This window comes from Procambarus clarkii, chromosome 12, assembly GCF_040958095.1.
Source record: "Procambarus clarkii isolate CNS0578487 chromosome 12, FALCON_Pclarkii_2.0, whole genome shotgun sequence".
In the NCBI taxonomy this organism is placed as follows: Eukaryota; Metazoa; Arthropoda; class Malacostraca; order Decapoda; family Cambaridae; genus Procambarus; species Procambarus clarkii.
Window position 1 is genome coordinate 21,378,004 of NC_091161.1, and position 72,089 is coordinate 21,450,092.

Here is a 72,089-nt window from a genome sequence, read left to right on the forward strand (position 1 = left end):
ATGTATCCCTGGTAATACACCTGACCTTTTCTGCCTTGTAGATAATCCCTTATCCAGTGTAGCAATCTCCCTGTTATTCCCAGATTGGCTAATTCGTATAAGATTACTTCCCCATTGGCTTTATCAAACGCTCCTTGTAGATCAACAAAAACTCTACAATTGTCATCCACATTAGACAAACACTTTAAGAGACAATCCGCAGTACTTTTGCCTTTGATAAAACCAAAGAGATTACTGGACATGTTATCACCTACAAGGTAGAGTAGCCTATTTAACAAAATCCTTTCCATCATTTTACAAAAGCAGGATATTAAGGAGACAGGTCTGTAGCCTCCGTTTGACTTAGGGATAGGAATGATGACAGCCTCTTTCCATTTCCTTGGTAACTTTCCCTCTCTATAACTCATATTAAACAAATCAAGTAAGGGATTAGGTTTCATACCGGCTAAATAATTAAGTATGTCATACGTTACTCCATCTTTTCCCGGAGCAGTGGAGCTGCCACTTTTTATAGCATCCAGTAGCTCATCGTGGGTTATCTCAGTGCATGTTATAGATCTTGTATTTAAGGCACATAAAGTTACTCCATTTCTAATATTTTCCCATGACTCAATGGTGACTCGTGTCTGCAGGTAAGGACTCCATACCAGCAGCACTTGCCCATTTATCTACTAACTCATTAGCAACTTTCCCTGGATCTGAGTGAGCAATGAATTTGGTCTTACAACCCCTGATTTTGTTTACTGCTCTCCATATGTCTTTAAGGTTCTTAGTATTACCAATGGACTGAGCAAATTCTTGCCAGTATCTGTCCCGCGCCTCCTTCCTCACCTGACTGCATTCCCTAGCCACTTCCAACATTGTATTTTTCTCTTCATCCCTCATTCCATTTTTTAACCATGCTTTATGCGCACTCCGTAGCATTCTCTCCCATCCCTTGACTTGCTGATCATTGGAATATTTAAATTTCTTAGGTCCGTGCGTCTTGCATCCCCTGCCCCCGTTATTTTCCCTCTGTACTAATTTCTCTATGTTCTCGACCATGTCCTCGTAAAAACTATCAACGCAGAGCGGCGTGTAATGTTGATACCAATCTCCCATATTTTGAATAAAATAATTTTTCATATCTTTATTAATATTTAGCCTTTTCCTTTGAAAGTGGACTTGTTTTTTCCCCAGTGGTAATTCAACGTTCAAGGCAAAGTGGTCACTAAGTAGTTCCCGAACAACCCGAGACTCCCCCATAATCCCCTGAGAGTTTAAAACGCAGGCATAGTCAAGCCGTCCTCCCCTGATGTGAGTTGGTTCATTGTTTCCCAAGAGACAGGTATCTGGATGATCTTGTAGAAACTGTAACCACTTGACCCCATTAGCATTAATACTACCCACTGTCCCAAGGCTTGTGTGCCGAGCATTAAGGTCCCCAATGACCAGTGAAGGATTAGTATAAATGCAGTCAGGTAAATAGTTAGCGTCGAAGCAGTTCCTGGATACATACAAATTAACTACAATAAATTCCCCTTCCCTTAATGATAATTTAACACAGACACTCTCTATACCTTGCGTTTTTGATGGCGGTTCTACTGACTCTGCTGGTATGGAGTTCTTAACATAAATCGACGTGCCTCTGATGTTATTTGCAGCGAAGAGGTGAAACCCTTTATAGCCATTTAATTTCAATAACCCTTCATTCCTATCCCCTGTCTCTTGGAGAGCTACAACATCAATATCATTTCCCATCACATAACAATGAACATCTGTAACCCTGTTTCTCAAACCATTAACATTCCATGACAACATTTTCAGTCTAGGGTGATCCATTATTAATCAATTCATTGCCTAAGTCATCCCCAATAAGTTCACTAAATGATAGCCATACCTTGTATAACATCTCCCACCTCCTCCCAAGTTCACCAGTAAAAGCGACATTGCGATTCTCAAGAGATTTTTTCAGTCCTGTGACGTCCATTATTGGCCCAACTGATTCTTTCATTTTATGTGTAATTATAGGGTTCTTCCTTTCCCTACGACTATCATCATTCACACACACTTCACTTTCCTTCATTTCATCACTCAATATTTCATTTTTGTCCTCAACCACTATATCCTGACTATCCTTCACCGTTTTGTGATTTTCCTTGACCTCCTGAACGTTTAATTTAGCCTCGATGGACTCGATTCTCTGCCCCAGATTTTGGAGGAACTCACCAACTTTTTTAAGTTCAGCCCACACTTCCTTGACCATATTATTATGACCCTCTTTCTGAGCCACAGTAGCCACTTCACTCACCGTTACACTGTCACTGCCGGAGTCCTGAGAGGTGGCGTGGCTGCTTGTTGCTGGAGCCTGCCTAAGTAAAGGTGACTCCTTTACCCACGCATTCGTCCGGTTCACTGGCACTGTTTGGGGCAGACTGTTTTGCTGTGCTCCCGGTGTCTGGGTAAGAGCTCTTGCTTGCTCTGTAACATTCACCGGCCGGAGAACAGCCATACTCGGCCTCTTGCTACACACAGCCGAGCTCGCATTGTGAACACCTCCACAGTTGCAGCATCTGGGAACTATTTTCTCACCCAGATTCAGTCTGTTTCTACACACAGTAGAGAGGTGAGACTTTCCGCAGAAACGACATCGTGGATCATTTTGACAGCTCCAGGATTTATGCCCCCATCTGCAGCATTTCAGGCATATTATGGGCTCTTCCACATACTTTGCTACATGCCTGTAGCCAGCCCCGGTGATGAACACTTTCTCGGGTACGTCACCTCTCACTAGAGCCACCACCTGACTCCTAGCTTCACCATTAATAAGGTGACGCTTGGCCCACACAAATCGTTGGTCGTCGAGTATAAACTCGGGGTCCAGAATCTGAGGGTATTTATAGATAATTACCTTCGTCAGCTTCTCGTTCCCCTCCGGTATTTCCATAAGAATTCCATCATATCCTTGCTGGCTAAGAAACGTCACTGCCTCCATAGAACCTACCGTTAAGTAAGGTCTGTTTACACCTTCCTTCAGCAGGGGCTCGAACTTGCGGTGTTCTCTTCCGAGTTTGACGGTCCACAGCAGCTTCTGATGATAGGCCAACGTGCATGAGGCAGGGAAGAGAAGCCTCCATCTCCGCTGACCCTCACCTTCCTGACATCGTTCCGTCCGTTTGTCTGCATCAGTCTCGGCGTCGTTCTTCATTCTCTTATCGTTTCCGTTAAGTGTATTACTGTCCACACTACGCCTTGCCTCCTGTCTTCTTCGTTTCTTCTTATTCCTTGTCAGAACTTCTAGATACTCGCCCTCCTCGTCTGACTGGCTGCTTTCAGAGTCCATGTTAATAACGCCGTGAGAAGTAGCCATGTCTTCTGGTGACTGAGTCTCCATCTCAGTACCCAGCATGGGGGGAGGGGGGGGGGGAAGGTGTTGAGAGTGAGTGATTTAAACATATACTTACCTGTTACCAAATTGATTAGTGTTCTCTTGGGTCACTACTATATTTTTACTATTTCCACTGAGATTTCCACTGGTGTTTACCGTGTTACTGGACACGGTAAACACCAGTTGGCGACCTATAGTGAGCGGTAGAGCCCTCTGTCGGGCCGGGCACATGATCAAGTGAGGTGATCGTGTTCTCACTCGTCTTTAGGCTACGAGGCCGGCCGGAGACAGACTGAGAGAGACTCTCCTGGTGAACAGTGGCACCGTGAGGATGGAGTGAAGACCCGTGGGGCTACAGTAAGTAACGAGTACCACTACTAATACTTGGTGGTGATTGGCTAGAGAGAAAGACAGACCACACACCCTGACATTGGCGACCTCGCCAGGATTACGATTAAGATTGTGGTGCTTAATAGTGGCCAAAGGTATTAGGTACAGGTAACAGGTATTCACTCATAGCACAAGTATGGAGGACGAGAAGGTAGCAAGGTTTATTGATACCAGGGACGAACTGGTGCTGGAGGATTGCACCAAGGCACAGCTGCAGTTAATAGCTGACCACCTTGGAATCCAGTTGAGATCCTCCAAAGTGGGAGAAAGGAGGCTTGAGATTGTGGCACAGCTCAAGGCCCGAGATGAGGCTTCGAGGGAGGAACGGCCGCAGACATCTGCCAGTGCAGGGGAGGATTTAAGCATTGGTGGAAGCAGTAGGGGATCCAGCGGCAGCCGGCGCAGCGTCAAGCTGGAGATGATGAAGCTGCAACTGGAGGCACAGCTGAAGCGTGAAGAACGAGAAGCACAGCTGAAGCGTGAAGAACGGGAAGCACAGCTGAAGCGTGAAGAACGGGAAGCACAGCTGAAGAGTGAAGAACGGGAAGCACAGCTAAAGCGTGAAGAACGAGAAGCACAGCTGAAGCGTGAAGAACGGGAAGCACAGCTGAAGCGTGAAGAACGGGAAGCACAGCTGAAGGGTGAAGAACGGGAAGCACAGCTGAAGGGTGAAGAACGGGAAGCACAGCTGAAGCGTGAAGAACGGGAAGCACAGCTGAAGCGTGAAGAACGGGAAGCACAGCTGAAGCGTGAAGAACGGGAAGCACAGCTGAAGAGTGAAGAACGGGAAGCACAGCTGAAGCGTGAAGAACGGGAAGCACAGCTAAAGCGTGAAGAACGAGAAGCACAGCTGAAGCGTGAAGAACGAGAAGCACAGCTGAAGCGTGAAAAACGGGAAGCACAGATGAAGCGTGAAGAACGAGAAGCACAGCTGAAGGGTAAAGAACGAGAAGCGTGAAGAACGGGAAGCACAGCTGAAGGGTGAAGAACGGGAAGCACAGCTGAAGCGTGAAGAACGAGAAGCACAGCTGAAGCGGCAAGAGATTGAAGCTAATAGAGAGGTTGAGCTGAAGCGGGCTGAACTAGGGCTAGCCCCACCTGCACCTCCACAGCAGGAAGACCGCCGGGTGCGAGAGCGTGATTTACCGGTCTTTGTGCTTAATGAAGCTGAGGGCTTCTTTGACCATTTCGAGAGGGTCGCTACCTTGAAGAAGTGGCCAAGAGCAGAGTGGGCGGAGCTGGTCCAGGGTAGGCTCAGAGGTGAAGCTCGCGAGGCTTGCAACATGATTGACCTCGAGGAATGCACCAATTATGATGCAGTGAAGAGTGCAGTGCTTCATTCGTTTAAGTTGACTCCAGAGTGTTACAGGAAATGGTTCCGAGAATGTACCCGATCGCCAGGTAAATCTTATGCAGAGATGGCGAAGGACATGGAAAGAAAATTTCTGAAGTGGTTGAAAGCTGAAGGAGCTAAGTCAGCTGAGGACATCAAACAGCTAATGGTCATGGAAAAAATTATGTCCGTGCTCTCTCCTGAGATCAGAACTAGAGTCAAGGAGGCAGACATAAAAAACCTGAAGGCTGCTGCTGACAGAGCCGACATGGAGAAAGCCTTGCGACCACGCAGAGAGGGACCGCACCGACCGCCAGTATACTCCGGCTATGGGAGTGGTTTTAGGAAGACGGACGGATGGAGGACAGCAACGAGTTCTCCCATGTCCCACCTCTCGAGTGGAGACAGTAGGGGACTGAAAAGTTCTGTGGATCCAGTCAAGAAGCCCCTAGCTGAGAGTGCCGGATCTGTTGTTGTGCCTAGGGACGTTACGAGGGAGACGATGGAAGGCGCGAGGAAGACCCACGGAGCGACGGCCTCTGGAGGCGTTGCCAGGGCGAGCGGTGGTGGAAGGTCACCGCTAGGAAGGGTCCGCTGCTACAACTGTGGAGGATACGGACATTTCGCGCGGGATTGCAAACGCCCTAAGCAGTGGGAAAACATTGCTTTCGTGAGGATGGAGGACCAAGTGGCCGAGAGCGTGCGGGGTGAGCCCCTACCAAAGGTGGAGAAGAGAATTCATGCGTTCGTGTGTGAGGGGACGGTAAGGATGAGGGAGGCAGACCCCATTCCTGTGAAGATATTGAGGGACACCGGGGCTGATTTTACCCTGGTGAGTAGAACCCTGTTCCCCGAGGGTTATGAGAATACCAGTGTGGGGGTGGCTGTTGTGACCACTGTGGGAGGCCCAGTGAGGATGCCCCTGCACAAGGTAACATTGGATTCTGATTATGGCTGCCAGACCCTAGTGGTAGGGGTCTGCGCCTCAATGCCCAAGATGGAGGCGCAAGTCATTCTTGGGAATGACGCCTGTGGAGGATGTGTCCTCCCTAACCTCGTGAAGGCCGAGGAATGCTTGGAGCACTACAGAGAGAGAGGCGGAGTATTAGACGCCTGTGGGAACCAGAAGGGAATCGCCGAGGTGGCGTTCCCTGTATGTGCTGTGATCCCAAGGCGGTGCAACGAGCACGGAGTGAGTGGATCTGATGAGGCTGAAGAAGAGACGTCTGACAGCCTGGGGGTCGATCACCTCTTCGTGGGACATGGAGAACAAGTGGAGGGCGAAGGCAACCCGGATGGGGGACTACAGGTGACACTTGCCAGTTCTCTTGGGGTGGACCGCGCTCGTCTGGGGGAGTTACAACAGGTGGAGTTCCCAGAGTTGATTCGGGAGGCCAAAGGAAGGCGTGCTGGTCCTGAGAGTGCCACACATTTTCATCTGCAAGATGGGATGCTGATGAGACAATGGAGTCCTGTGAAAATGGAGGCCAGAGAGGAATCACTAGGTATGAGGCACCAGGTAGTGTTGCCGGCCCAATGCAGAGCGGCAATGCTGGATCTGTCGCACTCTGTAGATTCTGCAGGTCACCTGGAAGTGACCAAGACTCTACGCAAGATCAGGAACCATTTCTACTGGCCGAGTATGGACGCCGATGTGAGGCGTCACTGTAAGACTTGCTTACCTTGCCAGAGAGCAGGAAAGAGTGTACCAGCGATACCAAAGGCCCCGTTAGTTTGGGCCAGCGTTTGAACGTCTGTTGGTCGACGGGCCGTCGACGGGCCTTTCTCGACCGTTGCCACGGACGAGAAAGGGAAACACCTAAGTGATGACCATCATGTGTGCGGCGACGAGTTTCCCGGAAGCAGTCCCGATGCGATGTTTCACGTCAAAAGGTGTAGCCGGGCAGTTGCAGCGTTTTTTCTCTTGGGTGGGGATGCCCAGGAAAATCCAGACGGACTGTGGAAGCGTATTCCAGTCTAAGTGGTTTAGACAGACCGTGTCGAATTGGGGAGTAACTCAGATTCGGTCGTCGCCCTACCGACCGCAGTCGCAAGGGACGATCGAAAGGTTTCACTCCACACTGAAAACAATTCTGAGTGTTCTGTGCGGAACAAGGAGCCGAGTGGGATGAGGCAGTGTACCCTGCATTGTTTGCTATAAGGAACGCTGTAGTGGAGTCACTGGGTTTCTCACCGTTCCAACTGGTATATGGACATGAGGTACGGAGTCCTCTATCCATGCTGAGAGAGCAATGGACGCCAGGAGTGACAGTGGGACAGGTCAGCGAATATGTGCAGAAATTTAAGTAGCGTCTCGCATTGGCGAAAGAGCTAGCAGGAAAGCATTTGAAGGAGGCGCAGCAAAAGATGTCAGAGTTGTACGATAAGAAGGCTACGCCAAGAGAGTTCCCAGGTTATGGTGTTACTACCAGGGTAGAGCCGTGTGACCGAGTCGCGATTTGAGGGACCGTATAAGGTGCTAAGACGATTGGGTCTAGTGAGCTATGAAGTCAGCAAGCCGGACAGACCCCGCAAGACACAGGTGTGTCATATTGACCGTCTGAAGCCTTTCTTCCCTGAAGAAGGAGGAGCCGCCGTGCAGGACGGAGCAATGCCACGAGAACTACAGCAGAAAGTGGTCTTATGCGTGCAGGTGAATCAAGAGATTCCAATAGAGGAAGGAAAGTGGTCCAGGGCGGACGGCACCCATCTCTCCAATGCGGAGAGTTTGGAGAATATCGGAGTCAAGCTTCGACACCTGGAAGGAAGACAGAGAGCGGATCTGACGGACCTGTTGAGAGAGAATGCATCTCTTTTTACCGACGTGCCCCGACGCCACAAGAGTGTGACGCACGAGGTAGAGGTGTGCAGAGTGCTAACCCTTCTTGAGCCCGGATGGACACATGTATAAGCAAGTAGATGGGGTCGCCATGGGTTCTCCCCTAGGTGTCCTGTTTGCAAACTTCTACATGGGTACCATCGAGCAAAAAGTCTTAGTCGACATGAACTTGAAACCGGCCATATACTGCAGGTATATTGACGACATTTTTACACAGGTACCTGATGTCAGACATCTGCAGGAGCTGAAGGAGGCATTTGAGCAGAATTCTGTGTTGCGTTTCACTTACGAGATGGAGAAGGATGGGAAGCTGCCCTTTCTAGATGTAACAGTCATGGAAAGGAGCGAAGTTTTCCACACTGCAGTCTACACTAAGGAAACAAACATAGGAATGTGCCTAAATGCCAACAGTGACTGCCCGGACAGGTACAAGAGGAGTGTTGTTAACGCTTATGTCGACCGTGCCCTCAGCCACAGCTCAGAATGGAAGCAAGTCGACGAAGAACTCTGTAGGGTAAGGCAGGTCCTAGTCAACAACGGCTTCTCCAATGGTTTCGTCGAAGACATCATAAGAAGGAAAGTGAAACGCCATGCAACCTCTGAAGAGACAACTAACACAACACCTATACCCCCTATTAGACTATTTTACAGGAACTTCTTTTCCACAGCCCATAAAACGAAGAAAAGGGTCCTGAAAGATATTGTCAGTAGAAACGTTATCCCTACAGACAAAAATCAGAAGATACAACTGACAATTTACTATAAAACCAACAAAACGGCCAGCCTACTCATGAGAAACTCTCCAGACACAAAGCAGAACGCTTTAAAAGAGACCAACGTCGTCTATGCCTTCAAATGCCCTCTTGGGGATTGTAAGCCTCAAAAAACTCAGTATATAGGCAAGACAACAACATCTCTTTCCAGGCGTTTAACGATGCTTAAGCAACAGGGCTCCATTAAGGAACATATAGCCTCTTCCCACAACCAAACCATCACCAGAGAAATCTTAGCAAACAACACAGAAATCATCGATAGATACAGCGATAGCAGGCGGCTCGACGTCTGCGAGGCACTACACATCAAGAAGTCAACACCAGCAATCAACAGCCAATTAATGCACAACTATATTCTACCCACTTCAAGACTCCGCTCCAATATAGAAGCATCAAGAAATATGGGCCAATAAAAATAGGCCTTCTGCAGTTACCTACTTTTAATACCTGTTTCATTGTTTCGTGTTCTGTCTTGTGTTAAAAGTTTATTTTCACCTCATCCAAAACTATTGTAACATGTCACTTCACCCAAATGTAAGTATAAAAACTCGAAAGATGTTCAAGCTCTATTCAGTTAAAAATGTGTGCTTGTGTAAACTAAAGTCTTTGAAAATGTAATAAGTTTTACGAAACGTGCTCAAGTGTCGCGTCAGACTAGAAATAAAAATGAATTTTGGAGAATTGATCTTTGAATTACCATCAACAGTGAAAAGAAACGTAAGAAAGATCGAGAAAATTCGTGTTAGAATTATTAATCTTACTTTTTCGGTCATATTTAATAATATATGTCTACAGGAAAGACTGCTACCAATATATATATATATATATATATATATATATATATATATATATATATATATATATATAAATATATATATATATATAAATATATATATATATATATATATATATAAATATATATATATATATATATATATATATATATATATATATATATATATATATATATATATATATATATATATATATATATATATATATAATGCTGCCCTCATGATCGAAACTAATTCTGATGATCCTACACTTGTATGCTAGATGTTACTTAATGAACAAAACCCCCTCCCACTCCCCGCTCATCCCGTTGATGCCGTGAGGGGGGCTTAGTGGGCGGCTGCTGGAGTGTGATGCTCCTTAGGGCAGTCCTCTGTCCTTTTGTAGCCTTGTGCTCCTGCTGCCGTCCTCTCCAATTGTGCTGAGCGACTTTTCCTTTCCCTTCTGTTTCGTTTTTCTCCCCCATCTTCTCCTATCTGCTTGTCGTTTCCTGCCTACCTTTTGCTTGTTTTGGTTATTCCTTTGGACTTCCTCTATTTTGACGCCCGGGTGCTTGAGGAGGCATATTCTTGCACCCGTAGAACTGTAGTACCCAACGTCGAGAGCGAGGGGGAACCTTTTATTGTCAATCCCCCTTTCGTCACTGATCCCGATCTCGATGGACTGTTGGTTCTTAAGGTGGCGTTTGTGGGGCGTATACTCACGACGCACCCCTAGGGGGCCCCAGGCATGATCGGCGATAGCTTCTTGTTGGATGTCCTGCCTCTAATTGTGGCTCCATGGTGGGTGTGGGGGCATATTCGTGAATGAATATTTCTTTTTCGTAGCAATGTTAACCGATGTTTCAGTTTCTCCTTTACCTTCTCAGGTTCGTGGGGTGGGCAACCAAGCCCCCGAGTCGGTCCGTGTTGGAAGACTGGGCTCTGTAGCCTCTGCTGCATTGGGCCCCGACCTTGCTCCTCCTTTGGCCTCTCTGACTCCTCCCCTCGGCTCCCCTCGCTCCTCTGTGGTTGGGTCGAGCCCCAGGCCTCCAGTGGTGACTACCTCGTCCCCTGGCGCGGCTCCTTCTCTAGTTGTAACTACTGCGCCTTTTAACCCCTCTCTCTCTCTGGGAGTTCTCAACGCCGTCCTCACCCGATTCCTTCCCGTTTTGATACCTATCAAGCCTTGTTTGGTCCCGCTTCGTGGGCCAAATATTTTGATCTCTCTCTTGATTCTGTGCCTCCTGATGATTTCTCCCTCCATCGACATCTCGTTGATTCCGTGGATGCTTCTGTTACCTTCAACCCCACTCATGTCAGTACACATGTCATTGCTGCTCCTTCTCAGGATGCAGCTTCCCGCTTGGCTGCCTTATCCTGCCTTGGCGAGACCCCTCTTCGGGTCTCAAAAAACGCTCGGTTGAATGCCAGTGTTGGCACTATTCTCCTCCCGCTCCATGTTGCGACCGGTGTTCGGAATCTGCGGGACTGCCACTACGATATTCGACATATCCTTGGTGCCCAGGGCCATTCTATTCTCCAGGTGGACACGTTTACTCGTCCCCCTCGTGGTAGTCGCCGTCAACCCCTCCGGGTTGTGAAGATTACCTTTGATGGTCGGACCCTTCCACCCTTTGTCATTCTTGCTGGTGCCAGGTGCTCTGTCCAGGAGTACATTCCTTCTCCTAGGCTCTGTAACAAGTGCTGGAGGTTTGGGCATGGTGCCCTCCGCTGCTCTGGGACTGTCTCTCTCTGTCCTTTGTGTGGTGGCGAAGGTCACTCTAAGTCGAAGTGCACTTCTCAGGCTCGTTGCCTCAACTGCAGTGAGGCCCATCCTACCTTCTCCCGTGTGTGTGTCCATTACAAGCTTGAGGCAGCCGTCCTCAACTTGAAGCACCGGGAGCGTTTATCATTTCCTGAGGCGAGGCGCCAGGTTCGTCGGCTCCCGCCTTATGCTAATATCTCTTATGCTCGCGTGTTGCACTCTTCCTCTCCTCGTCCTTCCCACCTTCCTCAGCCTCACAACCGTGCCTTCGACCCTGATACGTCCACTGCCCCCTCCTCTGTTCCTTTGAGTTCTGTCCTGAAGGGTCTACCTCCTGGTCCTCTGTCTGGGCTTCCCCTTCTTTCTACCCGGTCTGTCTTGTCTCCTGTGTCTTCTTCCTCGTCTCCCTCCGATCCTCCTTCCCATCCTTCCCCTCTATCTCTTGACTCTCCCCGCCGCCTGTTGGTGCGGGCTGATGTCCATCGCTCTCCAAACGGCCGTCGTGTGTGCTCTCGTTTAGCTTCTTCTGTTGAGACGCTAGAATCCGTTACCCAGTACGTTGTTGCTAGGACACCGGTCTCTTTAAGTCAGAAGCGTAAGCCTGGCTCCTCTCCTTCCTCCTCCCCGGCAGGTAAGAAGGTTTCGCTTTCTTCCTCGGCCCCTACTTCTGCCTCTATCGCTCCTTCCCCTCCCATTTCGGTGGTTGCGCCCCCTGTTCCTGCTATGGAGGTTTCTTTGGCCCCCGCTTCTCTCTCAGTGGCTGCCTTTGCTGAGGTACGCTCCCCTCTTTCTCCTCCCCCTCTTCCTGCTGCTGTCCTTGACTGCTCCTCTCGGTTGCCTCCTCCTCTTCCCCCTCCTCCTCCGGACCCCGCCCGTCCACATCTGGTCTGTTCTCCCGCTTCCTTCCCTCCGTCTTTGCTCAGTTTACCCATGCCCCCTAACCCTGACTTTGCTGACCCTGATCCCGACCCTGACATTCTTTAACGTGCTTTGTTGCTCTTTCGCCTTTGTTTCTACCTTGTTCTCTGTTGTTGTCCTTTCTCTACTCGGCGATGTCTATTCTTGAATGAAACGTTCGAGGTTATTACGCCAATTTCCTTGAACTCCAACTTCTGATTTAGCGGTTTTCGCCCCTTTGTGTCTGTCTCCAGGAGCCGATGCTTGGTGCTCGTCCTGGTCGCTTTCGTGGCTATTCCTTTCTCTCCCCCTCCCCCCAGCTGTTGCTGGGGCTCCTAACTCTTCTGCTCTCTTGATTCGCTCTGATGTTCCCTTTGTCCCCTTACTTTTTCCTTCGCCTCTCCATTTTTCTGCTGCTCGTATCTTTGTGGGGAAATGGTACACTGTTTGTTCCATTTATCTCCGCCCCGAGTGTCCCGCTTTCTCTTCCTGATCTGAAACACTTACTGGACTCCTTGCCGGAGCCTGAGCTCCTGCTTGGGTCATTTCAGTTGTCGTCATTCCCTTTGGGGTGATGTTCTGACGAACACCCGGGGTCGCCTTCTTGAGCCGTTTATCCTCTCTTCTTCCTTGTCTCTTCTGAATTCTGGTGAGCCCACGCATTTGGACTCTCGGACTCGCACCGTTTCCTGTCTTGATGTTTCTCTTTGCTCGTCTTCTCTTTACTTAGATTTCTCGTGGCAGGTTCTTGATGACCTCCATGGCAGTGACCATTTCCCCATCCTTGTTTCCTTTTTCTCTTTTCACCCTTCCCTCTCCTTCCCTAGGTGGCAGTTTGCGAAAGCGGACTGGAACCTCCTTACCCTCAGTGCTCTCTGACCTCTCCCTTCTGCCTCTCCCTCGCGCTCTCCTTCTTTTTCATGACACTGTCTTCGACGCTGCCCTCTGCTCTATTCCTCGTTCTTCCTCTCGGGGTCCACGGAAGTGCGTTCCCTGGTGGAATGCAGACTGTTCTCGGGCTTTCTGCTGTAAGCGTGCAGCCTGAAAGAGACACCGCCGTCGGCAGACGACCGATTCTTTTCTTTTCTTTCGGAAGGCGAGTGCGGTGGCCCGTAGGGCCATCCGTACGGCTAAACGTGAATGTTGGGCATCTTATGTCTCCTCCATTACGTCCGAAACTCTTCTGCCACAGATCTGGAAGCGTATCCGCAAGATAGCGGGTAAGTTCGTTCCCGATGTTTCACCGGTCCTTCACCTCCATGGTACTCTAGTGGCGGACCCGTTGCAGGTCGCTACCAAACTGGGTTCCCACTTTTCTTCTGTTAGCTCTGGTCTTCATCTTCCCCAATCTTTCCTTCTTCGTAAACCTGTCCTTGAGTCTCGTCCTTTGGATTTCTCCACTCATCTTCGACTTTCCTATAACGATCCCTTCTCTCGCTCTGAACTTAGTTCTGCCCTGGCCCTCTGCGGTTCTACGGCGGCGGGCTCCGATGGTATTCATTATGAGATGCTTCGCCATATCCCTCCGTGCACGTCTCGGTATTTACTGAGTCTGTATAATCGGATCTGGGAGTCGTCGTCAGTCCCTGAGGACTGGCTCGATGCCGTTGTCCCTCCCTGCTTGCAAACCAGGGTCTCTGGGAACATACCCTAATGACTTTCGCCCTATTGCCCTCACAAGTTGTGTCTGCAAACTCTTTGAACGTATGGTTAACGTTCGCCTGATGTGGTTCCTGAAACACCATCACCTCCTTTCCCCTTCTCAATTTGGTTACTGCAAGCGCTGCAGCACGACTGATGTCCTGGTGAACTTGGAGGTCTATATTTGTACTGCTTTTGCTGCGAAGACCTCCGTTGTTGCCGTCCTTTTTGACCTGGAAAAGGCTTACGACACCACTTGGCGTTATCATATTCTATCCCAGCTTCATTCTTTTGGCCTTCGTGGTCATCTCCCTCTCTTTCTCCGCAGCTTCCTCTCTCGTCGTTCCGTTCGGGTGAGGCTTGGTACTGCTCTCTCTGCCTCTTTTTAGCAATACGAAGGTGTGCCCCAGGGTAGTGTTCTGAGCACTACTCTTTTTCTGGTTGCCCTCAATGGTCTTTTTTCCTCTCTTCCTTCTGGTGTCTTCTCCGCTCTCTATGTCGATGATCTTACCCTTTGCTGTCAGGGTGATGACTCGCCTCTCCTTCAACGCCGGCTTTAACTTGTTGCCGTGTCGTCTTGTGCCACCGATCATGGCTTCAAGTTTTCTACTACTAAGACTTGTGCCCTGACCTTTACTCGGAAACGGGTCGTTCTTCGTCCCTCTTTGTCACTTTATGGTCATCCCCTTGAATACAAAGATTTCACGAAGCTTTTGGGGTTATTCCTTGACACTCGTTTGTCTTGGTCTCCCCATATCTCTTACCTCTGTGTTGAGTGCTCTACAGCCATTACCCTCCTTTGGGTATTGTCCCATACTTCTTGGGGAGCGGATAGGCGCGCACTTCTTGCTTTACATTCCTCTCTCGTCCTGTCTAAGCTCGATTATGGTTGCCCTGCTTACTGGTCTGCTTCTCCTTCTATTCTTCGCCGTCTTGATGCTTTGCACCATACTGGGCTGCGCTTCAGCTCTGGTGCCTTTCGTTCGACTCCCATCCTCAGCTTGTATGTTGACACTGGCTTTCTGTCTCTCCAGGAACGCCGTGATCGCTACTGTCTTCGCTATCTTGCACGGTCCTTGCAACATCCCTCCTCTCGCCTCTATCGTGCTTTAACTTTTACCCCTCCTGCGGTTCCTGTTCCTCATCACCACCTCTCTCTTTCTGTCCGGTTATCTCGCTTACAGGCTTCTCTTTCCTTTCATATTTCTAATATTTTTCCTCGTGTTGTTCTTTGCCCCCGTGGAGAGTCCCCCTTCCACAGTTTTGTACATCCTTGACCCGCATCACTAAAGCTTTTACCCCTCCTACGGTTCTAAAACGCCTTTTCCTTGGGCACTTTTCTTCTCACTCTCACTCCGTTTCTGTCTTCACCGATGGGTCTAAGTCTGCGGACGGTGTTGGCTGCTCTGTTGTTTTTCCTGATCGCACTTATATGTGTCGTTTACCTCCGGAGACTAGCATCTTCATAGCAGAGCTTTATGCTATTCTCTATGCTCTTCGTCTCCTGCTTTCTCGTTGTCAGTCTTCCTTTGTAATTGTTGTTGACTCTCGTAGTGCCCTCATGGCTCTCGGGTCCTTTAATCCGGTTCATGCAGTAGATGTCGAGATCGAGCATTGGTTGTTTCTTGTTCACAGTAAATTTCAGTTGGTTGAGTTTTATTGGGTTCCCAGCCATATTGGTGTCTCTTTCAATGAGCGTGCGGATGCTGCCGCCAAGGAAGCTGTCCGCTCTTGTCCCATCTCTCGTAAAGGTATTCCATATTCCGACTTTTACCTGGTTATCCATTCTTCCATTCTTACCTGTTGGCAGGCTTCTTGGTCGTCTGTTACTGGTAACAAACTACGTACTCTTAAATGTTGTGTTTCCTCGTGGCCGTCCTCCTACCACCGTAACCGGCGATGGGAAACGGCTCTGACGAGGTTGCATATTGGCCATACTCGCTTAACCCATGGTCACTTGATGGAGCACCGCCCTGCTCCTTATTGTCCTAATTGCATTGTCCCTCTTACGGTCGTGCATATCCTTCTTGAATGTCCTGACTTCCAGGACGAGTGTGTGTCATGCTCTCTGACCGCCCCTCGCGGTCACCTGTCCCTCAATAGAATTCTTGGTGACTCGGATACTTTTGATATCGTTCACCTTATGCGTTTTTGTTCTCGTATTGGCATCCTTGGTGATATTTAGCGCCCTCTGATTATTTTGCACATTTGATGGTGCTACATAGCCTTCCTGGTTTGGTGCCTTATTTTGATAATTATTTACTTAATGAACCAAAATTACCACTTACTCTAACAATATTGAGTTCAGCCATGCTAAAACACGTACCTGCTTATTCCCTTAAATGCTAAAGATTTCCGTTCATATATCCGAACTTGAAAACAAGGTTTACATTATTGATATTCTCTAACGAACAATGACACCTGGGATGCGTAGCCCAAATTAAATTTTTTCCAAAAAACTGAGATCGTGTACAATCGATTTAGTGATAATTTGTGAAATTTTTCTAATTTGGTGAATTGCTTGCAATCTAATTTTAATACATGAAGTTTAAAACATGACCTCTTCACTTGCAATCACCAGTCGTCGATTCGTATTGACACAGTTTAATGAATGATAATTACACCTGGGATGCTCACTTGATACACGAATTCGAATTACTCACAAATAACACGAATTATGTCCAAGTGGACTTAGAAATATTTTCACAACACAATTTTCTTTATTTTTCCACCAACTCTTTCCCACATTTCCACAATCACTGGTTTAAAATGTAACAAGCAAATCACTCACCATAGGAATACTTATCAGGACATCAAAAGAACTAATCCCCAGAGGAGTAACCCAACCATCAGGACAACTCACATCTGACTTAGTGTATTTCTGTGTTCATTTAAAAGATAGTCTGACAGACTATTATTCAGGGGAACACGTATAAGCACAGGGGTCACTAAGAATGGGGGAACCACTCCTAATATGGGAGAATCACTTAAAATTTGGGGAAATAATTAATACCAAGAAAATCACTTCATTTTAACTAATGAACTCACTCGATTATACCTATAATCATCCCTACCGGCTCTCAATTTCGCCCTAGCCTAGCCTAGGTGACCACGACCTCTTAGACTCAAACTGCACGAAATGCTGCTTTTGCGGCAACGATTAAGACTAGATGCGAATCGACCTCTTGACTGTGCAATCAACCAGTCGTCGATTCGTTGCTAAGTAGTGTACTACCTCATCCCTCAATGACCGCGACCACCTTCACGAGTTAACTTTTTTTTTCTTAGTGATTTGGGTCGTCTACTAAGCCCTCGGACAAATCCCGAGGCGTCCCACAGATAAATCCGCCAGACAGCCCATAATTGAAACTATTGTTGAGAATATGGAAGTCCCCAACATCTCTGAACCAACTGAAAGGGGTCGAGTAAAATACCCAGTTCAATCGGTTCAAAGCGGTCTCCTTACTCAATAAATCATAACCACCTAATCATAATTTTACTGTCCTAGTACCCTATTTTTAATGCTACCAGCCCCCCCCCCCTCACACTGTCTAGAGATTGCCTACTCCACTCAATCGCTACTGTTATGGTATTACCGTCGACTCTTCCTTGTGGGCTCTTGGCTGACTTCACTAACCTATACACTTGTTGACCGAATGGACAAGATGCGTGGGCCTTCAACAATTCTTAAAAGAATTGTTGAAAATTCAACAATTCTTAAAAGAATTGTTGAAAATTCAACAATTCTTAAAAGAATTGTTGAAAACACAGATGAGCACCATTGTAACGGGAACCATCCTCAACCTTTAATTTTGGTGAACGCTGGCGGTTATTTAACTGTTCTGTTGTTCATTGTTTTATTCTTACTGTAACCTCTAGCCCGGTGATACCTTATAACCTTGGTGGTTGATCACCAAGGCGCCACATAACGAGGACACTGCTTTCAGCTACAAGTAAACTCACTAGAGACTTTAATAGCTGTCATCACCTGGTTCAAAACCCACTGAATAACTACCCGAACTGACTGCAAAACAGGAAACAGCCAATTGGTATAGAGTTGTAGAAAGTACATCTGTATTTTGTTGAAGAGGGGATAGTTTGTGTTAAATGCAGTTCAATTTAAACAGAAAGGGAATATATATATTAAATAGAATAAGTGGTACTTACAGAGCCCACAGGAGTACTTACAACACAAAAGTACACAGGATTGCGAATTTCAATAATAAAGAAATATATATAATAGGGAATATTGACTAAACAATAGAAATCACTTTAATAATTATTTATTACACAAAATAGTACTTGAACACTCCCTAAACTGAAATATCCCTAGTTAGAGGCAATGGTTATTTACTGTGGTTTACTATAAACTGCACTTAATTCAACAGACATTACCTTAATCACAAGCCCAGGCCAGATGTTAAGCCTTTGCGTCTGGAGGTGGTGTTGACCACCAGGATCGTGCCAGCCACATTGATCTCAACCTCCTTGACCTCCAGCAAGCAAGCTGACCAATGGCTGGTTGTCAAACTAATTTTCCGCGATAATTATCTTAGCTAGACTCTCATGCCCTGGGTCACTAAAGGTAACTGAATCCCTATTCCCAATTGATAGTAATTTACATAGATAATGAAACTATGAAACACGTGGACATTTTCAAGAGGAAACTAGATTTATTCCTCCAAGGAGTGCCGGACCAACCGGGCTGTGGTGGGTATGTGGGCCTGCGGGCCGCTCCAAGCAACAGCCTGGTGGACCAAACTCTCACAAGTCAAGCCTGGCCTCGGGCCGGGCTTGGGGAGTAGAAGAACTCCCAGAACCCCACCAACCAACCAGGTATCAATTACCCTACTGAGTAATAACATGAATTAACCAAATTTAAATGAACTAACAAACAAGTTGGTCGGTAGCCATTTACCACCACTGAGGCTGCTACTGAGCCGCGAGTGTGTCATGCGTGTACCAGAAACTAGTTCCCTTATTCTAAATGAGTCATCTGCACTTGTCCCAGAATCCTCGTCACTTTAAAAAGAATTACTACATAGTTCCTTTCTCTGTGAATAGCTTGGATCAAGTCTTCAATATACAATACTCTCAAAATTAAGTAATACCCTTTCACATACCAAATTAACTAAGATGGAGTCTCGGAGTAGAAGGGGGTGAGGAGGGGGTGAGGCTGTGTCCCTGGTGACCTGGCTTAAGTCAGTGTTGCCGCCTCAAAAGTCGAGCTGCTCTGCTATCTACTAAATTCCCGGCTGGAAACCTACCTGACTATATACTTCCTCACTCAATCCTTCCTTAAACATACAATTAAGGAGTGCACAGAATCTATTCTTTAAAAGAGCAACCTCAAGATGAAACTTTACATAAAAATTACCGGTGACAACATTTTAAATCTCTACTCACTAGCACTGAGGTGTTATGTCTTGGCCCGGCTAGAAAATTTTCTCCTGCAGTAACTAATGTGCGGGTGCGTTTATACAATCAAATTTATGAAGAATACATGCTTATGAACAGTTTGGCTGTTACAGTGGCCTGTTAGGCTTCGGTTATGCTCTGTACTTCGGCTTTCCTTGAAGAACAGTCCGGTGAGACGGTGGTGTGGGCGTCTCCACATAGGAGACAATGTTGCAATTCAGCTTGGCAGTTCCTGTAGTGGGAAGCAGGCAGAGGAAGAGATTTCAGAGGAAGTCTCGACCACTGACGCCCCTCCCTGTCCAGCTCGTTACTGCCGTAGAGGGGCTTGGTGGGCGGCTGCCGGAGGGTGATGCTCCTTTGGGCGGTCCCCTGTCCTTTTGTAGCCTTGTGCTCCTGCTGCTGTCCTCACGAATTTTGCTGGACGCCTTTTCCTTTTCATTCTGTTTCGTTTTTCTCCCCCTTCTTCTCCTATCTGCTTGTCGTTTCCAGCCGACCTTTTGCTTGTTTTGATTATTCCTTTGGACTTCTTCTATTTTGACTCCCGGGTGTTTGAGGAGGCATACTCTTGCACCCGTAGAACTGTAGTACCCAACGTCGCGAGCGAGGGGAACCTTTTATTGTCAATCCTCCTTTCGTCACTGAACCCGCTCTCGACGGACTCACGGTTCTTAAGGTGGCGTTTGTGGGGCGTATACTCACGACGCACCCGTGGGGGCCCCCGGCAAGATCGGCGATAGCTTCTTGTTGGGTGTCCTGCCTCTAATTGTGGCTCCATGGTGGGTGTGGGGGCACATTCGTGAATGAAAGTTTTTTCCTCGTTTTCATGGCTGATAATGTTTCCCTTGTACCTTCTCAGGCTCGTGGGGTGGGCGACCAAGCCCCCGAGTCTGACTGTGTTGGAAGACCAGACCCTGTAGCCCCCGCTGCACTGGGTCCCAACGACCTGACTACTCCCCCCAGCTCCCCTCCCTCCTCTGCGGTAGGGTCGAGTCCCCAGCCCCCAGTGGTGACCACCTCGTCCCCTGGCTCAGCTTCGTCTCCCATTGTGACTACTGCACCTTTTACCCCTTCTTTCTCTGGGGGATTCTCAACGCCGTCCCCGCCACGGCCGCACTCGCACGATCCCTTCTCATAATAGTACTTACAACGCCTTGTTTGGTCCCGCTACGTGGGCTAAATACTTTGATCTCCACCATCTGGATTCTACTCCTCCTGACGATTTCTCCCTCCATAAACACCTTGTTGATTCAGTAGATGCCTCTGTTACTTTTAACTCCACCAGTTACAGTATGTGTGTCGTCGCTGCTCCTTCTCAGGATGCAGCTACTCACTTAGCCGCTTTGTCCTGCACTGGAGAGACCCCTGTTCGGGTCTCCAAAAACGCTTGGTTAAATGCCAGTGTTGGCAATGTTCTCCTCCCACACCATGTTGCAACTCGTGTTCGGGACCTCAAAGATTGCCATGAGGATATTAAACATATCCTCGAAGCCCAAGGGCATTCTATCCTCCAGGTGGACACGTTTACTCGACTTCCTCGTGGTCGTCGCCGTCAGCCCCTTCGAGTTGTTAAAATCACCTTTGATAGTAGGGCCCTTCCGCCCTTTATTATTCTTTCTGGTGCCAGATGCTCCGTTCAGGAGTAGATTCCCTCTCCTAGACTTTGCAATAAGTGTTGGAAGTTCGGGCACGGTGTCCTCAAATGCACCAGTACTGTGTATCTGTGCCCCTTGTGTGGGGACGATAGTCATTCAAAGCCCGAGTGCACTTCTCCCCAGGCTTGCTGCCTCAATTGCGGTGAAGCCCATCCTACCTTCTCACGCTCGTGTATGCACTACAAACTCGAGGAAGCCGTCCTCAACTTGAAGCACCGTGATCGTCTGTCTTTTCCTGAAGCGAGACGCCAAGTTCGTCGTCTCACCCCTTTCGCAGGCGTCTCCAACGCTCGTGTGTTGCGTTCTACCTCTCTTCGTCCTTCCCGTCTTCCTCAGTCTCACAACCGGTTCCAGGCCTTAAACCCGACCACACCCACCACCTCCTCCCCGATTCCTTTGCCTCCTGTCCCGGATAGTCTCCCTCCCGGTTCTCCATCTGAGGTTTCCGCCCTTCCTACCCAGTCCACCATATCTCCTTCGTCTTCTTCCCCATCTCCCCCCACTCTTTCTTCCCGACCCTCCCCCCAGTCTCTTGACCCTCCACGCCACCTGTCTGTCCAGGCTGATATCCATCGTCCTCCCAGCAATCTTCGTGTTGTTCGCTCTCGTTCCTCTTCTCCTGCTGATACCATTGAGTCTGTCGCCCGGTACGTTGTTACTGGAACGCCTGTCTCTTCGAGTCAGAAACGTAAGCTTGCTCCTCTCCTTCTTCCTCTCCAGCGGGTAAGAAGGTTTCGCTTTCTTCCTCACTCCTTCCCTCTGACTCTGTCACTACATCCCATCCCATTTCAGTGGTCGAACACCCTGTCTCTGATATGGAGGTTTCTTCCGCCCCCGATTCCCTCTTTGTTGCTGCCCTTCCTGAGGTGCACTCCCTGATTTCTGCCTCCCCTCCTCCAACTGTCCTTGCCTGTCCCCTCTCAGTTGTCTCCTTCTCCTCCGAACCCCGTCAGTCCGCCTCTGGTCTGTTCTCTCGCTCCCTTCCCTCTCTCCTTACTAAGTTTACCCATGCCCCCTAACCCTGATTTTGCCGACCCTGCTCCTGACCCTGATCCTAAGATTCTTTAATAAACTGTGTTCCTCTTTACATTTATTTCTTTCCTGTTCTCTGTTACTGTCCTTTCTCTTTGATAATGTCTATTCTTCAGTGGAATATTCGTGGATTTTATGCCAACTTCCATGAACTCCAACTTCTAATTACACAGTTTACACCACTTTGTGTTTGTCTCCAGGAACCAATGCTTGGTGCTCGTCCTGGTCACTTTCGTGGTTATATCTTTCTTTCTCCCCTCCCCCCCCAGCTCTTGCTGGGCCGATAACTCTACTGCTCTCTTAATTCGTTCTGATATTCCCTTCTTCCCACTACTTCTTCCATCACCTATCCATTGTTCTGCTGCCCGTGTTTTTGTGGGTAAATGGAATACAGTCTGTTTCATTTATCTCCCTCCAAATGTCCCTCTTTCCCTTCCTGATCTTAAGCACCTCCTGGACTCCTTGCCAGAGTCGGTGCTCCTTTTGGGTGATTTAAACTGTCGACATTCCCTCTGGGGTGACGTTCTGACAAACACCCGAGGCCGTCGTCTCGAACCGTTCGTCCTCGCTTCTCTCTCTCTTCTGAATTCTGGTAAGCCCACTCATGTGGACTCTCGAACTCGCACCCTTTCCTGTCTTGATCTTTCTCTCTGCTCGTCGTCCCTTTACTTAAATTTCACGTGGCAGGTTCTTGATGACCTCCATAACAGTGATCATTTCCCCATCCTCGTTTCCTTTTATTCTTTCCACCCTCCCCTCTCCTTCCCTAGGTGGCAGTTTGCCAAGGCTGACTGGTGCCTATTCACCCTCCGTGCTACTCTCTCTGACCTCTCCTCTCTGCCTCTTCCTCGCGCCCTCCTCCTTTTTTATGACACTGTCTTCAACGCTGTCCTCGCTCTTCCTCCCGGGGCAGACGGAAGTGTGTTCCTTGGTGGAATGTGGACTGTGCTCGGGCTGTCCGCTGTAAGCGTACAGCCTGGAAAAAACACCGCTGCCGGCAGATGGCTGATTCTTTTATTCTGTTTCGAAAGGCAAGTGCGGTGGCCCGTAGGACCATCCGTACAGCTAAACGTGAGAGTTGGAAATCTTATGTTTCCACCATTACGTCCGATACTTCTAAACCACAAGTCTGGAAGAAGATCCGCAAGATTGCGGGCAAGTTCGTTCCAGATGTCTCGCCGGTTCTCCACCTCTGTGGAACTCTTGTGGCGGATCCAGTGAAGATCGCGGCCGAACTGGGTTCCCACTTTTCTTCTGTTAGCTCTGGTTCTCCTCTTCCTCAATCCTTCCTTCTTCGTAAGCCTGTTCTGGAATCTTATCCTTTAGATTTCCACACTCATCTCCGCCTTTCCTATAACGATCCTTTCTCTCTTTCTGAACTTCAGTCTGCCCTGGCCCTCTGCGGGTCTACGACAGCGGGCTCAGATGACGCTCGTTATGAGATGCTTCGCCATCTCCCTCCGTGCACGTTTCAGTATTTACTGAATCTGTATAACTAGGTCTGGGAGTAGTCGTCCGTCCCTGAGGACTGGCTCGATGCCGTTGTATTCCCTATCCGGAAACCAGGGTCTCTCAGTACGTCCCCTAAGGACTTCCGCCCTATTGCTCTCACGAGTTGTGTTTGCAAGCTGTTTGAGCGTATGGTAAATGTCCGTCTGATGTGGTTTTTGGAACACCATCACCACCTCTCTCCTTCTCAATTTAGTTTTCGCAAGTGCCGCAGCACGACTGATGTCCTGGTGAACTTGGAGGTCTATATTTGTACTGCTTTTGCTGCGAAGACCTCCGTTGTTGCTGTCCTTTTTGACCTGGAAAAGGCTTATGACACGACTTGGAGATACCATATTCTGTCCCAACTTCGTTCTTTTGGCTTTCGTGGTAATCTCCCTCTCTTCCTTCAAAGCTTTCTCTCTCGTCGTACCTTTCGAGTCGGGCTTGGTGCCACTCTCTCTGCCTCTTTTCGGCAGTATGAAGGTGTGCTCCAGGGTAGTGTTCTGAGTACTACTCTCTTTCTGGTTGTCCTCAATGGTCTTCTTTCCTCCCTTCCTTCCGGCATCTTCTCCGCTCTTTATGTTGACGATCTTACTCTTTGCTGTCAGGGTGATGATTCGCCTCTCCTTCAACGGCGGCTTCAACTTGCGATTGATGCCGTGTCATCTTGTTCCACCGATCATGGCTTCAAGGTCTCTACTACTAAGACTTGTGCCATGACTTTTACTCGGAAGCGGGTCGTTCTTCGTCCCTCTTTGACACTTTATGGTCATCCCCTTGAGTACAAAGATTCCACGAAGCTTTTGGGGTTATTGTTTGACACTCGTTTGTCTTGGTCGCCCCATGTCTCTTACCTCCGTGTTGAATGCTCTAAGGCCATTAACCTACTTAAGGTTTTTTCCCATACTTCTTGAGGAGCGGATAGGCGCACGCTCCTCTATTTGCATTCCTCTCTCGTCCTGTCTAAGCTCGATTATGGTTGTCCTGCATACTCTTCTGCTTCTCCTACTCTTCGCCGTCTTGATCCTTTGCACTATACTGGGTTGCGCCTCAGCTCTGGTGCTTTTCGTTCAACTCCTACCCTCAGCTTGTACGCTGACACTGGCTTTCTATCTCTCCAGGATCGCCGTGATCGCCGTCTTCGCTATCTTGCGCGATCCTTACAGCATCCTCACTCTCGCCTCTATCGTGCTTTGACTTTTACCCCTCCTGTAGTTCCTGTTCCTCTTCACCACCTTCCTCTTTCTGTCCGTTTGTCTCGTTTAGAAGATTCTCTTTCGGTTCGTATTACTAATGTTTCTCCTCGTATTGTTCCATCCTTGCCCCCCCTGGAGGGTCCCTCTTCCCAAATTTTGTACTTCTCTGACCTGCATCACTAAAGCTTTTACCCCTCCTACAGTTCTGAAACGTTTCTTCCTTGAGCACTTTTCTTCTCACTCCCACTCCGTTCCCATCTTCACCGACGGAGCTGCCTCGTATGGGCCAATAGGCCTTCTGCAGTTACCTTTGTTCTTATGTTCTTATGACGGGTCAAAGTCTGCTGACGGTGTGGGCTACTCTGTTGTTTTTCCTGACTACACTTATGTGTCGCCTTCCTCCGGAGGCTAGCATCTTCACAGCAGAACTCTATGCTATTCTCTATGCTCTTTGTCTCCTGCTTTCCCGGTGTCAATCCTCCTTCAAGGTGGTAGTTGACTCTCGTAATACCCTCATGGCTTTAGGGTCCTTTAATCCGGTCCACCTGGTGGTCATCGAGATTCAACATTGGCTGTTTCTTATCTCCAGTAAATTTAAGTCGGTTGCGTTTTGCTGGGTTCCCAGCCATGTTGGTGTCTCTTTAAATGAGCGTGCGGATGCTGCCGCTAAGGACGCTATCCGCACTTCTCCCATAAAGGTATTCCTTATTCCGACTTTTACCCAGTTATTCATGCCTCCATCCTTACCCGATAGCAGAGTTGTTGGTTTTCTATTATTGGTGTCGGAAAATCCGACACCATTTAATATCATACAGACAGATAATAATTGCTGCTGTATTGTATAAACAAGTTACCCATAGAAAACGTAACTTGTAGTGGAATTACTGTCTATAGAAAACGGGATATCATCACCACATACTATTATAAATTCACCAGCTATTCTGCTGGGAATTATTCTTAAATACATTAGTCTTTGGACTTTACCATCATAAAAACATCTCATATAAATTAACTTAATTATCAATATTGAAGTAGAGTAAATGTGACCCTTCTATCACTTTCTGTCACCTGGACAATGTAAGCCAGGTGTCAGGAGTGAGGAAGGAGGGGCTGCCATTATTGTTTATACTTAGACCAGAGGCGCAGGGAGCAATTCGGCTCCTGTTAATTTTACTTGGACGAAGTGTTATGGAAACCAAAGGTGTACCATTATCAACACGCTGTCAACAAATCAAGTTAAGTGTTCTTCCGAAACCCATTTATCTTTCATTTATGGCCATTAATGTCAGTGTATATAGGGTGACCCAGTTAGAGCACGAGATAGCCTCATACTAAAGGTAATTAAGCCAGGTCTTCATTGTTCCATGTACAGTGTTTTCTCTGATATACCTGTCATATATAGGATTCTGGCTTTACAGCTAGCGCCCTTTTGACAGGTCAAGACGAGGAAGCATGCTTTGTGCATCAGTTACCAGAGTGATGGAAGCTACCTCAAAGAGGGAAAATGTGGTGTCTACATCCTGGTTATACCTGGTGGAATAAGGCCTGCTGTACAAATAAGATAAGGAACCTCTTCAATGTTTAATAATGTGTAGTTAATACTGTAGTTTGATTGGCTGCATATATATAAATTTAATTAATATAAACCCCCCCTAATGTGTAGAGGATCGATTTGTGAGATTATTGCAGAAATACAGTCCACTTAACATCATACAAATTGCTATCGAAGTATACAAATTAACGTAAATATAAATTCATATAAATTAAATAAATATAAATCTCACAGGTCGGTTCCCACATTATTTGGTCATCTTCGAACCGGATGACGGATTATTTGATCCTATGAACCCACATTTGGTCATCTTAGTACCGGATGAACCAGTTAACCAGTGGATTCATTAAATACTAGTGCAGTGTGATATAAACAAAGCCAGCAGTCAATGACGGTGGCGTTGACTCGTGCGAGTTCACGAGCCCCGCTCAGTTCAGATCAGCCTTAGTCAGCGGTTTCATGCACACCCACAGATATTTGGTGGCGTGTTATTCTGTGAAATGACAGCGCTAATATTGAAGCCAGCCAAAGTAGTGGCTGAGGTGTCGCGAGATTGTTCACGGATTTCGTGGTGTTAAATTTCGCGAGAGATTATCTACGAATTTTGTGGAGTTTATTTCGCGAGGTCACTAATAATATTTAATACTTCTTGATAATATTAGAAGTTTTATAGAGGCTATTATCAATAATTGTGTATATTATTTCTCCAAAATAGAGAATTATTTAATATATATTGCACTAGTGATCTCAATATAATATTTACTAATTGCCAACCCACAACAGGGTAGGATATTACCAATGACTAGTTGAACTATTATCGTTCATCCTAGTCCCATTATTACCATAGTCTAGTTGTACTATATTGATCAACCTAGCACCATTAATGAATGGTCCAGACCCTATTTTGGGTGTAATTTTTATCAACTCGAGTTGAGTTGTGTATATATAATAATTTACTTATGATCATTACACCTTCGAGTGATTAATTAGTGTCTATTCCATCCTAGGGTGATATAGAAGAGCTAACCTAAAGGTACTTCCAGTGACACTGGTTTATCATTCAAATCATTAGTGTGTATGATTATATATATATATATATATATATATATATATATATATATATATATATATATATATATATATATATATATATATATATATATTGTGTATTAATTTTAAGTGCTAACCTCTAGTAGAGGTAGGATTACAGCCTAGTGAGTGCAGAATTTTACCCTAGGCTACCATCAGTGCTTGTTCAGTATTATGAGCGACCCAAGTACAAGCCCCACAAGGCTTCACCAACTAGCCAATATGGATAATGCAGGGAGAATGAAAAGAACCCTTGCAGGTCTTAAAGGCCACTTAACAAGACAGATCAAGAAATGTGAAGATTTGTCACAACAATCTCAAGTTGATTATGCTGACCTGGAAAGCTATTATCAAGCAGCTGCAGGTAAATTTGAGCAAATCAAATGCCAAATAGCAACATATGTGGCTGAACTTGCCAACACTAATTTATCAGAAACAGAAATAGACGACATTATGGTTGATCTTGCGAATTATGAAGATCACACTCAGGCCACGTTACAGCTTTATGTCAAATTAATTGCCCAGAACAAGGCAACAGCAACAACAACAACAGTTGCATCTAATACGAGTCAAGCAGAAGCTCGACTCCCTCCAATTAATTTACCCACTTTCTCAGGAAAAGATGAGGAAGATTGGGACGAATTTTGGAACAAATTCGTTGACCTTGTAGACTCAAAACAATCTTTACAAAGAGTAGCAAATTCTCTTATTTGCAAGGCCAATTATCAGGTGAGGCTAAAACAGTAGTATCCCATCTGAGATTAACTAATGACGGCTATGATCTGGCAGTAAAACTCCTCAAGGATAATTATGCTGATCCAGAAGTAAGAACATCACATTTAGTTCATGAGCTGTTGCATTTACCCCCACCGGAGGCTTCAGCTGATTCACTCCAAGTCTTCAAGCTGGAGGTAGAATCATTGATCAATGCCCTCAGCCTGACAGCAGATACAAACGGGGCTGAGTGGGTCTTGAAAATAATTGTCCAGGAGAAAATACCTAGGGACATATTGAGACAAATGAGTGCTCATTACAATAAAAGCATCTTATCCATGAATGAAATATCTGAAGGGTTAAAGTCAGTAGTTCATCAATTACGAACACATGACAAATTAAAACCACCAAGTAAACCCTCAGAAACCAAGAATAGTAAACCACAGAGTACCAAAGGTACTCCAAATCAATCTAGACAATATAATTCAACACCAAAGTGGAACAGTAGCAGTGTGGGCGTATATGCAGTGGGACCCTCCAAGCCTATAGTTACTGTGTCACCCAAGAACGTGACACCAAAGGATACTGGAAGCTATGGAACATGTTTGTTCTGCAATGAGAAACATTCAATGTACCACTGCCCTAATTTTCCTGATAGTGACGCCCGTGTTGAGCGACTCAAAGATTTGCAACATTGCACGAGGTGCCTCAGGAAACATAACATCAAGGACTGTGAGACCCAATTACACACCTGTAATAGGTGTAACAAAGGTCAGCACCATGCAGCATTGTGCAGACACCAAAACAACGTCTCCAAACCCCAAGGTGGAAGATAGCATTCCCACCACAGAACAGTACTGCAAGGTGCAACAAACAAAGAGTGTCCAATCGGCAAAGTCTAAAGGTAATACGACTTTGCCTACTGCCCAAATTACCATCCTGAATAAGAGGGCCAAGGTCCATACCCGTGGGTTGTTTGACCAAGGATCCCAGAGAACATATGTCACTAAAAAGCTAGCAGATGAACTACAATTAAGGCCTGTAGCCCAGATGTCATTCAACATCTCAGGGTTTGTAACAGATGCAGGACCACAAGTCTACCAGGTGGTACAACCATCAGTACGCTTAGGCAGGTACGTCTGTCGAGTACAAGCCATTGTGGTGGACAAAATACCAGTAGACCTACAAGTTCAAGGTCTGAGAGCAACAGCCAAATTCCTGAGAAATAGAGGAATAAAATTGGCAGATAATATTAAGTCTGATCACCTCAACGACTTCGGTCTCCTTGTAGGGACAGACTATTGTCATCGATTCATCGGTAGCCCTACTAAATATCAGGGCATAACCATGTTAAACTCTGCAGGAGGTAAATTACTCTCAGGCCCAGTATCAAGCCTGAGGAGACCTATGCCTGCAGATAAACAATACTAGTAGAAATCTAAATTTGTCAGCTGATTATATTTCTCCAGTAGCATTATACTAAGGAGATTACAGCTGACTATACCAACAGAGTTGATGTTAGTATCATCATTTAAAGCTGAAGATGAGTTCATGGGGCTTCAGTGGCAAATCAGTGAACAGTAGCCTAAAACAGCTACAAGTCACTGCGACCAATGTCACTGAACCCATTGCAGTCTCAGAACCATACTTTACTTTAATGATGAGCTATTCAATCTTCTGAATCAATTAACTAAATTAAACCCCAATAAATCTGATGACTGATTTGATACATTTATTATTTAATCAAGATGTATTCCATGGGCCTCAGTGTTTATATATCAGTGACTAGTTACCTGAACAAACTTCAAGTTATATCTAATGTCACTGATCTCACTGCAGTCCCTGAATCATACTTGACTGTAGTACTTGATCACATCCAGTCTTCTGGGTTCAATAATATGTAATTAGGCTTGAATATTAGCCTTTCAAGAGTTGACAGGGAAATGAAATCGCATTAGACTTCTAACCCCTGCAACTCTAGTACGGGACATCCGTCCTGTACGAACAGACGCACAAATGTGTGATTACTAACTACTAACATCAAATTAATGTAATAATTCGAAGGAGGAGTATCGGTGTTCGTCTGTTCTAATTAGGACTTCGACCCGTGAGCAGCCCCTGGGGAAATATGTCGGAAAATCCGACACCATTTAACACTTTCGCGTTCCACAGACTTAATATCTCGTCACTCATTTTTCTACTGAATGTGTTCCAGTGACGCATCGGTGCATCACTTGATATAAAAATTTGTAAAAAAAAAAGTTTCTATGCGATCTTCAATTTTTTTTTTTAAATGAGCGCCATTGTTTTCCCACAATCCTCCGTAGGCCGCATGGGATTCTGGGTCACGCCATGCGGTCGGCCTAGTCCTTTGTTTACGTCTCTCGTGACCGGACTACCGCGCTCCCGCGTCCAGAACCTGTGCCACTCTCTACCCTGTGTAGCAGTGTTTATTCGTTCCTGTCTCTTTACAACGCATTATTACTTGCAAACATGGATCGTGGTAAAGGACAGAGCACCTCTACCCCCAAGAAGGATAGTGAAATGACCACGGAAGATAAGTTGAGTGAGCTGTACAAAAGGTTCAGCAATGTGAAGCTTACCCCTAGTAAAATTCCTGATTTGTTGGATCGTTTGTCAGATGTGGAGGCAGATGCTGAAGGGGAAGAGCGTCAGAGTGATTTCAGTAGTGATAATGAGGGGACAGCGTCGTCTGATGAGTTTGATTCATCATCGAGTGAGGAGAGTAGCGAGGGGATTGAGGATGAGGCAGCGGATGTGGGCCGCCCCAAGGCACCTGTAAGGAGGCGTGCAGGACGTCTTTAACAGCCTAATCCCGATGCTGCCTGGTCAACTGACAATACACCACCTATTGTAGGCAGTTTCAGTGCCACACCAGGCATAACTGTCCCAGTGCCAATTACCCCCCTGCAATTTGTTCAATTATTTCTGACCCGTGCCCTAATTGAGTTCATTACAGTGGAAACTAAGAGGTATGCCAGGCAGTTTATTCAGAATGCTTCCAGGCGCACTATGAGGTTGTGGAAGGAGGTATCTGCGAAGGAAATGGCAAGGTATTTGGCTTTATCAATCTTGATGGGTATTGCACGACTCCCAACAATGCGCATGTACTGGCAAACAAGCCGGTTGTGGCATATGAGGACCTTCAATGTGTTCATGACTGCAAAACGATTCCAACATATTGCCCAGTTTTTTCATACTTATAACCAGTTTGCAATTCCACCCAACAACAAGAACCGCATGATAACACTCAGCACCATCATTACCTATTTGACCAACAAATTTGGCTCTTACTACGTCCCCAATCAAGCACTCAGTTTGGATGAAGGTACAATGTCGTGGCGTGGTCGTCTATCCTTCAAGGTTTACAACCCCAATAAGCCTGATAAGTATGGGGTAAAGTTGTACATGCTTGCTGAGGCAGGGACTGGTTATATTATTGATTTCGAGGTTTATGCTGGAGTGGGCAAGACAACAGTTGAGACAGTGATGGGCCTTATGCGACCCTTGTTGAACAAAGGTTATCATCTTTATATGGACAATTATTATAACTCTGTCCATCTCACAGAATTGCTAAGGGAAAATGGTGTGTACACTTGTGGAACACTCAGATTGCAGCGTGGTGCCCCTAAAGAGCTGCAACAACTTGCCAAAGGTAAATTCGCTGTTGATCAGACTATTTTCAGGCGCAAGGATAACACTTTTGTTATCCTTTGGAAAGACAAGAGAGTGGTGTCAGTGATCACAAACTGCCATAATGCTGACACACAGGAAGTACAGAGAAGGAAGAGAGTGAAGAAACGTGACGGAACATCATCTGTTCAGATTGTAACTGTAAACAAACCAACAGCCATTTGCGACTACAACAACAACATGAAGGGAGTTGATCACTTCGACCAAATGGTCAAATATTACAGGTTCACCAGGAAGTCGCATAAGTGGACTAAGAAGATCACATTTTACTTCCTTCAGATGGCTATACACAATGCCTATGTGATGTACAAGATGTACACAACTGATGCCAAGAAACTGACCCTACTCCAGTTTCATGAAGTAGCAATATGGGCCCTGTTGAGGTGGGACATGGATGAGTGGCCTGCTACTGAAAGCCCTCTCCCACATGCTGATGATTACCAGGATCCTTCTCATGATTTGGCAACACCTGGCCCATCTGGAGCGAGGCGTCCTTTATTTCATCGTCTTCCACGCCAACCACATGCCTCATCCTCATCAGACACTGAACCTGAAACTGAAACGCCTGCACCTCAAGCTGAAGCTACTCCTCCACCTGTGAAAAACCCACGCGTTGTTGATTCAGAGGACAGGCTAAACAGGAAGTTGACTCATGCATTAGTGAAAATTGCTAAACGGAAACGGTGCCGAGTTTGTATGAAGTCGGGAATTAGAAAAGACTCTATGTATCAGTGCAGGACATGTGGAGTTGCTCTATGTGCCACACCATGCTACACAAAATATCACCGCAAGAGGATATTTTGGAAAGCAAAGAAATAACTCCTCTGCAAGCTTCCACTCCACCTAACGTAACATCTGTTGAGCAACTTCAGGGACATTTTCCTGAAGCCGGTGGAGTGGATAATCAAATGCTCAACTTGTTGACCTTCCTTCATCACATCGTGGGTAAGTACACATAATTTATATTATACATTTTGAGGTTATTACTTCTTCATACTTTGCTGTGGGTAGCTCTATATATATTCCGGTTCTTAGTGCTCAGATTGGTATGTCTACATAGTGCATCTTATTGCGAGTATTTTGACACCAAAATGAACAATGTAGCACAAAAACGTCCATTGGAACAATATTTTTGTTTGTCGGGTGTATTGGGTGTAGCGGGTGTGGAAACGGGTATTTGGGCAGGTATGTGGGAACCGACCTGTGAGATTTATATTTATTTAATTTATATGAATTTATATTTACGTTAATTTATATACTTCGATAGCAATTTGTATAATGATAAGTGGACTGTATTTCTGCAATAATCTCTTAATCTCACAAATCGATCCTCTACACATTAGGGGGGGGTTATTAAATTAATATATATGCAGCCAATCAAACTACAGTAATAGCTACATACATTGAAGAGGTTCCTTATCTTATAGTACAGCAGGTTAGTCCACCAGGTATAACTAGGGTGTAGACACCAAATTATCCTCTTTGAGGTAGCTTCCATATCACCCAGTAACTGGTGCACAAAATCTTGCATCCTCGTCTTGACCTGTCAAAAGGGCGCTAGCTGTGAAGCCAGAATCCTATATATGACAAGTTATATCAGAGAAAACACTATACAGTACATGGAACATTAAAGACCTGGCTTAATTACCTTTAGTTTGAGGCGATTTCGCGATCTAACCGGGTCACCCTATATCCTGACATTAATGGCCATAAATGAATGATAAACGGGTTTCGGATAGACACTTAACTTGAATTTGTAGACAGCGTGTTGACAATGGTACACTTCTGGTTTCCATAACACTACGTCCAAGTAAAATTAACAGGAGCCGAATTTGCTCCTGTGTGAGCCTCTGGTCTCAATATAAACAATGGCTGCATCTAACACTCCATTCTATTGACGTCTGGCCGACATTGTCCAGAATGATAGGAGCCAAATTTGCTCCACACGTCTCGGAGGTGACACAACAATGGCTGCCTCCTTCCTCACTCTGACGCCTGGCCTACTTTGTCCAGATTTCAGAAAGTGATAGAAGGGTCACATTTACTCTACTTTAATATTGATAATTAAGTTAATTTATATAAGATGTTTTTATGATGGTAAAGTCCAAAGACTAATGTATTTAAGAATAATTCCCAGCAGAATAGCTGGTGAATTATAATAGTATGTGGTGATAATATCCCGTTTTCTATAGACGGTAATTCCACTACAAGTTACGTTTTCTATGGGTAACTTGTTGGTAATACAGCTATTATCTGTATGATATATTAAATGGTGTCGGATTTTCCGACATAATTCCCCAGGGGGCTGCTCACGGGTCGAAGTCCTAATTAGAACAGACGAACACCGATACTCCTCCTTCGAATTATTAGATTAATTTGATGTTAGTAGTTAGTAATCACACATTTGTGTGTCTGTTCGTACAGGACGGATGTCCCGTACTAGAGTTGCAGGGGTTAGAAGTCTAATGCGATTTCATTTCCCTGTCAACTCTTGAAAGGCTAATATTCAAGCCTATTACATATTATTTAACCCAGAAGACTGAATGTGATCAAGTACTACAGTCAAGTATGATTCAGGGACTGCAGTGAGATCAGTGACATTAGATATAACTTGAAGTTTCTTCAGGTAACTGGTCACTGGTATATAAACACTGAGGCCCATGGAATACATCTTGATTAAATAATAAATGTATCAAATCAGTCATCAAATTTATTGGGGTTTAATTTAGTTAATTGATTCAGAAGATTGAATAGCTCATCATTAAAGTAAAGTATGGTTCTGAGACTGCAGTGGGTTCAGTGACATTGGTCGCAGTGACTTGTAGCTGTTTTAGGCTACTGTTCACTGATTTGCCACTGAGGCCTCATGAACTCATCTTCAGCTTCAAATGATGATACTAACATCAACCTCTGTTGGTATAGTCAACTGTAATCTCCTTAGTATAATGCTACTGGAGAAATATAATCAGCTGACAAATTTAGATTTCTACTGGTATTGTTTATCTGCAGGCATAGGTCTCCTCAGGCTTGATACTGGGCCTGAGAGTAATTTACCTCCTGCAGAGTTTAACATGGTTATACCCTGATATTTAGTAGGGCTACCGATGAATCGATGGCAATAGTCTGTCCCCACAAGGACAGCCATTTGGCATTTGATTTGCTCAAATTTACCTGCAGCTGCTTGATAATAGCTTTCCAGGTCAGCATAATCAACTGTTGATTGTTGTGACAAATCTTCACATTTCTTGATCTGTCTTGTTAAATGGCCTTTAAGACCTGCAAGGGTTCTTTTCATTCTCCCTGCATTATCCATACTGGCTAGTTGGTGAAGCCTTGTGGGGCTTGTACTTGGGCTGCTCATAATACTGAACAAGCACTGATGGTAGCCTAGGGTAAATTCTGAACTCACTAGGCTGTAATCCTACCTCTGCTAGAGGTTAGCACTTAAAATTAATACACATTATATATATACAATCATACACACTAATGATTTGAGTGATAAACCAGTGTCACTGGAAGTACCTTTAGGTTAGCTCTTCTATATCACCCTAGGATGGTAGAGACACTAATTAATCACTCAAAGGTGTAATGATCATAAGTAAATTATTATATATACAACTCAATTCGAGTTGATAAAAATTACACCCAAAATAGGGTCTGGACCATTCATTAATGGTGTTAGGTTGTTCAATATAGTACAACTGACTATAGTAATAATGGGACTAGGATGAACAATAATAGTTCAACTAGTCAATGGTAATATCCTACCCTGTTGTGGGTTGGCAATTAGTAAATATTATACTGTGATCACTAGTGCAATATATATTAAATAATTCTCTATTTTGGAGAAATAATATACACAATTATTGTTAATAGCCTCTTAATTAGCCTCTATGAAACTTCTAATATTATCTAGAAGTATTAAATGTTATTAGTGACCTCGCGAAATAAAGTCCACAAAATTCGTGGATAATCTCTCGCGAAATGTAACACCACGAAATCCGCGAACAATCTCGCGACACAGTCACTAATTAGGCTGGCTTCTATATTAGCGCTGTCATTTCACGAAATAACACGCCACCAAATATCTGTGGGTGTGCATGAAACCGCTGACGAAGCTGAACTCGGCTGAGGGAGGCTCCTGAGCTCCCTCGAGGCTAGGCTGCCGTCTTGACTGCTGGCTTTGTTTAAATAACACTGCACTAGTATATTTAATGAATCCACTGGTTAACTGGTTCATCCGGTACTAAGATGACCAAATGTGGGTTCAAAGGATCAAATAATCCGTCATCCGGTTCCGAAGGTCCAATTAATTCGGTTTCGAAGGACCAAATAATGTGGGAACCGACCTGTGAGATTTATATTTATTTAATTTATATGAATTTATATTTACGTTAATTTATATACTTCGATAGCAATTTGTATAATGATAAGTGGACTGTATTTCTGCAATAATCTCTTAATCTCACAAATCGATCCTCTACACATTAGGGGGGGGTTATTAAATTAATATATATGCAGCCAATCAAACTACAGTAATAGCTACATACATTGAAGAGGTTCCTTATCTTATAGTACAGCAGGTTAGTCCACCAGGTATAACTAGGGTGTAGACACCAAATTATCCTCTTTGAGGTAGCTTCCATATCACCCAGTAACTGGTGCACAAAATCTTGCATCCTCGTCTTGACCTGTCAAAAGGGCGCTAGCTGTGAAGCCAGAATCCTATATATGACAAGTTATATCAGAGAAAACACTATACAGTACATGGAACATTAAAGACCTGGCTTAATTACCTTTAGTTTGAGGCGATTTCGCGATCTAACCGGGTCACCCTATATCCTGACATTAATGGCCATAAATGAATGATAAACGGGTTTCGGATAGACACTTAACTTGAATTTGTAGACAGCGTGTTGACAATGGTACACTTCTGGTTTCCATAACACTACGTCCAAGTAAAATTAACAGGAGCCGAATTTGCTCCTGTGTGAGCCTCTGGTCTCAATATAAACAATGGCTGCATCTAACACTCCATTCTATTGACGTCTGGCCGACATTGTCCAGAATGATAGGAGCCAAATTTGCTCCACACGTCTCGGAGGTGACACAACAATGGCTGCCTCCTTCCTCACTCTGACGCCTGGCCTACTTTGTCCAGATTTCAGAAAGTGATAGAAGGGTCACATTTACTCTACTTTAATATTGATAATTAAGTTAATTTATATAAGATGTTTTTATGATGGTAAAGTCCAAAGACTAATGTATTTAAGAATAATTCCCAGCAGAATAGCTGGTGAATTATAATAGTATGTGGTGATAATATCCCGTTTTCTATAGACGGTAATTCCACTACAAGTTACGTTTTCTATGGGTAACTTGTTGGTAATACAGCTATTATCTGTATGATATATTAAATGGTGTCGGATTTTCCGACAAGGTAAGGCATCGACGTGTTTGGGGGTGTTTGGGGGTAAGGCGCGCACGTGTAACCCACTTTTATGCATATGTCTGTGTAGGCAATTTTATTGCGATCACTGTGATACCAAACAAAACCATATGCAACAAGTTTTGACTTGATAAACACAATCAGAGTAGCAACATATAGGGAGAGTTTTGCGGAGTTTAGCGTGAGCGCGAAACAAAGCACGCAGTTCTTTGGTTGCTGGTCGCGTAATGTTAGCTTTGGTGAAATGTTATACATATGTTCTTATAGAACATTTCATTAGCTACACAGTGATACCAAAAAAAAAACACGTACATCGAAAATGAGGGTCACAGACATGAGGAGAGTATAAACTTTTCAGTTGTGGTTGAGCGCATGTGCAGCTGGGCGCGCTGGAGCGGGTAACCCTAAGCCGACTTCCCACATTCCTGTGGGTGGGGCGACACCATTATTTATTGTGTATATTTATATGTCCGTGTAGGGAATTTTATTGCGGTCACAATGATACCAAAATAAACCACGAATAACAATTCTGGGGTTTGCAAACATAAAAACATCGTAAACATTGATGCCCGGTTTTACGCTCACCGCTAACGAACGCCACAGTTTGTTATTCGGTGTGGTTCTCATGTTGTCTTTGGTGACATATTATATATATATTCCTCTAGAGCATTCTCTCGCGAACACAATGATACCAAATTTAAATACATACCGCCAAAATTAAGCTCCCCACCCCGAAAAGATTATAAACATTTTAGTGCTGACGCGCAGTAGGCCGACACGAACGGCCCACTTAGGGCTTACGGTCAGCCTATTCCCAGGGAGCGCGAAAGTGTTTATTAATATCATACAGACAGATAATAATTGCTGCTGTATTGTATAAACAAGTTACCCATAGAAAACGTAACTTGTAGTGGAATTACCGTCTATAGAAAACGGGATATCATCACCACATACTATTATAAATTCACCAGCTATTCTGCTGGGAATTATTCTTAAATACATTAGTCTTTGGACTTTACCATCATAAAAACATCTCATATAAATTAACTTAATTATCAATATTGAAGTAGAGTAAATGTGACCCTTCTATCACTTTCTGTCATCTGGACAATGTAAGCCAGGCGTCAGGAGTGAGGAAGGAGGGGCAGCCATTGTTGTTTATACTTAGACCAGAGGCGCAGGGAGCAATTCGGCTCCTGTTAATTTTACTTGGACGAAGTGTTATGGAAACCAAAGGTGTACCATTATCAACACGCTGTCAACAAATCAAGTTAAGTGTTCTTCCGAAACCCATTTATCTTTCATTTATGGCCATTAATGTCAGTGTATATAGGGTGACCCAGTTAGAGCACGAGATAGCCTCATACTAAAGGTAATTAAGCCAGGTCTTCATTGTTCCATGTACAGTGTTTTCTCTGATATACCTGTCATATATAGGATTCTGGCTTTACAGCTAGCGCCCTTTTGACAGGTCAAGACGAGGAAGCATGCTTTGTACATCAGTTACCAGGGTGATGGAAGCTACCTCAAAGAGGGAAAATGTGGTGTCTACATCCTGGTTATACCTGGTGGACTAAGGCCTGCTGTACAAATAAGATAAGGAACCTCTTCAATGTTTAATAATGTGTAGTTAATACTGTAGTTTGATTGGCTGCATATATATAAATTTAATTAATATAAACCCCCCTAATGTGTAGAGGATCGATTTGTGAGATTATGAGATTATTGCAGAAATACAGTCCACTTATCATTATACAAATTGCTATCGAAGTATGTAAATTAACGTAAATATAAATTCATATAAATTAAATAAATATAAATCTCACAGGTCGGTTCCCACAATTGGTAACAAACTGCGTACTCTTAAGAGTCGTGTGTCCCAGTGGCCTTCCTCCAGCCACCGTAACCGGCGGTGGGAAACGGCTCTGGCTAGGTTAAGTATTGGCCATCCCCGTTTAACTCATGTTCACTTAATGGAGCGCCGCCCTGCTCCTTATTGCCCAAATTGCATTGTCCCTCCTACGGTCATACATATCCTTGTTGAATGTCCTGACTTCCAGTACGAGCGTGTGTCTTGTTTTCCGACCATCCCCCACGGTCGCTTGTCCCTCGATAGAATTCTTGACAACTCGGATACTTTTGATATCGTTCGCCTTATGCATTTTTGTTCTCGTATTGGCATCTTTGGTGATATTTAGCGCCCTCTGAATATCCGGCACATTTGATGGTGCTACATAGCCTTCACAGTTTGGTGCCTTCTATTGATAATTACTTACTCGACCACTGACGGACGCAACCGTTTCAGCGTTTATCTGCTCTCGGTGTAGTTGGGATGCCGTTCTTGGGTTGGACTTAACAGCCACAGCAGACATTGCCCCCAAGCAGACACCCAGGGCACATTTCAATAACCCCACGGGACTAACGGATATCTACTACTTGGTTTCGTGCAAAGATACTGCATCTCTGACCTGGCTGTTGCATTTCTGGACGTAGTGAGTGCATTGGTAACACCTAAAGTATTGACATAGGCGGCAGTATTGTTCCTTGGAGATATGATTGGGTGTGCAGGCCACGCTAAAACATTTGAGGCCGTTGCCAGCCGCGAAAGTGGCCTCTGCTGGAGACTTGAGGGTGGGTCTCAGGTTTCCATTCTTTTTGGATGAGGTTTGCTGAAACGGTAGTCAGTGAATGGTTCTGAAGGGTGTTGCTGTGGATGATATAGGCTATCGTTCTTTCCGCGATAAGAGCGCTCACTTGGTAGACGAATGTACTTCTTACCGCGTCATAGTGGTGGGGTGGTACGAGGATCAGGTTTTCTGGCTCTAATACTGCGATTGTTGTGGGATTGAACAGGCCTTGGAGTGTTACAGCACTGATGAACAGAATCTGGAGTCCATTTTCCTCCATGATGACGTCGATGGAAGCAGCATCAGAGTATGCCGTCAAGAGGGCCAGAATCTCGGCCTTGGTGTAGGTTCCTCAGAACCGAACCTTGATTCGGTGGAGCATGGTGATGTTTAACTGGCTCTAGGAGTGAAGAAAGAGCCCAATTCATTCAGCTGACACCCCTTTCATTAGGTTAGTGCCGATGGAAGAAAACTTTCTATCTGGATAGTGCTCTGATCGCCAATTCACATCACTAAAGAAGGCCTTCGTCTCTTCCTGGTATAAAACGCCAGGATGGGAGTGGAGCTGACATTCTAAGAGTGAAGCATGTTGTTGTTTCAGATTTAGCTACTCAGAACAAAGTGTCCATGTAGCACGGGGTATGGTGAGCCCGTAGGAGTGAAGCACTTAGAGAAAAATTATATATAACTGATCCCCCCCCCCCTGTCACCCTTTGTCGTTGCCACGCTTTACTGTGGTCAGGTGAAGATCGACGAATCACGAGCCTGCCTTCATCGCTAAGTAGGTAGTTACAATTTGTAACTACAATATATAAATATGGGTCTAGTTTGTACTGGTCAATGCTAACAAAAAATATTGGGACATTAGTTAATTTGGGAAGACTTGATCAAATTGCGTTCATCAAAACCCCTGCACTTAGCAATATGTTTTGACTCTCCATCCAATTAATATTATGATTAAAATAAACTGACATGTATCTTGAGGCTTATATGATTTAATCATATAAGCCTCAAGATACATGTCAGTTTATATAATCATAATATTAATTGGATGGAGAGTCAAAACATATTGCTAAGTGCAGGAGTTTTGATGAACGCAATTTGATCAAGTCAGCCCAAATTAACCAATGTCCCAATATTTTAATAACAGGAGAACTCGTTTAAAACTAGATAGCTGCTTCCGCAAGTCTGATCTTATCTCATCTGCAGTCGCTAGTAAATCCACTGTTTATGTGAATGAATGTCTGACCAGGTTCAGGCAAAATCTCTTTTTTAAACTGCGTGGCTTCTGCAAAAATTCCCCGACAATTAAACACTGTTTTGTGCGAGATGGTAAAATTATAGCTAGGAGGACTGATACTGGAAAAACCTATTCAATAACCACAGAAGCTCACCTTAATTCTTTCCTCAGTGACTGTGGGATGTCTGCTGTATAGCCTGAATTCAAATTATAATCTCATTTAACTACCTTTGTGTACTTTAGCTCTGCCTTTCCTTTCAAAAGGTTTTAACTTTATTTAAAAAAAAAATAATAAGATTGTCATCTTTATTATTGTCTTTTTTTCTTTTTACTCCCATGTTCCATAGTACACTGGCTTTGCCTGTGTCCTCTAGTATTAACTTCATTATCCAGTGTTCCTGAGTGTATCTCTATTTAAACTACCTCAGTTTGTTTTAGTGTAACTTTAGTATTCAACTATAGTGTACTTATAATAGTATCGTAAGCAAGCTTTTCATTTTATTGATTTCATAATTGCTTTTTTACTTTTTTGGTCATCTATTGTTATTAATTATTCTAGTTAATTTTTTACATTCCTAGTTCCCATTAAGTTTTTTTTTCTTTTTACTTAAAATTACCATTAAGTTTATATTACTTAAGAATTTTTATTCTACTTTTTTCTTTGTTTTCTATTTTGTAATTTGCCATTCTTGCCTTGTTTTCCTTCAATCAGCCTTTTTATGCAGACAAGTATAGACCCAGAACTAAACCTCTTATCCACTATCTATGACAATCATCACTTCAATGATCAAAATTGCAGATATTTTACAGCACATGATGTAAACAATGTATTAACAGATAATCACAATATCTCTGTAATCAACTTGAACGTTAGATCCCTAGGTAAACACTTCGATGATGTTAGTGCCTTGATTGAAACTATTGACAACAAATTCTCTTTTATTATACTTACTGAAACGTTGTTGAAAGAGGATACTACTCAACTCTTTAACATGCCTAACTACCCGGCAATTCAAAACTGTCGTCAAATGCAGAGAGGTGGTGGTACTGCTCTTTACTACCACCAAGAACTAACATGCTTAAAAATAATTAGAACTAGAGACTGCTGTGGGGAGTATATCTTTGCCAGTTTCAGAGTCAAGGGTGCCGAGTCTGTCCTGTCTGTGGGTGCAGTCTATAGAATTCCTAACACTGATGTGTCTGAATTCAATTCAAACCTTAGAAATCTAATACTAGATAACAGACTGAACAAAAACCATCTAATTATCGCAGGGGACTTTAATATTGACCTCTGCGAGCCTGAACACCCTACTGCTGTTAGCTTCCTCAGCTGTATGAATTCCTGCTTCCTCATACCCTTAATCACTAGACCAACTAGAATCACTGATAGTACTGCTACGACTCTAGATCACATCTGGACCAACATAACCTCTCCGCTTACTTCAGGTATAATCACCGATAGCACTACAGACCATTACCCCACATTTCTCTTAACAAACATTATCAAACCACCTCTTGAGTCAAGGGAGTTAAGCTTTAGGCTGCACAATGAAACTGCTTTAAACAATTTTATAACTGCTGCTGATAATGTCAACTGGGAGTCCGAGTTAGGTAACATAGGGGACATCAACCTAGCAGTGCAATCTTTTCTACAAACAACTCTTAGCCTTTATAACACCCACTGTCCTATGCTTACAAAATAAGTCACAAACAAAAGGCTTAACAATCCTTGGCTTACAAAGGGAATACTTAAATCCATTAATAAAAAACACGACCTTGAGAAGAAGTATAGGTTAGGAACCGTCTCCAAAGAATTCTCAAAGAATTACTCGTTATTGCTATCTAAAATAATTAGACGAGCCAAAACTAAATACTATGAAGATAAATTTACCCAAATAAAGAGCAACATTAAAAAAAACTTGGAGCTCAATTTCACAAATATTGGGATCAAAGAAGATTTTAAATAACAAACCAACACTCCTGTTCAATAACGTTGGTCAGCATTCAGCCTCTGATTCTGCTATTGAGTTCAATAGGTTCTTCTCTTCCATTGGGTCATCCCTTGCAAATGATATTCCATCTTCCAGTACTGATGTTAATGACTATCTTACAGGTAACTATCCACAGTCTCTGTACCTAATGCCTACTAATTCCACTAATGTCAATGAGATAATCCTTTCCCTTAAAACCAAGTCTAGTGCCCTCGAGGAGATACCAACTTTAATTTACAAAAAAGCCTCCAGATCTTTAGCCCCTGCTATTGCATTGCTCTTCAACAAGTCACTTGAACTCCAAACCTTTCCAGACATTCTAAAAAAAGCAAGAGTAACCCCTGTCCACAAATGTGGTGATCACACAGATGTTAACAACTACAGACCTATATCAATCCTGCCTAACTTGTCAAAAATATTCGAAAAACTAATCTACAAGCAGCTTTACTCTTTTATAGCCAAACACAATATACTTAGCTCTTGTCAATATGGCTTCAGACCCAAAAAAAGCACTAACGATGCACTTATTAGTATGATTACCTTGATTCACGCAGCTCTTGATAAAAAGGAGTTCCCTGTTTGGTTATTTGTGGACCTGCGTAAGGCTTTTGACACTGTCAACCACCAGAACCTTCTTCTTAAATTACATCATTATGGAGTCAGAGGACACTCCCTGCAATACCTCAAATCTTATCTTACTGACAGGCTCCAGTATGTTTCTGTGAATAATACAATTTCTCCCACCCTACCCATCAACATTGGTGTTCCTCAGGGCAGCATATTTGGCCCTCTCCTCTTTCTCATCTACATTAATGACCTTCCAAATGCCTCCCAACACTTCAAACCAATTCTATTTGCTGACGACACAACCTTCATTTACTCCAGTCCTGACCCCCTTGCTCTAAATGCCACAGTAAATACTGAGCTAGAGAAAGTCCATCTTTGGCTAACTGCCAACAAACTCACCCTTAACACTGACAAAACGTTTTATATTCTGTTTGGCAATAAATCCTCTAATCATATAAATCTCAAAATAAACAATACCCAAATTTGTAACAAATTAGATGGCAAATTCCTTGGCGTTCTCATCGACCACAAGCTGAATTTCCAGGGACACATTCTAAATATATCAAAAAAAGTTTCAAAAACTGTTGGCATTCTTTCTAAGATCAGATATTATGTACCCCGCCCTGCCCTGGTGACTCTCTATTACTCCCTCATCTATCCATATCTCAACTATGGCATTTGTGCTTGGGGTTCTACTACCCAAAATCATTTACGTCCTCTAATTACTCAACACAAAGCTGCTATTAGGACAATATCCAACTCTAGCCCCAGACATCACTCGGTACCCCTACTCAAATCTCTGAATATGTTAGATATTAAGTCATTGCACATTCTCTCATGTGTATTATACATATATAAAATGCTGAACTGTGATGCCAATCCTGACCTCAAAAGATTCATTGAAGGTTGTAACAGAACCCATGAGCACCACACCAGAAATAAATATAGTTTTGATATTCCTAGAGTACGACTTAATCATACTAGAAATGCTCTTCAAATCAAGGGACCCGGAATGTGGAATGATCTTCCCAACCATGTTAAAGACAGTACCTCTCTCAACCAGTTTAAGATAAAAACGAAGCACTACCTAATAAATTCCCTGTAACCTACCTTACCCCTCTGTTGTCAACCCATGTATGTTTTTGTTTTTTTCAAAACAACGCTGTTTGAATGTAATTTTCTGTAATAATTTGTAATTGTATTTGTGCTGCTTTTTCAACCATGTTCCCCCCTCTTTTACCTCTATTTTTATTTGTTCTCAACACATTTTATTCTTTTTACCCATTAGTTTTAAGCTTTAGTCATTAATGTTTTTCCTGCCCGAAACGCTTTGCGTAATAGTGGCTTTAGGCATTGTATGTACTGGCTCTATCTATTAACCCAACAAACCTTGTAAAATCTCTTTATGTATGTACCTTACCTAAATAAACATTTATTTATTATTTATTTATTATTTCGGGGCTTAGCGTCCTCGACCAGGCCTCCTTTTTTGTTATACATCCCCAGGAAGCAGCCCGTAGCAGCTGTCTAACTCCCAGGTACCTATTTACTGCTAGGTGAACAGGTGCATCGGGGCGATAGAAACTCTTGCCATTTGTTTCCGCCTCCAACGGGGGATCGAACCCGGAACCTCAGGACTGTGAATCCGAAGCGCTGTCCATTCAGCTGTCTGGCTTCGTTACATCCACTTACTCATGAGTCATTTATCAGCTTGCAAATTCTTCACATACTGTCAATGTCTCACTCCATATTACTATTTTAAGTACATTCACATTTTTTGTTTTATATTTCTCATGGAATTCACAAGCCAATCATAAAACCATAAAATTACTATACACTCGCCTATTTTCCTCATAGATACTATTGCTAACTATAGTCCCTTGCACAAGATGGCAAGAGAGGCAGCCAAATAACAAACTCTCATAGCTGATGGAACAAGTTCCAGTTGAGTGAGTAAGGGGGTGTAAGAAACCACCCCTGTCGATGACCTATTTGACCATGTTATGTGGATATAAAAAAATCCATGGATTAATACATGTAGCTTCTCTTCTGGGGAAGAGAGATGGGATCTCTAAATCATCATCAATCAACATGTGGTCAAAATAATTCTTAGTATGCAACAGAACAACTGCCGGCCAAGCAATATTAATATGAAATATTGTTGCATCTTTGCTGAAGCAACTTTTGCTTTAGTCACAGACAATAAAACAGCTTCAAATGTCTGGAGCAATTCCCATTCATTAAAAAAATCTTTCTAACGTCTACTGGGAAGAAAGGAAGTAGAGCGATAAGGAGATGGCTGAGGAGTCTTGCTGGGGGTCGGTAGAGGATATCTTGTGACTAGAGTCTGGATGATGCGGTTGGACACACCAACCACCAAAGAAAACAAATGCATTTGGCAACCATTGGTGTTAAGCACTGGATCAGCCTCGTTGGCACTGATGATGAAAACAGGAAGTGACAAAGCAAAGAGACATCCACTAATCTACATTGAAGATTGATACATTGTGATAAGTGCCAGGGGAAGGCCAAACCCTATGAAGTACAGCCAGTTCTCCTCGATGAAACTTAATCTCTTGATTAGTTCCCAACCCATGTTGAACCATCTGTACTCAAAGGCATAGAGAGCATTAAGCATACACAGGTGAATACCGTTCAGGATCAAATCTACACCCACCAGAGGCACCAGCTTCATCAAGCTAGCCTGTATGACAAAAAGAAACTGGTCAAAGATGGAGATGAGAATCGGCTACAAGTTTACTGATGCTGCTGATTAGGTGAGGACGTCCTTGGCGCTGGCGATATACACTGTGAGCTATGTGTTGGAACCATATGGTGTTAATGATCCTGGAGAGCACGAGGAGTGGCAAGACCCACAATATGTTGAAGATGGTTGTGAGGATGGGCAGCACTAACGGCCACACTGGCCCCCTTCATCCAGGAAGAGCCTCAGCCCCCTGCTTCAGTCCCGGCAGCAGCATGTAGTGGAAGAATGTTACACTGAGGCCGAAAACAGCACCGTTGAGGATGCAACACTGCAATGTAAATGCAATGCATTGAATTGTTGGGCCCATTCTAATCACACAATGTTGATAAGTGTGAACTCAAAGATTTACTAGTTGGTCAAAGCTTCACACTCCCAATCGTTACAAGGGATCTCTCTCACACACACACACACACACACACACACACACACCCCTCTCCCATACCCACCATGTCCCCCCTCCCGCCTTTCCCCCCATCCCCCCTCCCCCTTCATCCCATACCCTCTCTATCCCTCCTCCCTCACACAATATCCTCCATGTCCCCCCTATCTCATTACCCGATACCCTACCTGTTCCCCCTTTCCTTGAACCCCCACCCCCCACTCCAAAATCTTTTCAGTCCCTGCAAACCACGTCATAGATCTTCACACCCAGGGAACAGCTTTCCCCACCAGTAGAACACTCACCAAGAAGGGGACAAGAAAATGAACAGAAGATAGCTTCAAGGCAATGTACACTAACATAAATGGGATTACAAATAAAACAAGTGAACTCGGAGAATGGGCACTAGAAGAAAACCCAGACATAATAGCACTCACAGAAACAAAGCTAACGAAAACCATAACAAATGCAGTGTTTTCACAGGACTTCTATGTAGTGAGGAAAGAGAGAGAAGGGAGAAGAGGTGGTGGTGTAGCTTTGCTGTTAAGAAAAGGTTGGAGTTTTGAAGAGATGGTTAATCAGAGCTGTGAAGGTTTCAGTGATTACATATCAGGCACCATTGCAGCTGGAGGACAGAAAATTATAGTAGTAGTCATATATAACCCCCCACCGAACGATAGAAGACCCAGACAGAAATATGATAGAATCAACATGGCCACCATCAACATAGAGAACATCTTCTGTGGCAAGCAGGAATGGATCCAGACTACAAGTCACAGGAGACTTGAATCATGGGAAGATAGATTGGGAGAACAGAGACCCACATGGAGGACCAGACACATGGAGAGCTAAGCTGCTGAACATGGCAACAAGAAACTTTCCAAGTCAACACGTCAAGGGATCGACAAGAATGAGAGAGGAGAGGATGAGCTAGCTTTGCTTGATCTGATATTTACCCTAAAATGAGTCGGATATAAGGGAAGGGAAGTTGGAAGCCCCCTTGGGAATGAGGGATTACAGTGTATTGAGCTTTGAGTACCTGCTTGAGCTAGGAATTATCTCCCCAAAAAAGAACTGGGAAACATAGGGCTGGCGTACCGAAAAGGAAAGTATGTGATGAATAAATTCCTAAGGGATATACTATGGGACACAACTCAGAGCTAAGTCCGTACAAGACATTGATGAACTGTCACCCAAAAGTGTCAGGAGGCGGTAAGCAGGTTTATCCCGGTCCGACAGGAAAAAAACGAGAAGCAAACGAAGAATTCGTGGTTTAATAGGGAATGGATGAAAGCAAAGGAGCTGAACAAAAAAGCGTGGAGGAACTTCCAAAATAACAGAACACCAGAAAGTAGAGAGAGATAACAGAGAACCAGGAACGAGTATGTTAGTGTGAGAAGAGCAGCTGAGAAAAGGTATGAAAATGATACAGCTAATAAAGCCATCACAGAACCAAAGCTACTACACAGTCACATCAAGAGGAAAACAACAGTGAAGGAACAGGTGATGAAAATTAGAACGGGTGAGGCAACCCGTTCTCGCAAATTCGTAAAGTCAATATTGACTTATTAACTACGTGCATAGGTGATATACTAAACATAATAGATACCCCTAAAAAGATTCATAGAAAACACCGACCTTACCTAACCTTGTTAGTATCTTAAGATAAGCATCTTATTGCTTCGTAATTACAATTATTACTTAACCTATACCTATTATAGGTTAGGTAATAATTGTAATTACGAAGCAATAAGATGCTTATCTTAAGATACTAACAAGGTTAGGTAAGGTCGGTGTTTTCTATGAATCTTTTTAAGGGTATCTATTATACTAAGTATGTCACCTATGCACATATTTAATAAGTCAATATTGACTTATTAAATTTGCGAGAACGGGTTGGGTGAGGACAGGTACACAGAGAATGACAGAGGTGTGTGAAGAACTCAACAGGTTCCAGGAGGTCTTTACAATAGAACAAGGAAAGGTCACGGCGCTAGGAGAGGTGGCAGCAAACCAGGCGACCTTGGAAGGGTTCGAAATTACAAGTGATGAGGTCAAGAAGCATCTATTGGAGCTGGACGTGAGAAAAGCTGTTGGGCTGGACGGAATCTCACCATGGGTATTGAAAGTGTGTGCAGGAGCACTTTGTTTGCCACTCTCCATAGTGTATAGTAGGTCAATGGGTACTAATTCTGGAAACGGGAGACCTACCAGAAATATGGAAGACGGCTAATGTAGTCCCAATATACAAAAAGGGTGACAGACAAGAGGCACTGAACTACAGGCCAGTGTCCTTAACTTGTATACCATGCAAGGTGATGGAGAAGATCGTGAGAAAAAACCTAGTAACACATCTGGAGAGAAGGGATTTCGTGACCACCCATCAACATGGGTTCAGGGAAGGTAAATCTTGCATGACGGGCTTAATAGAATTCTACAGTCAGGTGACAAAGATTAAGCAAGAAAGAGAAGGATGGGCGGACTGCATTTTTTGGACTGTCGGAAAGCCTTTGACACAGTACCCCATAAAAGTCTGATGCATAAGCTGGAGAAACAGGCAGGAGTAACTAGTAGGGCGCTCCAGTGGATAAGCGAGTACCTAAGCAATAGGAAGCAGAGAGTTAGTGAGGGGTGAGACCTCAGATTGGCGTGAAGTCACCAGTGGAGTCCCAAAAGGCTCTGTACTCGGACCTATCCTGCTTCTGATATACGTAAATGATCTCCCAGAGGGTATGACTCATTCTTCTCAATGTTTGCTGACGACGCCAATATTATGAGGAGGATTAACACAGAGGAGGACATCTTGAGGCTTAAAGAAGACCTGGACAAGCTGAGGAATGGTCGAACAAATGGCTGTTAGAGTTTAACCCAAGCAAATGTAATGTAATGAAGATAGGTGTAGGGAGCAGGAGACAAGATACAAGGTATAATTTGGGAGATGAAATACTTCCAGAGAGAGAGAGAGACCGAGACAGAGACCTGGGGGATGATATCACGCCAGACATGTCCCTTGAAGCTCATATCAAGAGGATAACATCAACGGCATATGCCAGGTTGGCTAACACAAGAACGGCCTATAGAAACTTGTGCAAGGAGTCTTTCAGAACATTATATATCCCATTATATATCATTATATATCCCAGACATCACTCGGTACCCCTACTCAAATCTCTGAATATGTTAGACATTAAGTCACTGCACATTCTCTCATGTGTATTATACATATATAAATCGCTAAACTATAATGCCAATCCTGATCTCAAAAGCTTCATAGAAGGTTGTAACAGAACCCATGAGCACCACACCAGAAATAAATACAGTTTTGATATTCCTAGAGTACGACTAAATCAAACCAGAAATGCTCTACAAATCAAGGGGCCCAGAATGTGGAATGACCTTCCCAACCATGTTAAAGACTGTACCTCTCTCAACCAGTTTAAGTTAAAAACGAAGCTATACCTAATAAATTCCATGTAACCCACCTTACCCCCCTGTTGTCAACCCATGTATATTTTTTGTTTTTTTGTTTTTCAAATCAACGCTGTTTGTATGTAATTTTCTGTAATAATTTGTAATTGTATTTGTGCTGCTTTTTCAACAATGTTCCCCCCTCTTTTACCTCTATTTTTTATATGTACTCATCACATCTTTTCTTTTTACCCATTAGTTTTAAGCTTTAGTCATTAATGTTTTTCCTGCCCGAAACGCTTTGCGTAATAGTGGCTTTAGGCATTGTATGTACTAGCTCTATCTATAAAGCCAACAAACTTTGTAAATCTCTTTATGTATGTACCTTACCTAAATAAAAATTATTATTATTATTATTACATACGTCAGAACAATCCTGGAGTATGGGGTTCCAGCATGGAGTCCATATCTAGTCAAGCATAAGACTAAACTGGAAAAGGTTCAAAGTTCAGGTACTAGTCTGGTGACAAACCTGAGGGGTATGAGCTATGCGGAGAGACTACGGGAATTAAACCTCGCGTCACTGGGAGACATAAGAGTTAGAGGGGACATGATCACCACATACAAGATTCTCAGAGGAATTGATAGGGTAGATAGATACTTCTTAACACAAGGGGCACACTCACCAGGGGACACATGTGGAAACTGAGTGCCCAAATGAGCCATAGAGATGTTAGAAAGAATTTTTTTCAGTGTCAGGGTAGTAGACAAATGGAATGCATTAGGCAGTGATGTGGTGAAGGCTGACTCCATACACATCTTAAAGTGTAGATATGATAGAGTCCAGTAGGCTCAAGAACCTGTACATTAGTTGATTGACCGTTGAGAGGCGGGACCAAAGAGCCAGAGCTCAACCCCTACAAGCACAACTACGTAAGTACACACACACACTTTATCCTGCTCCCCCAAAAGATCAGATCAGATTTATCCAGATCTCCCCAAAATAAGAACTAGGAAAAAAAGGCTGGCATACCGAAAGGGGAATTATGAGATGAGAATTTCCCTAAGGGAAATTGCCTTGGGACACAGATCAGAGCTAGGTCTGTACAAGATATGGACTATGTCTTCCAAAAGTGTCAGGAGGCAGTAAACAGGTTTATCCCGGCCCAAAAGGAAAAATCAGAGAAGCAAAAGAAGAATCCATGGAAGGGCGTGTATGGAATCAAAGGAACTGAACAAAAGGGCATGGAGGTACTTCCAGAATAACAGAAAACCAGAAAGCAGAGAGAGATAGCAGAGAACCAGGAATGAGTATGTTAGGGTAAGAAGAGAAGCAAAGAAAAGTTATGAAAATGATATAGCAAACAAAGCCAAGACCAAACCAAAGCTACTGCAGTCACATCAGGAGGAAAACGGTGAAAGAACAGGTAATTAAGCAAAAGAACAGCTAATGACAAAGGTGTGTAAGAAGAACTCAGCAAGAGGTTCCAGGAGGTCTTCACAATAGAACAAGGTGAGGTCACTGCACTAGGAGAGAGGGAAGTAAACCAGGTGGCCTTTGATGGGCTCGAAATTACGAGAGATGAGGTCAAGAGACACTTGCTGGATCTGGATGTTAGAAAGGCTGTTGATCCAGACGGTATCTCGCCATGTGTACTGAAAGAGTGTGCAGAGGCACTTTGCTTGCCACTCTCCACAGTGTATAGTAGATCACTGGAGACGATCGAGAGAACTACCAGAAATATGGAAGACTGCGAATGTTGTCCCAATATTCCCCCCTCACTGTCTGGCTCGTTGTCGCCGTGAGTGGGCTTGGTGGGCAGCTGCTGGAGTGTGATGCTCCATGGGTCAGTCCTCTGACCTTTTGCAGCCTTATACTCCTGCTGCTGCCTTTACCAATTTTGCCAGACCCCTTTTCCTTTTCCTTGTTTCATTTTTCTCCCCCCCTCCCCCCCTCTTCTCCTATCAAATTGTCATTTCCTGCCGACCATTTGCCTGTTTTGATTATTCTTTCGACCTTCTTTTGTTTTGACGCCCGGGTGTTTGAGGAGGCATACTCTTGCACCCATAGAACTGTAGTACCCAATGTCTCGAGCGAGGGGGACCCTTTTATTGTCAATCCTCCTTTCGTCACTGAACCCGCTCTCGACGGACTCACGGTTCTTAAGGTGGCGTTTGTGGGGCGTATACTCACGACGCACCTCTGGGAGGCCCTGGCAAGATCGGCGATAGCTTCTTGTTGGGTGTCCTGCCTCTAATTGTGGCTCCATGGTGGGTGTGGGGGCACATTCGTGAATGAAAGTTTTCCCTCGTTTTCATGGTTGATAATGTTTCCCTTGTACTTTCTCAGGCTCGTGGGGTGGGCGACCAAGCCCCCGAGTCTGACTGTGTTGGAAGACCAGGCCCTGTCGCCCCTGCTGCATTGAGCCCCGACGACCTGACTACTCCCCTCAGCTCCCCTCCCACCTCTGCGGTAGGGTCGAGTCCCCAGCCCCCAGTGGTGACCACCTCGTCCTCTGGCACGGCATCGTCTCTCATTGTGACTACTGCACCTTTTACCCCCATGAACTCCCGGGGTTCTCAACGCCGTTCCCGCCACGGCCGCACTCGTACAATCCCTTCCCGTAATAGTACTTACAATGCCTTGTTTGGTCCCGCTACGTGGGCTAAATACTTTGATCTCCACCATCTGGATTCTACTCCTGAAGATTTCTCCCGCCATAAACACCTTGTTGATTCAGTAGATGCCTCAGTTACTTTTAACTCCACCAGTTACGGTTCGCATGTCGTCGCTGCTGCTCCTCTGGATGCAGCTACTCGCTTAGCCGCTTTGTCCTGCATTGGAGAGACCCCTGTTCGGGTCTCCAAGTACGCTCGGTTAAATGCCAGTGTTGGCACTGTTCTCCTCCCACGTGGTGTTCGGAATCTCAAAGATTGCCATGAGGATATTAAACATATCCTCGAAGCTCAAGGTCATTCTGTCCTCCAGGTGGACACGTTTACTCGACCCCCCTCGTGGTCGTCGCCGCCAGCCCCGTCGAGTTGTAAAAATCACCTTTGATAGTAGGGCCCTTCCGCCCTCTATTATTTTTGCTGGTGCCAGATGCTCCGTTCAGGAGTACATTCCCTCTCCTGGACTTTGCAATAAGTGTTGGAAGTTCGGGCACGGTGTCCTCAAATGAACCAGTACTGTGTGTCTGTGCCCCTTGTGTGGGGACAATAATCACTCTAAGTCTGAGTGCACTTCTCCCCAGACTCGCTGCGTCAATTGTGGTGAGGCCCACCCTACCTTCTCTCGCTCGTGTATGCACTACAAACTCGAGGAAGCCGTCCTCAACTTGAAGCACAGTGATCGTCTGTCTTTTCCTAAAGTGAGACACAAAGTTCGTCGTCTGACCCCTTTCGCGGGCGTCTCCTGCGCTCGCATGTTGCGTTCTACCTCTCCTCGTCCTTCCCGTCTTCCTCAGTCTCTCTACCGTTTCCAGGCCTTAAACCCGACCACACCCACCACCTCCTCCCCTATTCCTTTGCCTCCTGTCCCAGATGGTCTCTCCCAGTTCTCCATCTGGGATTTCCCCCCTTCCTACCCAGTCCGCCATATCTCCTTTGTCTTCTTCCCTATCTCCCCCCCCACTCTTTTTTCCCGGCCCTCCCCCCAGTCTCTTGACCCTCCACGCCGCCTGTCTGTCAGGGCTGATATCCATCGTCCTCCCAGCAATCTTCGTGTTGTTCGCTCTCGTTCCTCTTCTCCTGCTGAGACCATTGAGTCTGTCGCCCGGTACGTTGTTACTGGAACGCCTGTCTCTTCGAGTCAGAAACGTAAGCCTGGCTCCTCTCCTTCTTCCTCTCCGGCAAGTAAGAAGGTTTCGCTTTCTTCCTCACTCCTTCCCTCTGATTCTGTCACTACATCCCCTCCCATTTCAGTAGTCGAACCCCCCTGTCTCTGATATGGAGGTTTCTTCCGCCCCCGATTCCCTCTCTGTTGCTGCCCTTCCTGAGGTGCACTCCCTGATTTCTGCCCCCCATCCTCCAAGTGTCCTTGCCTGCCCCTCTCGGTTGTCTCCTCCTCCTCCGGACCCTATCAGTTCGCCTCTGGTCTGTTCTCTCGCTCCCTTCCCTCTCTCCTTACTAAGTTTACCCATGCCCCCTAACCCTGATTTTGCTGACCCTGCTCCTGATCCAGACCCTGATCCTGACCCTGACTCTGATCCTGAGATTCTTTAATAAACTGTGTTCCTCTTAACCTTTATTTCTTTCTTGTTCTCTGTTACTGTCCTTTCTCTTTAATAATGTCTATTCTTCAGTGGAATATTCGTGGATTTTATGCCAACTTCCATGAGCTCCAACTTCTAATTACACAGTTTACACCACTTTGCATTTGTCGCCAGGAATCAATGCTTGGTGCTCGTCCTGGTCACTTTCGAGGTTATTCCTTTCTTTCTCCCCCCCCCCAGCTCTTGCTGGGGGGGGGGGGAGAGAAAGGCCCCCATAAAGAGTTATGGGCCCCAGCTCTTGCTGGGGCCCATAACTCTACTGCTCTCTTAATTCGTTCTGATATTTCCTTCGTCCCCCTACTTCTTCCGTCCCCTATCCATTGTTCTGCTGCCTGTGTTTTTGTGGGTAAATGGTATACAGTGTTTCATTTACCTCCCTCCAAATGTCCCTCTTTCCCTTCCTGATCTTAAGCACCTCCTGGACTCCTTGCCAGAGCCGGTGCTCCTTTTGGGTGAGTTCAACTGTCGACATTCCCTCTGGGGTGATGTTCTGACAAACACTCGAGGCAGTCTTCTCGAACCGTTCGTCCTCGCTTCTTCTCTCTTCTGAATTCTGGTGAGCCCACTCATGTGGACTCACGAACTCGCACCCTTTCCTGTCTTGATCTTTCTCTCTGCTCGTTGTCCCTTTACTTAGATTTCATGTGGCAGGTTCTTGATGACCTCCATAACAGTGATCATTTCCCCATCCTCGTTTCCTTTTTCTCTTTCCACCCTCCCCTCTCCTTCCCTAGGTGGCAGTTTGCCATGGCTGACTGGTCCCTATTCACCCTCCGTGCTACTCTCTCTGACCTCTCCTCTCTGCCTCTTCCTCGCGCCCTGCTCCTTTTTTATGACACAGTCTTCAATGCTGCCCTCAGGTCTATCCCTCGCTCTTCCTCCCGGGGCACACGGAAGAGTGTTCCGTTCCTTGGTAGAATGCGGACTGTGCTCGGGCTGTCCGCTGTAAGCGTGCAGCCTGGAAAAAACACCGCCGCCGGCAGACGGCTGATTCTTTTATTCTGTTCCAGAAGGCAAGTGCGGTGGCACGAAGAACCATCAGTACTGCTAAACGTGAGAGTTGGAATTCTTATGTTTCCACCATTACATCCGATACTCTTCTTCCGCAGATCTGGAAGAAGATCCGCAAGATTACGGGCAAGTTCGTTCCAGATGTCTCGCCGGTTCTCCACCTCCATGGGACTCTTGTGGTGGATCCAGTGAAGGTCGCGGCCGAACTGGGTTCCCACTTTTCTTCTGTTAGCTCTGGTTCTCATCTTCCTCAATCCTTCCTTCTTTGTAAGCCTGTTTTTTAATCTTATCCTTTAGATTTCCACACTCATCTCCGCCTTCCCTATAACGATCCTTTCTCTCTTTCTGAACTTCAGTCTGCCCTGGCCCTCTGCGGGTCTACGACAGCGGACTCAGATGACGCTCGTTATGAGATGCTTCGCCATCTCCCTCCGTGCACGTTTCAGTATTTACTGAATCTGTATAACCAGGTCTGGGAGTAGTCGTCCGTCCCTGAGGACTGGCTCGATGTCGTTGTATTCCCTATCCGGAAACCAGGGTCTCTCAGTACATCCCCTAAGGACTTCCGCCCTATTGCTCTCACGAGTTGTGTTTGCAAGCTGTTTGAGCGTATGGTAAATGTCCGTCTCATGTGGTTTTTGGAACACCATCACCACCTCTCTCCTTCTCAATTTAGTTTTCGCAAGTGCCGCAGCACGACTGATGTCCTGGTGAACTTGGAGGTTTATATTCGTACTGCTTTTGCTGCGAAGACCTCCGTTGTTGCTGTCCTTTTTGACCTGGAAAAGGCTTATGACACGACTTGGAGATACCATATTCTGTCCCAACTTCGTTCTTTTGGCATTCGTGGTAATCTCCCTCTCCTCCTTCAAAGCTTTCTCTCTTGTCGTACCTTTCGAGTCAGGCTTGGTGCCACTCTCTCTGCCTCTTTTCGGCAGTATGAAGGTGTGCCCCAAGGTAGTGTTCTTGGTACTACTCTTTTTCTGGTTGTCCTCAATGGTCTCCTTTCCTCCCTTCCTTCTGGCATCTTCTCCTCTCTTTATGTTGATGATCTTACTCTTTGCTGTCGAGGTGATGATTCGCCTCTCCTTCAACGGCGGCGTCAACTTGCGATTGATGCCATGTCATCTTGGACCACCAATCATGGTTTCAAGTTCTCTACTACTAAGACTTGTGCCATGACTTTTACTCGGAAGCGGGTCGTTCTTCGTCCCTCTTCGTCACTTTATGGTCATCCCCTTGATTACAAAGATTCCACGAAGCTTTTGGGGTTATTCTTTGACACTCGTTTGTCTTGGTCGCCCCATATCTCTTACCTCCGTGTTGAATGCTCTAAGGCCCTTAACCTACTTAAGGTTTTGTCCCATACTTCTTGGGGAGCGGATAGGCGCACGCTCCTATATTTGCATTCCTCTCTCGTCCTGTCTTAGCTCGATTATGGTTGCCCTGCATACTCTTCTGTTTCTCCTACTCTTCGCCGTCTTGATCCTTTGCACCATACAGGGTTGCGCCTCAGGTCTGGTGCTTTTCGTTCAACTCCTACCCTCAGCTTGTACGCTGACACTGGCTTTGTCTCTCCAGGATCGCCGTGATCGCTACAGTCTTCGCTGTCTTGCGCGATCCTTACAGCATCCTCACTCTCGCCTCTATCGTGCTTTGACTTTTACCCCTCTTGTAGTTCCTGTTCTTCTTCACCACCTTCCTCTTTCTGTCCGTTTGTCTCGCTTACAAGATTCTCTTTCGGTTTGTATTACTAATGTTTCTCCTCGTATTGTTCCCTCCTTGCCCCCGAGGAGGGTCCCCCTTCCCAAATTTTGTACTTCTCTGACCCGCATCACTAAAGCTTTTACCCCTCCTACAGTTCTGAAACGCCTCTTCCTTGAGCACTTTTCTTCTCACTCCCACTCCGTTCCCATCTTCACCGACGGGTCAAAGTCTGCTGACGGTGTGGGCTACTGTTTTTTTTTTTCCTGACCACACTTATATGTGTCACCTTCCTCCGGAGGCTAGCATCTTCACAGCAGAACTCTCTGCTATTCTCTCTGCTCTTCGTCTTCTGCTTTCCCGGGGGCAATCCTCCTTCGTGTTAGTAGTTGACTCTCATAGTGCCCTCATGGCTTTAGGGTCCTTTAATCCAGTCTACCCTGTGGTCATCGAGACTCAACATTGGCTGTTTCTTATCTCCAGTAAATTTAAGTCGGTTGTGTTTTGCTGGGTTCCCAGCCATGTTGGTGTTTCTTTAAATGAGCGTGCGGATGCTGCTGCTAAGGACGCTATCCGCACTTGTCCCATCTCCCATACAGGTGTTCCTTATTTCGACTTTTACCCAGTTATTCAAGCCTCCATCCTTGCCTGATGGCAGAGTTATTGGTCTTCTGTTATTGGTAACAAACTGTGTACCCTTAAGAGTTGTGTGTCCAGGGGCCTTCCTCTTGAGGCTTCAAGATGACCTATAAAAGCTGAGGGAATGGTCGAACAAATGGTTGTTAGTTAAACCAAAGAAATGTAATGTAATGAAGATAGGTGTAGGGAACAGGTGGCCAGATACCAAGGTATCCTCTGGAAATGGAAATTCAAGAGTCGGAGAGAAAAAGACCTGGGGAGTTGATATCACGCCAGACCTGTCCCCAGCAGCCCATATTAAGAGGATAACATCAGTAGCATATTCCAGGATAGCCAACATAAGAACAGCATTTAGAAACTTGTATAAGGAATCATTCAGAACTTTGTATACCACATATGTCAGGCCAATCCTGGAATATGCAGCCCCAGCATTTAGTCCATATCTAGTCATGGATAAGACTAAACTGGAAAACGTTCAAAGGATTGCAACCAAACTAGTATCCGAGGTGAGAGGTATGAGCCACGAGGAGAGACTACGGGAATTAAACCTCACATCGCTGGAAGACAGAAGAGTTAGGGGGGGACATGATCACCATATTAAAGATTACCAAGGGAATTGATAGGGTAGACAAAGACAGGCTATTTAACACAAGGGGCACGCACACTAGAGGACACAGGTGGAAACCGAGTGCCCAAATGAGCCACAGAGTTATTAGAAAAAAAAATTCAATGTAAGAGTGGTTGACAAATGGAATGCATTAGGAAGTGATGTGGTGGAGGCTGACTCCATACACAGTTTCAAGTGTAGATATGATAGAGCCCAATAGGCTCAGGATCCTGTATACCTGTTGATTGACGGTTGAGAGGCGGGACCAAAGAGCCAGAGCTCAATTCAGAGAGCTTGCCAGAGCAATCACAATAAGGGGAATTAGTTGAGTACATACATACATATATATACTGCTGAAGACGGGGGGCAAGTTCCTGATTAAAATGGACTTAATCATATTATTTTTTAACCACTAGATTAATATTCAGGTGCTCAAGAACTGGGAAATGTTTAGCTCGTTGTTTAGAGTAACACAAGCAAATCTCTAATTTCCGGTTTAGCTTTGGGAGGTATGATAGCAGTGTTGGAAACATCTAACACCTTATTACTAATATTCAGTACCTTAAACTATTCTTGTACTGTGTAATATAACACTATTAAACAGTAGAGTAGGGAAATTAACATCATTTAATTAACTCATAATAACGCCTCATTTTCCCAGAAATTCTAGTAAAGTGTTGCATTAGATCACACGACAAAAGGGAAAATATTTACATTCATGAGAATTATATTAAATTCTCCTTATTTCACATTCTTTGAGTATTATTATTTAATAACTACTCCCTCCCCATCTGGCCTGTTGGCGTCGTGAGGGGGCTTCGTGGTCGGCTGCCAGAGTGTGATGCTCCGTGGGACAGTCCTCTGTCCTTTTATGGCCTTGCACTCCTGCTGCTGTCTTCTCTAATTATGCCGGATCGCTTTTCCTTTTCATTATGTTTCGTTTTTCTCCCCCCTCTTCTCCTATCTGCTTGTTGTTTCCTGCCGACCTTTTGCTTGTTTTGGATTATTTCTTTGGACTTCTTCTATTTTGACGCCCGGTTGCTTGGGGAGGCATACTCTTGCACCCGTAGAACTGTTGTACCCGACGTCTCGAGCGAGGGAAACCTTTTATTGTCAATCCCCCTTTTGTCGCTGAACCCAATCTCGACGGACTGACGGTTCTTAAGGTGGCGTTTGTGGGGCATATACTCACGACGCACCCCTAGGGGGCCCCGGCATGATCGGCGATAGCTTCCTGTTGGGTGTCCTGCCTCTAATTGTGGCTCCATGGTGGGTATGGGGGCACATTCGTGGATGAATTTCTTTCTCTTCGTCTCTCTGTCGATGAATGTTTCCGTTGTACCCTCTCAGGCTCGTGGGGTGGGCGACCAAGCCCCTGAGTCGGCCTGTATTGGAAGACCAGGCTCTGTAGCTCCCGCTGCGTTGGGCCCCGACCTTGCTCCTCCTTTGACCGTCCTGACTTCTTCCCCCAGCTCCCCTCCCTCCTCCGTGGTTGGATCGAGCCTCCAGCCCCCAGTGGTGACCACTTCGTCCCCTGGTGCGGCTAAGTCTCTCGTTGTGACTACTGCGCCTTTTGACCCCTCTCTCTCTCTCTGGGGGTTCTCAATGCCGTTCGCGCCCCAGCCGCACTCGCTCGATTCCTTCCTGTGCTGACGCGTATCAGGCCTTCTTTGGTCCTGCTTCATGGGCCAAATACTTTGATCTCCTCCCTCTTGATTTTGCGCCTCCTGACGATTTCTCCCTCCATCGGCATCTTGTAGATTCCGTGGATGCGTCTGTTACTTTCAACCCCACTCGTCTGTTGCACGTACACGTGCAACAGACGAGTACACGTGCACACGTGGTACACGTGTCGTTGCTGCTCCTTCTCAGGATGTAGCTTCCCGCTTGGCTGCCTTATCTTGCCTTGGCGAGATCCCTGTTCGGGTCTCCAAGAACGTTCGGATGAATGCCAGTGTTGTCACTATTCTCCTCCCACCTCATGTTGCAACCGGTGTTCGGAATCTGCAGGATTACCACGATGATATTCGGCATATCCTTGATGCCCAAGGCCATTCTGTCCTCCAGGTTGACTCGTTTACTCGTCCCCCTCGTGGTCGTCGCCGTCAACCCCTTCGCATTGTGAAGAATACCTTTGATGGTAGGACCCTTCCATCCTCTGTCATTCTTGCTGGTGCCAGGTGCTCTGTCCAGGAGTATATTCCTTCTCCTCGACTTTGTAACAAGTGCTGGAAGTTTGGGCATGGTGCCGTCCGCTGCTCTGGGACTGTCTCTCTCTGTCCTTTGTGTGGGGGTGAAGGTCACTCTAAGTCGGAGTGCACTTCTCCCCAAGCTCGCTGCCTCAACTGCGGTGAGGCCCATCCTACCTTCTCCCGTGCCTGTGTCCATTACAAGCTTGAGGCAGCCGTCCTCAACCCGAAGCACTGGGAGCGTTTATCTTTTCCTGAGGCGAGGCGCCAGGTTCGCTGGCTCCCGCCTTATACTAACGTCTCTTATGCTCGCGTTTTGCGCTCTTCCTCTCCTCGTCCTTCCCTCCTTCCTCAGACTCACAACCGTTTCCGGGCCTTGGACCCTGATACGCCCACTGCCCCCTCCTCTGTTCCTTTGCGTTCTGTCCCGAGGGGTCCCACTCCTGGTCCTCTGTTTGGGGTTTCCCTTCTTTCTACCCGGTTTGTAATATCTCCTGTGTCTTCTTCCTCGTCTCCCTCCGATCCTCCTTCCCATCCTCTTCCTCCATCTATCGGCTCTCCCCGCCGCCTGTCGGTGCAGGCGGATGTCCATCGCTCTCCTAACGGCAGTCGTGTGTGCTCTCGTTCAGCTTCTCCTGTTGAGACACTGGAATCCGTTGCCCGGTACATAGTTGCTGGGACACCAGTCTCTTTAAGTCAGAAGCGTAAACCTGGCTCCTCTCCTTCCTCCTCCCCGGCGGGTAAGAAGGCTTCGCTTTCTTCCTCAGCTCCTACTTCTGGCTCTGTTGCTCCTTCCCCTCCCATTTCAGTGATTGCGTCCCCCTGCTCTTGCTATGGAGGTTTCTTTGGCCCCTGCTTCCCTTTCGGTTGCTGCTCTTGCTGAGGTGCGCTCCCCTCTTTCTACTCCCCCTCTTCCTGCTGCTGTCCTTGACTGCTCCTCTCCGTTGTCTCCTACTCTTCCTCCTCCTCCTCCTCCGGACCCCGCCCGTCCACCTCTGATCTGTTCTCCCGTTTCCTTCCCTCCGTCTTTGCTCAGTTTACCCATGCCCCCTAACCCTGACTTTGCTAACCCTGATCCCGACCCTGATATTCTTTAACGTGCTCTGTTGCTCTTTCGTCTTTGTTTCTTCCTTGTTCTTTGTTTTTGTTCTTTCTCTTCTCGTCGTTGTCCATTCTTCAATGGAACGTTCGAGGTTATTACGCCAATTTCCTCGAACTCCACCTTCTGATTTCGTGGTTTTCGCCCCTTTGTGTCTGTCTCCAGGAGCCGATGCTTGGTGCTCGTCCTGGTCGTTTTCGTGGTTATTCCTTTCTCTCCCCCCCCCCCCAGCCATTGCTGGGGCTTCTAATTCTTCTGCTCTCTTGATTCGTGCTGATGTTCCTTTTGTTCCTTTACTTTACTTTTGGGAAATGGTACACAGTTTGTTCCATTAATCTCCCACCGAGTGTCCCGCTTTCTCTTCCTGATTTGAAACTCCTCCTAGACTCCTTGCCGGAGCCTGTGCTCCTGCTGGGTGACTTCAATTGTCGTCATTCTCTTTGGGGTGACCTTCTGACGAATACCAGGGGTCGCCTTCTTGAGCCGTTTCTCCTCTCTTCTTCCCTGTCTCTTCTGAATTCTGGTGAGCCCACTCATTTGGACTCTCGGACTCGCACCCTTTCTTGTCTTGATCTTTCTCTCTGCTCTTCTTCTCTTTACTTAGATTTCACGTGGCAGGTTCTTGATGACCTCCATGGAAGTGATCATTTCCCCATCCTTGTTTCCTTTTTCTCTTTTTGCCTTTCCCTCTCTTTCCCTAGGTGGCAGTTTGCTAAGGCGGACTGGACCCTATTTACCCTCAGTGCTGCTCTCTCTGGCCTCTCCCTTCTGCCTCTCTCTCGCGCTCTCCTCCTTTTTCATGACACTGTCTTCAACGCTACCCTCTGCTCTATTCCTCGCTCTTCCTCTCGGGGTCCACGGAAGTGTGTTCCCTGGTGGAATGTGGACTGTGCTCGGGCTGTCCGCTGTAAGCGTGCAGCCTGGAAGAGGCACCGCCGTAGGCAGACGACCGATTCTTTTCTTTTCTTTCGGAAAGCGAGTGCGGTGGCCCGTACGGCCATCTGTACGGCTAAACGTGAATGTTGGGCATCTTATGTCTCAACAATTACGTCTGAAACTCCTCTGGCCCAGATCTGGAAGCGTATCCGCAAGATAGCGGGTAAGTTCGTTCCCGATGTTTCACCGGTCCTTCACCTCCATGATACTCTTGTGGCAGACCCGTTGCTGGTCGCTTCCGTACTGGGTTCCCACTTTTCTTCTGTTAGCTCTGGTCTTCATCTTCCCCAATCTTTCCTTCTTCGTAAACCTGTCCTTGAGTCTCGTCCTTCAGATTTCTGCACTCGTCTTCAGCTTCTCTATAATGATCCCTTCTCTCTCTCTGAACTTCGTTCTGCCCTGGCCCTCTGCGGTTCTACGGCGGTGGGCTCCGATGGTATTCATTATGAGATGCTTCGCCATCTCCCTCCGTGCACGTCTCAGTATTTACTGAGTCTGTACAATCGGATCTGGGAGTCGTCGTCAGTCCCTAAGGACTGGCTCGATGCCGTTGTCCTCCCTGTTCGCAAACCGGGGTCTCTGGGTACTTTCCCTAAGGACTTTCGCCCTATTGCCCTCACAAGTTGTGTCTGCAAACTCTTTGAACGTATGGTTAACGTTCGTCTGATGTGGCTCCTGGAACACCATCACCTCCTCTCCCCTTCTCAATTTGGTTTCCGCAAGTGCCGCAGCACGACAGATGTCCTGGTGAACTTGGAGGTCTATATTCGTACTGCTTTTGCTGCGAAGACCTCCGTTGTTGCCGTCATTTTTTACCTGGGAAAGGCTTACGACACCACTTGGCGGTATCATATTTTATCTCAACTTCATTCTTTTGGCCTTCGTGGTCGTCTCCCTCTCTTTCTCCGCAGCTTCCTCTCTCGTCGTTCCTTTCGGGTGCGCCTTGGTACCGCTCACTCTGCCTCTTTTCAGCAATACGAAGGTGTGCCCCAGGGTAGTGTTCTGAGCACTACTCTTTTTCTGGTTGCCCTCAATGGTCTTCTTTTTCTCTCTTCCTTCAGGTGTCTTCTCCGCTCTCTATGTCGATGATCTTACCCTTTGCTGTCAGGGTGGTGATTCGCCTCTCCTTCAGCGCCGGCTTCAACTTGCAATTGATGCCGTGTCATCTTGGGCCACCGATCATGGCTTCAAGTTCTCTACTTCTAAGACTTGTGCCATGACTTTTACGCGGAAACGGGTCGTTCTTTGTCCCTCTGTCACTTTATGGTCATCCCCTTGAGTACAAAGATTCCGCGAAGCTTTTGGGGTTATTCCTTGATACTCGTTTGTCTTGGTCTCCCCATATCTCTTACCTCCGTGTTGAGTGCTCTAAGGCCCTTACCCTCCTTCCGGTCTTGTCCCATACTTCTTGGGGGGCAGATAGGCGTACTCTCCTTGCTTTACGTTCCTCTCTCGTCCTGTCTAAGCTCGATTATGGTTGCCCTGCTTACTGGTCTGCTTCTCCTTCTACTCTTCGCCGTCTTGATGCTTTGCACCATACTGGGTTGCGCCTCAGTTCTGGTACCTTTCGTTCGACTCCCGTCCTTAGCTTGTATGTTGACACTGGCTTCCTGTCTCTCCAAGACCGCCGTGAACGCTACTGTCTTCGCTATCTTGCACAGTCCTTACAACATCCTTCCTCTCGCCTCTGTCGTGCTTTAACTTTTACCCCTCCTGCGGTTCCTGTTCCTCTTCACCAGCTCCCTCTTTCTGTCCGGTTATCTCGCCTACAGAACTTTCTTTCCGTTTGTATTTCTAATGTTTCTCCTCGTGTTGCTCCTTTTTTGCCCCCGTGGAGAGTCCCTCTTCCGCGGTTTTGTACATCCTTGACCCGTATCGCTAAAGCTTTTACCCCTCCTACAGTTCTAAAACGCATTTTCCTTGAGCACTTTTCTTCTCACTCCCGCTCCGTTTCTGTCTTCACCGATGGGTCTAAGTCTGCGGACGGTGTTGGCTACTCTGTTGTTTTTCCTGATCGCACTTATATGTGTCGCTTACCTCCGGAGACTAGCATCTTTACAGCGGAGCTTTATGCTATTCTCTATGCTCTTCGTCTCCTGCTTTCTCGTTGTCAGTCTTCATTTGTAGTTGTTGTTGGCTCTCGTAGTGCCCTCATGGCTCTCAGGTCCTTTAATCCGGTTCATCCAGTAGTGTCGAGATCCAGCATTGGCTGTTACTTGTTCACAGTAAATTTAAGTCAGTTGAGTTTTGTTGGGTTCCCAGCCATATTGGTGTGTCTTTAAATGAGCGTGCGGATGCTGCCGCCAAGGAAGCTGTCCGCTCTTGTCCCATCTCTCGTAAAGGTATTCCGTATTCCGACTTTTACCCGGTTATCCATTCCTCCGTCCTTACCCGTTGGCAGGCTTCTTGTTTGTCTGTTACTGGTAACAAAGTATGTACTTTTAAATGTTGTGTTTCCTCGTGGCCGTCCTCCTTCCACCGTAACCAGCGGTGGGAAACAGCTCTGGCGAGGTTGCGTATTGGCCATACTCGCTTAACCCATGGTCACTTGATGGAGCGCCGCCCTGCTCCTTATTGTCCTAGTTGCATTGTCCCTCTTACGGTCGTGCATGTCCTTCTTGAATGTCCTGACTTCCAGGACGAGCGTGTGTCTTGCTTTCCGACCGCCCCTCGCGGTCACCTGTCCCTCAATAGAATTCTTGGTGACTCGGGTACTTTTGATATTGTTCGCCTTATGCGTTTTTGTTCTCGTATTGGCATCCTTGGTGATATTTAGCGCCCTCTGATTATTTTGCGCATTTGATGGTGCTACATAGCCTTCCCGGTTTGGTGCCTTCTTTTGATAATTAATTACTTACTTATAACTATTGCATGAATATACTTCGTGAATTAAAGCAGATACGTTTATATTCGTTTATATAGTATTGTTTATTAGCAGTTAATATTTCTTGCAATTACGAATTGCTATTCCAGCGCATTCACATACGACTGAATTTATATCCAGCACTCTCTCATATTGAACAACGTTCATTTAATTATTAAGATATGAGAATTTGAAGATTGTCAAATAAGACAAATTAATTCACTAATTCCTGATAGCCTTTAGTTCCTTTAAACTGGGATATTAATTAAATCAGATATTAAGTGCGCCGTAGCACGACTGCGCATGCGGGAGCTACCTGGGAAGGAGGAAGGACTGGCAAGCGACGCCATTAAGCTAGAGATATTGTCTGGAAGCTGGTCAAATTACCGGCTCATCAACCCACCATCCCTTCCACTACAGACGCTAGGAGGACGAGACTGCGTCATCATATCACAGACATCAGTATCGGCAAATCTATAAGTTCATTTACCTTGTTTTTTGTGATCACATTTAACATAATAGGATGGACGATTTGTCGTTATGCTGCACGGCCATTAAAAATAACCAGCAAGTGTATTTACTGGGCTTTACCACATCTAATTTAGAAATATATGTGGTATTATAACACTAGGTGATTTCTACATAGTACTCGCCTTTCAGCTTGGAATTGCTGATAATAAGAAAGATAAGATGCCGCTTCGATCACGTGTTCCCAGGATAGCCTGATGAAACAATTTTCTCGTGAATATATCCCAATGCTTGCTAGCTTTCCTTCATACAGCTAAACTGTTATTTCGTTCTTGTAGTTTGTAGAATATTATATTTTATTAATCCAAAGATTATTTAAAATCTCAAATATTTCATTTTCTTAAATAATTCTTGTGTAATAATCTTTATTTATTTGTACTTGAAATGCATTAATTTCTCTCCAAATCAAACTCCCCAAAGTGTGTGGAGGGATTTGGCTTCGTAATTTATAATAAAGTTCATTTATTATACAGTAATAGATTTCCATCATACTTAAATAAGAGATCTATAAGCACTGGTTCTCCAATTATTTCCTTTTCTTAAGGATGGTCCTTCGAATGACTTATGAGATTTATCATCAATATCTTGGAGCCAGATTCCCCCACAAGCAGAACGTATAAACATAGCTGGCTCTGAAGAGAGAGAGAAAACATGTTCAGGGGTATTGTAACCACATCACAAATTGTAAATATATTTTAGCTATTAAAAAAAATTGAATGATGCAGGAAACGCTCGAAAGTATTGCTCAATTAACTTTATGATGATTAAAGTAAAAAATAACAAAGTTTCATAAACATTGTATCTGAAATACCTGCAATCTCTGACTCTGTCCCTTGTGGACATCCTGGCTGCCTCAAGGGCAGGTAACCTTATGGCTGCGGCTGCTTACCTTCTCCTGTGATCGCCATTGCGTCCTTTTATATTTGTTTTTGTTTAATAATTTCCTCTCTGGTAACCACTAAATATGTCAGGACGTCATCTGCATATTCTACGTAGATTTGTTCAGCTGTAGTCATCAAGTTCTTTGGTACTTTCTTATAATTTCGAAATTTAAATTTTCTTTATCAATTATTTAACTTACTTTATAATAGACAGGTGTTGTTTGTAATCTTTGTTTCATCTGGTGAAACACTGGAGGCTTTCTTTGCTGGCCTTGCAATACGTACTTTTTTATCTTAAATATTTTTGTCATAATTCGTTTGTATTGAGCCTTCTGTTTTCTGGTTAGGTTCTTTAGTGCCATGGTTATTCATTTTGGGTCACTACTATTTTAAATCGGCAATCTATAGCGTACCACGTTCCTGGTACCACAAGTACTTACGAACGTGTCCATCTTTCCTCAATCTTTGACGGCTTTGGTTACATTTATTAAACAGTTCACAAGTATGAAAACTTCCCAATCAACTGTTGTTATTGTTATAAACAGCCTCTTGGCGCTTCGGGGCTCATTAACTGTTTAATAATTGTAAACAAAGCACCCAAAGATTGAGAAGATGTACACGTTCGTAAGTGCTTGCGTAACTGCTTGGTGAATCTGGCACCAGGTCTGCCAAATTTAAAATTCCCAAAGAACCCCTAAATATATGAAACAGATGTGAGAAAAATCTGGCGCCTTAAGTTTCTCTCAAATAACTTTTTCGTGTCTTAAGGTAATTTCCTCATGATCACTGTTACCTATCTCCTTTTAAAATGCTACTTATCAGTGTCTCCCTGTTACTCAAGTCAATGTTTTGCCAACACAATAAGATAATATAATTTTGTTTAATGAAGGAATCATAAATTTAAAAATTAATTAATTACCTGTATAGCAATAAAGTTTATTGTACTCAAATTAGTCGGTGTTTATTGTTAGACCTAGAAGCTCTAGATATTAGTTCCCATAAAAGCTGTTCTTTTCACTTAGTTTGATGGATTATGTGTAAATTCAATTATTAGGTAGATCATTTTCCATTTAATTCTCTCAACATTTTGCCGAGCTCAAATTTCAGTTCCACTCTCAAACTGCATTTAATACTTAGACGTATTGCCACTGCCCATCCTCGACCGAAATGTATTAGTGTAAAATAATTGGTATCCTCTATTAAACTGATAATTATTCCGTGTTTTCTTCATACATTGGCCTTTGTTAGTGGTTTTCATTTATTGTTGTATGTCGTAAACTCAAGCCCAGATTCGTTCTGAATACATTATTTCACCCTACTGTATATCACTAGCCTCATGAAATTAACTTCATACAATCTATTTTTCTCCACCTAGACCCTTGAGGTGTACCAGTAGGGTTGTACTAGAAATTGGCAACCCTTGGCCATAAACGCACTAGACAAGCCTGCCTATCATATACAACTCGTAACCTCAAATTAAGTTCCTATCCCCGAATCATCACTATAACTCTCCACACCCGGTTAGTCTCCCATACAATACTCACATTGCAGACTCGTCTGGAGTCAACAAGATCACATCGGGTCCCCACATTAGGCTGGTTTCTGTTACTGTCACAAGCAGATAAAGAAGAGTACGTGATGAAACCGCGGCTTCCACAAGACTGCCCTCCAGCTGGTCATTGCATTCACCTCCACACCCAGCATCCCAAGGACCTATAGTTACATTAAACGTATATCTATTTGTTTCCAAGAACTTTGTATCAAACTTCGTGACCTCTTGGCTGTAACATTGGCTTACGTGGCCCAAGGCTGTCTTAATGTTTGACCATACCTCCGTGTGACCTTACCACAATCTGACTACTCGTGTGTATTACCACTCGTTTTCCTCTACAATTTGATAAGTGATGTAGTTCTTGATGAATCAAGAACTACCTCATACTTTCTCCTATGTTGTATATTGCAACAGTACATCGACCTAATTCACGTTTAAGCGGCTACAACAGCAGCCACAGCTTCCAATGGCCATAACCATACCACTATTACTGTGGTGCCTACAACAGTCCTACGCACTTGACTCTGCAAAAGCTGCTACACGCCTACCAAGAAAAGTATATCGTGTAACTAGCATACATGGTGTTCTTGCTAATGAAAGCTTTCCAATTATTCATTAATGGAATTGCATTACTCGTACAATACCTTTGTCATTGCAACCATATTTAAATTCCTCTTTGTTTTTAGCTCGGTTGAATATTTTTACCGAGACACAGACAGTGGGCTTGATCATATTGCGTATCATATCATACTCGGTTACAAGTATCTCTGGGAATTCTCATTATCTGCCGATGTAGACCTGACCAAATGTAAACTGTGTCAACTAAATTATTCGCACACCCTCCGTCACTATGTGATGGAGTGCGAAAAAGATACGTGAATTTAGAGACAATTCTATAACCAATGTTCCAGCGATGTGTAAATATTTCATTCAAAATGATCTGCTACCAGAAATTTTAGCTCAAATATCCCCAGTTTGCTAACTGTAGGTAGTAACTAAGTGATTGTAACCTATCCACCGCTGCCCACTGGATGGGGGGGCGGTGTGCAGGACAAACATAAATTGTGACACTAGCTCTCCACATATGTCAGTTGCTTATTTAGAACATGTAATTGAGGTCGATCTCGAACCCATTGTTGATGTGACGACTTATATTGAATTTTGTAACTAGCTCATCAAGATTGTAACTTGCTTACCTTACCTTGAGGTTACCTTGAGGTGCTTCCGGGGCTTAGCGTCCCCGCGGCCCGGTCGTCGTCCAGGCCTCCTGGTTGCCGGACTGATCAACCAGGCTGTTGGACGCGCTGCTCGCAGCCTGACGTATGAGTCACAGCCTGGTTGATCAGGTATCCTTTGGAGGTGCTTATCCAGTTCTCTCTTGAACACTGTGAGGGGTCGGCCAGTTATGCCCCTTATGTGTAGTGGAAGCGTGTTGAACAGTCTCGGACCTCTGATGTTGATAGAGTTCTCTCTCAGAGTACCTGTTGCACCTCTGTTTTTCAACGGGGGTATTCTGCACATCCTGCCATGTCTCTGGTCTCATGTGATGTTATTTCTGTGTGCAGGTTTGGGACCAGCCTCTCTAATATTTTCCACGTGTAAATTATTATGTACCTCTCCCGCCTGCGCTCAAGGGAGTACAGTTTTAAGGCTCTTTAGCCGGTCCCAATAGTTTAGATGTTTTACTGAGTGGATTCTAGCAGTAAAGGATCTCTGCACGCTCTCCAGGTCAGCAATTTCTCCAGCTTTGAAAGGTGCTGTCATTGTGCAGCAGTACTCCACTCTAGAGAGCACAAGCGTTTTGAAAAGTATCATCATCGGTATAGCATCTCTAGTGTGAAAAGTTCTTGTTATCCAACCTGTCATTTTTCTTGCAGTTGTGACGGCTACTTTATTGTGTTCTTTAAAAGGTAAGGTCTTCCGACATGAGTACACCCAGATCGTTCACATTGCCTTTTCGTTCTATGTTATGATTTGCCCTGAGTTTTGTACGTGGTTTCCGTTTTATATTTTCATTTTTTCCATAGCGCATGAGCTGGGAACTTATCTTCGTTAAACACCATATTATTTTCTGTAGCCCATAGAAAGACCTGATCTACATCTGACTGGAGGTTCGCCGTGTCCTCTATGTTGCCTACTCTCATGAAGATCCTAGTGTCATCTGCAAAGGATGATACAGTGCTATAGGTTGTGTTTTTGTCTATGTGCTTAGCTAAATTAATTGTGGGTTCAGTCCCTGAGCCCATTATGTGCCTCTGTAACCCTTTCCACTACCGCCCACAAGATGGGTATTGGGGTGCATAATAAATGAACTAACTAAACTAACTCATATTGCGTCACACTATTTCTTATTAACTTTATCACTTGCCCGCAGAGAATATGCCCTAGCACTTGCATTTGTAGAGCAGAGGGTTTTGCCTAACCAGCGCATGTGCCAAGATCTCAACACATGTCCAGACTTTGTTGTGATGCTCGGTTCTCTCTTAGTTACCGCACAATGGTCTTATCCCATTCAACTCGAGTGGTTCTACGTTTTAACCAGTGTTCTTGATTTCTTTGATGTCTTTGCCGCCTTAACTCAATTGATCCACCACTCGCCAGCTATGTCGATGGGGCTTCTCCTTTGGATCCTTGCGAGACAACCTTGCCCTCCATTATGGTTTCACGTGCTTCATTAGCCTTTCAATATCTGCCCTAATCTCCAGGCAGTGCTCACAGGGCCATTGTGTGTGCCATTATTCCAAGAATAATTACTCGCCAGACAATGACACCCGACTACATTTGACTAGAGCGTATTTACATAATCCTGAGCTTTTATTTATATTGCAAATTTAGTACTGTACCTGGATGGCGTTCTGGGAGTTCTTTTACTCCCCAAGCCCGGCCGGAGGACCAAGCTTGACTCATTGAGCGCTTGGTCCAGCGGGCTATTGCTTGGAGCGGCCTGCAGGCCCACATATCCACCACAGCCCGGTTGGTCCTGCACTTCTTGAAGAAACTGTCAAATTTTCTCTTGAAGACGAACACGTTTTGTTCCGGCAATATTTCTTATGTTCGCTGGGAGTATGTTGAACAACCGTGAACTTCTGATGTTTATACAGTGTTCTCTGTGCCTTTGGGCCTACTCTTCAATGATTCTAATCTGAATTTTCATTTCATATCGTTCACTCCAGTATGTTGTTATTTTACTGGGATTTGGGAGCTGGACCTCCATTATTTCGATGTGTATATTATTTGGATACGTCACTCATCTCCTTTCTAGGGAGAACATTTAGAGCTCTTAGAGACGATCCCATAAGTTAGGTGCTTTATCGTGTCTGTCTATGCCGTTTGTTTTCTGTATTCCCTCTTTCAGTAATCTCTCCTGCTTCTTAAGGAGGAAGCGAGTATCGAACAGTACTAATGACGGACAGCAGGAGTGATGTGAATAGTACAGCCATTGTGAGGGGATCCCTGGATTTGACGTTTCTCATAATCCTCCTATAATTTTTCTGGATGATGCTAAATTTGCTTTGTTATGCTCCCTTAACGTAGGGCATCAGTCATTATTATTTCCCTATCATTTACATTATGCTTTCCTACTATGGGCAGATTTCATTGTGTTTTTGTAACCTATATTTTGTTTATGTCCTAATTTTTAACGTACCAGAGTTTACTGGAATTTACCAATTATAACAACAGGCTATTTTCTGCCGCCTAGTCGAAAATCTTATTGATATCCGTTTGTAGGTTATCAATGTCT

General features: G+C 45.0%; 1 protein-coding gene and 1 pseudogene across 1 annotated transcript; one reads left to right on the forward strand and one right to left on the reverse strand.

Moving 5' to 3' along the window:
* The first annotated feature begins 30,955 nt into the window (after positions 1 to 30,955).
* On the forward strand, positions 30,956 to 32,455 carry LOC123760869 (piggyBac transposable element-derived protein 4-like). The gene has a single exon (XM_069323428.1). The coding sequence runs from the start codon at positions 30,956 to 30,958 to the stop codon at positions 32,453 to 32,455; it is 1,500 nt and encodes a 499-aa protein (XP_069179529.1).
* A 13,309-nt stretch (positions 32,456 to 45,764) lies between these two features.
* LOC138363976 (etoposide-induced protein 2.4 pseudogene) lies at positions 45,765 to 46,584 on the reverse strand (annotated as a pseudogene).
* Positions 46,585 to 72,089: the final 25,505 nt, after the last annotated feature.

What these genes read in the sequence shown, in the direction of transcription:
- LOC123760869 (XM_069323428.1), top strand. Translation starts at nt 30,956, where the DNA reads ATGAGGTTGTGGAAGGAGGTATCTGCGAAGGAAATGGCAAGGTATTTG.